The sequence below is a fragment of the Canis lupus genome, chromosome 11 (assembly GCF_003254725.2).
Source record: "Canis lupus dingo isolate Sandy chromosome 11, ASM325472v2, whole genome shotgun sequence".
Taxonomy (NCBI): domain Eukaryota; kingdom Metazoa; phylum Chordata; class Mammalia; order Carnivora; family Canidae; genus Canis; species Canis lupus.
The window spans coordinates 19,807,133-19,873,426 of NC_064253.1; the positions used below are offsets into that span (position 1 = coordinate 19,807,133).

The 66,294-nt window shown below is 45.4% G+C and overlaps 1 protein-coding gene across 11 annotated transcripts; it reads right to left on the reverse strand.

Annotated features, from left to right (window-relative positions):
• Positions 1–24,715: 24,715 nt before the first annotated feature.
• P4HA2 (prolyl 4-hydroxylase subunit alpha 2) lies at positions 24,716–58,043 on the reverse strand. 11 transcript variants are annotated; one of them, XM_049116041.1, is made up of 18 exons: positions 57,917–58,043; positions 57,214–57,348; positions 53,131–53,355; positions 49,294–49,417; positions 48,580–48,676; positions 48,066–48,217; positions 44,711–44,848; positions 41,806–42,045; positions 40,167–40,360; positions 39,247–39,423; positions 35,801–35,911; positions 35,390–35,460; positions 35,054–35,153; positions 30,204–30,257; positions 29,588–29,653; positions 27,778–27,846; positions 27,345–27,441; positions 24,716–25,183 (listed from the first exon to the last, which is right to left on the reverse strand). In XM_049116041.1, the coding sequence occupies exons 4-18, from the start codon at positions 49,373–49,375 to the stop codon at positions 25,113–25,115; spliced, it is 1,719 nt and encodes a 572-aa protein (XP_048971998.1). In that variant the 5' UTR covers positions 49,376–49,417; positions 53,131–53,355; positions 57,214–57,348; positions 57,917–58,043; the 3' UTR covers positions 24,716–25,112. The 11 variants fall into 11 exon arrangements, with proteins under 11 accessions (XP_048971998.1, XP_048971993.1, XP_048971999.1 ...); XM_049116036.1 differs by lacking the exon at positions 53,131–53,355; XM_049116042.1 differs by lacking the exons at positions 29,588–29,653; positions 53,131–53,355 and adding an exon at positions 29,703–29,762.
• Between the last annotated feature and the right edge of the window lie 8,251 nt (positions 58,044–66,294).

Consider the following 66,294-nt stretch of genomic DNA (forward strand, 5'->3'; position numbering starts at 1 on the left):
GCTACAATGAATGGGTCAACCAAGAAATCAAAAAGGAAATAAAAAAAATAGAGACAAATGTAAATTAAAACATAACAGTCCAATATCTTTGGGATACTGTTCTAAGAGGGAAATTTGTAGCAATACAGATCTGCCTCAAGAAGCAAGAAAAATTCCAAATAAACAACCTACACTTATACCTAAACAAACTAGATAAAGAAAAACAAAGTACAGAGCCAAGAGAAAAAAGAAAATAATAAAGACTGGAGCAAAAATGAGTAGAGACTATATAATTGGCTCTATTAAATGATTCATGAATCAAGCAGCATTCCATCTACCAAGTAGAGGGGAATTCCACCTGAATTAAACAAAAGGAAGGTTTTAAAAGGCAAAGACAGACATATAAAAAGGAATGCACTATTTAAGTAAGGTCAACCTTCTAAAGGGAATGGAAAGGGGATCTATCAATAAATCACTTATTACTGCCCAGGAAATTCCATGTTGAGTGATTAAGGGTTACATTTCCAGAGGGTTGAAACTACAGTTAATTCAGATATTAAGTCTTGGTTTGTTAACACAGGGCCTTAACCTAAGTAACTCCATTGTACACTTATGGTTTTGTTTTTAATAATGTCTCCATGTTGATTAGATGCTCAGTTTAATTGAGAGATGTAATCAAAATTTAAATTAGGGCAGCCCGGGTGGCTCAGCGGTTTAGCGCTGCCTTCAGCCCAGGTCGTGATCCTGGGGACCCGGGATCGAGTCTCACGTCGGGCTCCCTGTGTGGAGCCTACTTCTCCCTCTGCCTGTGTCTCTGCCTCTCTCTCTCAATCCTCTCTGTGTGTTCTCATGAATAAATAAATAAAATCTTTAAAAAAAACCAAAAAACAAAATTTAAATTAGTGTCACTCTCACCTATTGCTTTGCAGTCCTCAAAGCTTTTGTTTTTCTTCTCTCTAGTATTCGTAGGCCACGTTGTTTTTGTTTAATCTCTGTGAAATTCACAGGTTATAACTTCAGGTTCACAATTTTTAAGTCAGTCATCCTCTTCCTACCTTTTCTGACATTCCAATCTCAGGGAGATCATTTCCTTGGTTGTCAACAGCTGCAAATATTCGTTTAAAGCTTTTGAAAGGGCAGCCCAGGTGGCTCAGTGGTTTAGCACCACCTTTGGCCCAAGGTGTGATCCTGGAGACCCAGCATTGAGTCCTATGTCGGGCTCCCTTCATGGAGCCTGCTTCTTTCCTCTGCCTATGTCTCTGCCTCTCAATCTCTCTCTCCTCTCTGTGTCTCTCATGAATGAATAAATAAAATCTTTTTAAAAAATGAATAAAAATAAAGCTTTTGAGAGACTATACCACACCAGGAAGATTGTTATAATTACTAAATTCAGGGTAATTCCCAATGTTTGGAGTGTACATTGGAATTAAGGCTCCCAAGACCCCCCAAAAAAATCAAAATCAAAGACTCCATTGAAAGAGTCATCTTTTTTCTTTCTTTTTTTTTTTGATGGCTGAGTAATATTTCATTACACATATACATAAAGAAATGGAAAAATATTCCATGCTCATATATTGGAAGAACAAATATTGTTAAAATGTCTATGCTACCCAGAACAATGTACACATTCGATGCAATATCTATCATTATGAAACTATAGTTTTCACAGAGCTGGAACAAGTAATCCTAAAATTTGTATGGAACCAGAAAAGATGCTGAATAGCAAAAGGAATGCTAAAAAAGAAAACCAAAGCTGATGGCATCACAATTCCAGACTTCAAGCTCTATTACAAAGCTGTAGTCATCAAGACAGTATGGTACTGGCACAAAAACAGACTCACAGATCAATGGAACAGAATAGAGAACCCAGAAAATGGATCCTCAGCATTATGGTCAACTAATCTTTGACAAAGCAGGAAAGAGTACCCAAAGGAAAAAAAGATGTCGGGAATATTGGGGGAATATTTGGCAGCCATATGCAAAAGAATGAAACTGGACCATTTTCTTACACTGTACACAAAAATAAACTCAAAATGGATAAAAGACCTAAAACTGAGACAAGAGTTCATCAAAATCCTACAGGAGAGCACTGGTAGGTCCTAATCTGACTATGTAAATCCAGGGGAGTTGGTTAATGAGATGCCCTAGTTTCCTTTTGAAAATTAAGAGAAATTGCTCAGCTATGTGCCCCCTACCTAGGCATTCATTTCCCAAGAAGAGTAATACAGACAAAAATGAACTCTGTTGGAGCATAAATCATTCCTATCTGTGTGGTAGGATTTCTTTGTTTATCTGCTCAAGCCAGGGATCAGTTTTCCAGTGCACTATGGGGAGAAAATCTCCTAGCCTAAAAGAATGAGTCATTCTAAGTATTTTACAAAGATAAGTGGGGCAAGTGAGCTCTCTTAGGGAGTAGGGATAAGTTGACTTTGGTAAAAGTCTCCTATTGGGGTTCAACTATAGTTTTTGGTGACATTAGGAAAAAAAAGAAATTGATCATAGGGAGGACCAGAGGGTCTCTAGCATCATGGACAGATTGAAATTTTTCATGACAAATCCAACAAGCTGAAAGTTACCCGCCCCCCCCCCCCCCCCCCCCTTACCAATGACCTGGGAGATACAAATGAGGAAGGCTTCTTTTCAGGCTAATGCCAGAGTAAAGAAAAGGAAAACAAAAAAAGATTAAAAAAAAAAAAAGATTTTACTTCTTTATTTGAGAGAGCAAGCACAGAGGGAGAGGGAGAAACAGACCCCAACTGAGCAAAAAGCCCAATGTGGGGCTCAATCCCAGGACCCTGAGATGATGACCTTAGTCAAAGGGAGATCAGGTGAGATTTTCCTTAATTGAAATATGAAGTCTTGTTCTGGCATCTTGGGCAGAAGCAGTCTACTTCAATGTCAGCTTCTTCTCTCCTATCAATATGACTTGGAGGTCTCCAGCATCTCTACAGAGCAGACATCAGGTGGAGACTTCCTCAGCTGTGAGATGTATATCGAGGTTCAGTGCTCTCTAATTTTGCATCAGTGTTAGCGGTCAGGAGCACTTGGTAAGGTCCTTTCTGATGCAGGATTGTCGAGCTCAATAGTCAAGAAAGAACTGAGATGTTTTACGTTACCAAAAAAGGCATTTTTATTATAGCAGAGGTATAGGACTCATGGGCAGAAAGATCTTTTTAAGTGTGAGCAGTTACTGATTGCATAGGGTTTTCTATCTTATGACAGGGGGAAGGTGATCTTAGGGTTCCAGGAAATTGAGTCTATAGGTTTCTGGAGGTCTGGCTATTCTCAAGATTGTGCTTTTTTTGTAAAGCATTAAGACAGGACAAACTGGGGGGGGGAGGGGCGGGGGAGGCTCGTGTCCTTCATGACTGTGATCTTTATCAGGTGACCATTGGCTCTTTCCTTCCTTTGTTCTTGGGCAATCATGAATACCTGAGAAGTGTTACATGAATCCCACTCCCACTTTAGGGGTGGGGGGTATATGTGACGTGAGCTTGTCTTTTTCCCTCAGCTTGCCTTTTGTTATCTTATCATTTTCCATTGGGGCTCAAGGACTGTTTGTCTTTGATGATGTCCCAAAATACTAGTCACTGGGCTCTAGACTATGTCTAACATGATCTTTTGAACTGTGGTCAGGTAAAGCTTTAACTTGGTGATAGGCTTTAGCATAATGCATTAAAGATTTATAATAGCTAGTTACATTAGTAGGGGATAATAGAGAATCCACAGAAGGTTGTATGCTAACACACAATAGTATCCTGGTGACTATCTCATAAAGAGCGAGTTTATGTTTCCGAAAGACGGTACTGTGAAAAGTCAGCAGAGCCAGAGGCAATACCTTAGATCAATGTTTACAATTTGACTCATGTCAAATGCACATGGTGGATAAAGAAATGCAAAAATTAAAAAATGGGATTTGCCTGGGAGCTGGGAAGAACCAAGTGGCCATCTTGGGTTTCCCATAGCCCTGACTGTTCATTGAATTTGCAGCCCATTTCAATCTTTCTAATTTGAGAACAGACTATTGGCCATGTCACAAGAATATCAGGATGGTAAAAGTCTGGCAACAAGAGGTCATTCATTGCAGGATCAGAATGAACTTCATCCAAATATGCCATAACCTTTAGATTCTGTTGCTACTGCCTTTGCATGAAATTTACCTAGGACATTTCCCTGATATTCTGGTTCAGTCCTTTTAGTGTGAGCCTCAATTTTGATGACATTAACTTCAGAAAGAAGAATGGCTGTAAGAAAGCTGTTTTACTTGAATATTTTTGATTGGGGTCCCAGGGAATGGGAATAAACCCCTTTGTTTCCCTAACATCCCCAAATCATGGATGACCCTAAAGGCACATCAGCTATGACTATAAATTTAACAATTTGCCCTTCTGATATCTGGCATACTTTGGTAAGGGCATGGAGCTCTGTTTGTTTGGATAATTTAGCTCATGGGAAATTTCTCTTTTCAAATACCTCGTATTGGGTGGTAACACATGGCAGTCTGAAACTCCCTTTCTAATTTTTATGAGATGTGCTCGCTTCGGCAGCACATATTCTAACTTTTATGATATGGCCCATCAATGCACAAAATTAGATCAGGATTAAAGAAGTGTCTTATAAATCAGGACATGGTGTCAAGAAATGGTATGTTACTACTTGACAGTCATGGGGCTCACTTTCATCAGGCAGGGGTGGTAATGTAGCAGGACTGAGAAAGTTACAACCTTTTACATGTAGATTAGGTGATGAATGCAGAAAGATCTCATAAAAGGTTAATGGGCTGGAATAGAAATGTTGAGTTAATTCAAGAGTTAACAGGCTTTTGACAGCTGGTAGAGTTTGTGAATAAATGTAATTTCCTAAGACTAGATCAGTCGAGGCTTTTCACAATTTTGCAGCTGCCTTGAGGCAGTTTGGATAGGCTCAAGCAATTAAATCAAGTTTTATGCTACAATAGGCAGTAGGCCTAGTTTATTATCAAGTTTTTGTGAGAGCCCAGGTCTTGGTTATCTTCCATGTACAAATACGGTGAAAGGTTTTGAATACTTAGATAGCCCTAGGGCAGGTGGCTCTTGCCGGGCTTGTTTTAGTTTTATAAAGGTCTATTCATGTCTATCTTCACAAGAAAAGAGCTCCAGGATTATTTTAGTAAGCTCACAACACAGGGAAGCAAATAAAAATTAGGCCTCTAATTACCACCTAGACCTAGAAATCACAAAGTTGTGGATCTAGGAAACTTCTGGTTTAGCTTAATTCTTTTTTGGACATAGGTTCCTTCAGCACTTAAATTATGAATTAAGTAATGAAGAGTGCTCAGAGAAATTTACAATTTTTTTTAGAAAACATGTCTCTTCAGCTGTTAAAGCAATTAAATGGAATCTTTTATGGATGCCTCTTTGGTAACTGAGCACAGCAAGAGGTCATCCACATATTGTAAAAGAGCCAATTCCCAGTGGATTGGAGGGTACTTAAATTTTCATGGAGCACTTGGGAGAAATAAGAAGTTGCCTCTATGAACCCTGAAAGGCCTAACTGTCTAAGTATACTGTTGACTGTTGCAAGTAAAAGCAAAAAGATACTGGGTGTATACTGGGATCTACAGAAATGCTGAAAAAGGTCTGCAAGAGTAAACCATTTTGACCCTGGTGGAATTTGTGACAATAGAGTGTTCAGGTTTGGAACAACTAGAAAACAGGGATTAACTATCTTGTTTATAGCTCTCAAATCCTAGACAGATTACTATCCCCTCCCATTTCTGAATGGAAATTTATGAAGCAGCAAGAAAGAAGTTCTATAGGGTCTAGTACGGAATGATTAACCCCTGGATATTAGTAGTATGATACCTAGCATGGCCTCAGGCTTTTAACATATATTGGGGTAACTTAGAAAGAGGTTCAGTTGAATTTTTATACGCTCTGCACTTTTTATTCTCTCAATGTCAATAATCAAAGTAACCCAAAGAATTCCAGGCACCTCAACTAAATTACGGAACTTCTATTGAAATTCATCCTCTGTATCAAGGACAGATACAAAGAACATTAGAGTTCAGATTGAGGTTGGTAAGGGAACTCTAAGGTGAGGTCTCCAGAGGCAAACCGTATTAGCCTTTTGCATTTAGAAAGGAGATCTCTAGTTAATAGATTGGGGCTGTATCATAAAGCAAAAACGAATGGTTTTCATTGAAAGGTCCCAGAGTCATTTGTACTGGTTGAGATATAAATTCTCTCTGAACTTTCTTAGTACCCTCCCTATGGAAACTTCTTTCTTACTCCAAGGGATCTGTTGTCCTACAAGAGTAGGGATTAAAGTAGAAAGAATAGCTCTGGTATCTACCAGAATTGGTCAAGCTTTTCCATTAATTTTAATTTTTGCTTCTCCTTGGCTGTTTAAGTATATTACTGGTAGTAGTTTACCAGAAAGTCCCTGACAATTTTGAAAGGGGCCCATATGGGTATTTGACTACTAAGGAATTTGCATTGGACCTTATAGGACAATTTTCTCACCAAGTGTCCTAATTGATTACAAGTGAGACATCAGCTCCTAGGCCAGTTTATTGATAATGGACTCCCAGGGAGATAAAACATGGGTGGCCTAAGTGTTAACTGAAGTCTCTGGCCTTGGAGGTGGTATAGCTATAAAGCCATTAGTTTATGATTTCAGGCCACAGCCTTTCAAAGTGTTCAGAATAGTCATGAATTCAGTTAGGCTGATGGCCTCCCATCCTATTTTGTCTTTTTATTTATCCACTAATGTCAGGGATAATCCATTCACAAATAAAGCAGCTAGAGCAGGTTAAAGGGCCTTATTTACTGTGTGAACGAAAATGCTGTAGGAAGAGTGCTTTCAGATGGGCCTAAAGTATGCAAAAGATTGGTCTTTTGTTTGCATTCTTGAATAATCAGTTAATCAGTATGGGCAGGGAAAACTATGGGAATGAATTATAAAAGTTCATTTGCTATTTTGTGAGCCCTTTCTGGTTGAGAATCTCAAATATCACTGATGTTTTGCTATCTTGCTTCCTGCATCCATTTTCGGGCTTCCCCACGTTTGGCCAATATGTACACAAGCTGATAAAGATCTGGCAGCTTGGGGGTCATAGGCCCTGTTAGAAGGTGAAGGAGGGGTCAAAGGCCCTGTTAGAAGGTGAGGGAGGGACCTCCCCCAAAAGTGAGAAGGTACTTTGAGACTGGTCTACAAAGCAAGCCACTCCATACAGTTCACACAAGAGTTTTAGACAGGGTAACATTGACAGGGGGAGTTGGACAGATGACAATCCATTTGTGCAGTTATTCTCAACAGTATCTTAACCTTAGTCCACAGATTTTATAGAGAAAGGGGATGCACAGAAGAACACTGTAGTGAGATTAAAACATCTACATGCACCTTAAAGAGTTTGCATGAACCTGACAGTTAACCTTTAATTAGATCTTGTGGCACCACCTCTCAGTCAGGAAGGGGAAAGACTGTTATCTCTAACAGATTTATGGGAGGCCAAAATAAGTCTCCCTATATCCCAGTTTCAGTGGCATTTCTAAGGTGTGTATATTAACTTATAAGGGGCCCAAAACCCACAGGTGCAAGAAAGGTCACAAACAAGATGGAGGGCCAAAAACAAGGCTGGAGAAAACCCAGACTTCAGGAACTTCTGCCCATAGTGCATGGCACCCATAACCCCTGGGGGCCCAGCAAAGCCACATTGGATGTTTGGTTTTGTTCATTCCAGCCACCCAGGGATAAGAGGGATTTTTCGCATTGCAGAGATCTTTTACATATATATCTTTTGTTTGTAATGAGCCATTCTCAATAAACATTATTCTCACTGAAAAAAAAAAAAATGAGTCAGTATTGTCAGCACTTCTATGAGTCCCAATGAAGACTCTAAATTCTTCAAAAAACTTTTATGCTTCCTCTGGATTTAGAAAATTCCTTAACTGTCTTTGACCAAGAGATGAAAGATATCTGAAGGGGTTCACACACACCCTTAGGTAACTTAATTTTAAAAGGTAACTGTTTAACAGTGTCTCAGAGTAGAAATTCAGTTGAGAGAATTAGTGAAATTTGAGTACTCAGGTAAAGAAAAATAGAGAAGAGCAGTAGCAGTCACATTAGTCATTAGGCTTCTGTAATGAATCTCTCCATGAAGCTTTTTTAGAATCTTGAAGCCTTTTGGAAGTTTCTACATTCCAATTAAAAGAGGTATTCCATTCTGTTCATTTAATTCAGGAATCCTTACTTTCAAGTGCACTTCTCAATGAACCATCTTAACTGGAATATTCCCCATTATGGCCACTGTACTAGGCTGTTTTTAGTAAAATGTTGCCATTTCCAAAGATATTCACAGTTCTTGGTACCATAGTTTTTAGACACAAAATAAGCATGTATGCTAGAAAGTGGTAGATTTGACTCTAGAATTTAAGGATCCCAATAGCTAAGCCTTTGGGTCTCTTGGAGCTGAACTAATTCCTAAAAGGGATGTGGTGCTGAATGCGGGTTTGTGCATGTTTATAATTATAGTGTGCCTGATGTTTTCTGGAGGTCGGTAGGTGATTTATCATCAATCTCAGTGGTTCTGTAAGCAAGTATCTTAACATAGAAGTCTTTGAGTTAGGAAGCAAGCATTCTAATAGTTCTTAAATGCTTGCCCTATGCCCACCAATTTTTAGGGTTTTTTGCCTTCCAAGATCCCAGATGACAATAGCCTTTATTGGCACAAAACAAGACAGACAAATGTGCACTTCAACACATCAGGACTGACCAAAATATGTCACTGTAGATTAGTCAACAGAAGACCCCACGTGCACCACCAGCAATTCCCTACATGGACTAATTCAGTGAACCCCAGGAAATGAGAACTGCAAATGGGGAATGGGGAAAGGACTCCAATGTGGAATGAGGACTAAACCAAGGGCTAAGGACTAGTGTTCTATTAGAGCTGCCTCTGTCAAGCTAGAATGAATCGTTAATGCTGGACTGGAAAGCTCAAACAAAAAATAGAATGGGGCTGAAACTGAGAGGGACTTACCAATAGCCCTCAGAAGTAGCAAGACAGACTATAAACTCAAAGGAGTTCTTGGAGTGCCACCCATTTCTCCTTATATCTAAATGCCATCAGAAGTTCACCTGGGATCCTGATGTCACCAAATCTATTTAAAAAAAAAAAAAGGGATCCCTGGGTGGCGCAGCGTTTGGCGCCTGCCTTTGGCCCAGGGCGCGATCCTGGAGACCCGGGATCGAATCCCACATCGGGCTCCCGGTGCATGGAGCCTGCTTCTCCCTCTGCCTATGTCTCTGCCTCTCTCTCTCTCTGTGACTATCATAAAAAAAAAAAAAAAAAAAAAAAAAAACAACAAACAAAAAAAAAACTTAAAAAAAATTTTTTTAACCAAGAAATTTGAAGATCTAACTGGCCTGGGTGGCTCAGCAGTTTGGCGCCTGCCTTTGGCCCATGACTTGATCCTTGAGACCTGGGATCAAGTTCCTCGTCAGGTTCCCTGCATGGAGCCTGCTTCTCTCTCTGCCTGTGTCTCTGCGTCTCTGTCTCTCGTGAATAAATAAATAAAATCTTTAAAAAAAAAAAATCTAATTGGCTTCTTAAAATGATTCATGAATCAGGCAGCATTCCATCTAGCAAGTGGAGGGGAATTCCACCCAAGTTAAACAAAAGGTAGGTTTCTAAAGACAAAGATCGGGAACATAAAGAGGAATTTATGAGCAGGAATGCACTGTTTACTCAAGATCACCCATCTAAGAGGAATGGAACGAGGTCTATCAGTAAATTTCCTAGTAGTGCCCAGGATATTTCATCTTGAGTGATTAAAGATTACACTTCGGAAGCCTGAAACTAGTGCAGTTAGACACTAAGTCTTGTTTTGTTGACATGGGGCCTTAACCTAAGTAACTCCATCATGGGCCTGTGATTTTCTCTTTAGCAATATGTATGAATATCTCACAGCTTAGTATCATATTTAATAGTGAAGTACCAAATGCTTTCCTGCTAAGATCAGGGACAATATAAGGATGTCTACACTTGCCACTTTTGTTCAACACTGTACTGGAAATTGTAGCCAAAGCAATAAGATCATTTTTAAAACTTAGAAAGGAAAACGTAAAACTAATTTGCAGACTACAAACAGAAGAATCTAAGAAATTCACAAGAAAACTACTAGAACTGATCAAAAAGTTTAGCAAATTCACAGAATATGAGACCAATACACAAAAATCAATTGTATTTATATATACTAACAATGAACATTATAAAAGTAAAACTAATAAAGCAAATCCATTAAAATAGCATCAAAAAGTATATAATACAGATTTAAACATGAGGCTTGAAACCATAAAAATCCTAGAAAAGAACACAAGCAGTAATTTTTTTTACATCGGCCATAGTTACATTTTTCTGGATGTGTCTCCTGAGGCAAGGGAAACAAAAGCAAAAATAAACTACTGGGACTACATCAAAATAAAAAGCTTCTGCACAGTGAAGGAAACAACAAAACAAAATGAAAACCTAGTGAATGAGAGAAGATATTTGTAAATATGTATCCAATAAATTGTTAGTATCTATATATAAAGAACTTATACAACACACACAAAGAAACAAATAATCCAGTGGCACCTTGGTGGCCTCAGTAGCTTAAGCGTCTGCCTTCAGCTCAGGTCATGATCCTGGGATCCTGGGGTCAAGCCCTGCATCAGGCTCCCTGCTCAGTAGGAAGCCTGCTTCTCCCTCTCCCTGCCACTCACCCTCTTTGTGTTCTGTCAAATAAATAAATAAAATCTTTAAACACACACACACACACACACACACACACACACAAATAATCCAATTAAAAATGGGCCAGAGAACAGACATGAACATGACAGACATTTCTCCAAAGAAGACATCATACAGGGATCCCTGGGTGGCGCAGCGGTTTGGCGCCTGCCTTTGGCCCAGGGCGCGATCCTGGAGACCCAGGATCGAATCCCACGTCGGGCTCCCGGTGCATGGAGCCTGCTTCTCCCTCTGCCTGTGTCTCTGCCTCTCTCTCTCTCTCTCTGTGTGTGACTATCATAAATAAATAAAAAATTAAAAAAAAAAAAAGAAGACATCATACAGGTGACCAAAAGACACATGAACAGATGCTCAATATCACTCATTACCAGAGAAATGCAAATAAAAACCCCAATGAGATATCACCTCACACCTGTTGGAATGGCTAAACTCAAAAACACAAGGAACAATAAGTAAGGATGACAACGAAGAGGACAAGAAAACTTCTTGCCTCTTGGTGGGAATACAAATCAGTGCAGCTACTTAAAAACTAGCATGGAAGTTACAAATTAAAAAAAGAAAAACTCTATTTTGCATTTACCAAAGAAAACAAAGACACAAATTCAAAAAGATATGTGAGCCCTATGTTTATTGAAGTGTTATTTACCATAGCCAAAATAGGGAGGCAACCCAAGTGTCCAGTGATACAGGAATGGATAAAGAAGATGTGGTGTGGGGGATCCCTGGGTGGCTCAGCGGTTTAGTACCTGCCTTCAGCCCAGGGCGTGATCCTGGAGTCCCGGGATCAAGTCCCACATCAGGCTCCCTGCATGGAGCCTGCTTCTCCCTCTGTCTCTCTCTCTCTCTTGAATAAATAAATAAAATCTTGGAAAAAAAAAAAAAAAGATGTGGTGTATATATTTACAATGAAAGGATATTACTAAGTCATAAAATAAAATTGCAACAACATGGATGGATCTAGAGGGTATAGTACTAAGTGAAATAAGTCAAAGAAAAGAATACCATATGATCTCACTTATAAGTGGAATTTAAGAAACAAAAACAAACGATCAAAGAAAAAAGGAAACAAACCAAAAGACAGACTCTTAACTGCAGAGAACAAACTTGTGGTTACTAGACAGGAAGTGGGGTGAGGGAATGGGTGAAATAGGTGAAGTAGATGAAGAGTACACTTATTGTGATGAGCACAGAATACTGTACAGAATTGCTGAACCACAATATTGTACGCTGAAATGATTATAACACTGTACATTAATTAAACTGGAATTTAAAAAACAAGTAAATGTTTAAAATTTAAAAATTGAAGGGGCACCTGGGTAGTTTAGCCAGTGAAACATCTGCCTTCAGCTCAGGTCATGATCCTAGGATCCTAGGGATCAAGCCTTGCACTGGGTTCCTTGCTCAGCAGGGAGCCTGCTTTTCCCTCTCCCTCTGCTTGCCACTCCCCCTGCTTGTGCTCTTTCTCTGTCAAATAAATAAATAAAATCTTTTTTAAAAATTAAAAATTGAAGTGCAAAAAAGCCCCCACATAACACCAAGTAAAATAAGCTAGATGAAAAAGAATACATGATATTCAAACACAAACTTTCTAAAAAGTAAAATTACAGGGGCACCTGGGTGGTTCAGTAGTTCAGTGCCTACCTTTGACTCAGGTCATGATCCCAGGGTCCTGGGATCAAGTCCCACCATCAGACTCCCCTATAGGGAGCCTGCTTCTCCCTCTGTCTATGTCTCTGCTTCTCTCTCTCTGTCTCTCATGAATAAGTAAATAAAATATTTTTAAAGTAAAATAATATATTGCTGAATTATGAAATTGAATTATTTCACAAGACCACTAAATTTCAACATTTAGTTATATATACTAAGAACAGAAAAATCTTCAAGACATATTAACAAAAATAAACTGTAGAAGGACATGTATGATGTGATTCTATTTATGTGAAATACATTCTTTATAAAATATGTTTAAGATATTGTTTAATAAAACCTGTTAATAGTGGAATAATAATAATCTACCATTCAATTCAGGAGTCACATATAGCTACTGAACACTTAAAATGTAGTTAATATAACTGAGGAACTGCATTTTTAATTTAATTTGAATTCATTTCAATTTAAACAGCCTCATGTGGCTAGTGTCTATAGTATTAGACAGTACAGTTATAGATATAGTGATTACCTCTAGAGCAGGGTTTCCCAACCTTGGCCCTAACACCTGGGACCAATAATACTTTGTCATGGGTCTGTTCTGTATACTGTAGACATTTAGCATTATCCCTAGCCTCAACCCTCTCAGTCATAACCAAATTATCTTCAGTCAGTCAAAATTATCTTCAGACCTTGCTAAATATTCCTGGGGAAGCAGAGAGGGTGGGGGTGAAATCATGCCCAGTTGAAAACCACTGCTCTAGAGATAGGAGGAAAATGGAGGAAGAAGGCATTGTAACATCTTGCTCTGTTTCTGTTTTGCCTAAATTGTTTAGAGGGAGCATATACATAAATGTTCCTTATGGAATTAAGAATTTACAAAGAAAGCCTATTTCCTCATGGAAAGGCTTATACCTAAACTTGGTATATACTAAACTCCTCAACTATCAATATTAAAAATCAAATAGATATGGGAAGTATATACCTAAACTCAACTACCAATATTAAAAATAAAATAGAAAAATAAAATAAAATAAAATAAAATAGAAAAAAAAATAAAAATAAAATAGAAACAAATAAATTTCTTGGTACAGTTAAAAAATGAAAGAAATTCACAAGAATAGTTATTAATAGCAGTGAAGAGAGAAAATGGAATCTGAAATAACACAAAAATTTGTGACTAGGAGAAAGCTATGTTTGCTATTCACAAAGATAGGTAAAACAGCAGTAAGAACCATTTAAGGGAAATAAAGTGAGCCTGTTTTGGGATATATTAAGATGGAAGAACCAGAGGGCCATTTTAGTAGCTGGAAAGCAGTAAAAATGAGAATTAAAGATTCAAGAATTATCAATTCATAGGTAGTATTTGCAATCATGAGCCTTCAAAGAAAGCAACAAGGCCACAAAGAAACTGACTATAACTGAGGAGTGAGAAAGGAGGACGAGGGGAGTTGAGAAGTTGTACCAGGAGATATGGGGGAAAAAATCACCAAAACAAAACAAAACAAAACAAAACAAAAAACAGAAGACACAGAAGCCAAGAGAAGGGTTTAAAAAAAGAATGGCCAAAATCTCCTTAGATTTCATCATTATAAAAAAAGAAATATTAAGTAGCTTATTGGCAAAGAAGAGATAAGAGATTCAACTCAGGAAAGAGTAAGGTGACTATCAAAGTAGCACTCACCATTAAAAGAATAACTCTGGAACTGAGAAATCACTAGCCCTACAAGTCACTGAAGAAGGAAGGTTCTCTTAGAAGAAAACCCCTGAAATCTCTTGTACCTCTATCATTCTTGCATGCTCAGACCATCAGCAAGCCTCAGAACCTCGGGTGTACTCTGGTCCCCAGGAGAGCAGGCCACATTCTCAGTAGCAAACACTTTCTGAAAGATCTGCAGCACTCTGGCCTCTGACCAAAGTAAAGTAGATCCCATTTGGACTATGAAACACACAATCCACAGTTAATCAGAAACTATCATGCTTGGGCTCCAGACTTTTCTTTCTTAAAGTTGCTTCTAAAGATCAAGCTTCCATAAAAGTAAGGCTGATATATTACTTTGGGTTAGTGGCTCAACAAAGCTAGAATACAATGCAGTCTCGTTGTAAGCATCTAAATCTATGAAATCTATCTTCTTGATTTACGAAAACACACCATGCATATTACCATTATTTCAGAAAGCCCTACTCCAATCTGTGTTCTTGAACTACACTAGCTCTGAGAAGTTCCAAAACTAGAGGCAAAAATAAGTGTGAGAGGACTTTTATAGGGAGAAGGTCCTTGATTTTCCTAAGATTCTCAAGAGGATCTGTTACCTCAAGGGTTAACAGGCAACTGTAAGTGCCTATTTTCCTACCTTGGGTTCTATTTATGATCATTTAATAATTTGCATCCATTCTTTAGATTCATGTGGAAAGAACAGATAGATATATCCACTAAGAACCTGGATATAAGTGCTTAGAATAGAACTTAAGAAAAAGATGTGAATAAAAAAAAAACATAGTTTAACAAATCATAAGCATATAGACAGTTGTTAAAACAACAGGAGTGGGTAAGATCCTTCCTCCTACAGGATAGCATTGTGAAAAGGAAACTGGAATTAGATTATGGAACACACACTAGGGAACTAGACTAGGGAACACATACAGGAGAAAGGTGGGCTGATGAAGAGCCAGCCAGGAAGGCTGGGGAAAAAGGGAAAAACAAGAATGATGAAGTGTACTTCAGTTAATGGGGAAAAAAAAAGTCAAAAATACCTGAATTTGGCCACTAGGAGGGCTCTGACCATTTAACCAAACAATTTCAGGGAATTCCCTGGGATAGACTCACTATGTCAAAAATGAAGACAGGGGAGTGAGAAGGCAGTAAATACAGCACATAGTTTTAAGTAGCGTACCAGTGAAGTCAAGAAAACAGACAAGAGGACAGCCAAGAGCCTCTAATGTACAAGAGAGGGTTTGGTTAATACTTTAGTGAGGTTTCAGGGATCCCTGGGTGGCGCAGTGGTTTAGCGCCTGCCTTTGGCCCCAGGGTGCGATCCTGGAGACCCGGGATCGAATCCCACGTCGGGCTCCCGGTGCGTGGAGCCTGCTTCTCCCTCTGCCTGTGTCTCTGCCTCTCTCTGTGTGTGTGTGTGTGACTATCATAAATTAAAAAAAAAAGAAAGAAAGAAAGAAAATACTTTAAAAAAAAATACTGTAGTGAGGTTTCCATGGCAGCAAATTCACGAGGTAAGGAAAGAAAGACTTTTCAAAGACAGTAATATCAGAGAGGGGAGACCTCCAGGAGGGGCTTGCTCATCCTCCACATTACAAAAGCATTTTCAGAAAGGCACTGAAAAGCTCCCTGAAAACAAAAAATTCTGGTTTTGCCAAATAGCTATAGCCTTTTCCTTCCACTTCTGTTAACCCTCAAACACTCTAAAAAAAAATTATTTTTGGGCCACCTGGGTGGTTCAGTCAGTTGAACATCCAACTCTTGATCTCAGCTCAGGTCTTGACCTCACAGTTATGAGGTCAAGCCCCACGCTGGGCTCCACCCTGGGCATGGAACCTACTTTAAAAAAAAAAAAATATATATATATATATATACACACACACACACACATATATTATGTAATTACATATTTTAAGCAATTATATATACATATTATATATTACATTGAAAATAAATTTTTATATATGTATTTTTTATTGGAGTCTGATTTGCCAACATATAGCATAACCCCCAGTGCTCTTCCCGCCAGGTGGCCCCCTCAGTGCCCGTCACCCAGTCACCCCCACCCCCCGCCCGCCACCCTTTCCACCACCCCTAGTTCGTTTCCCAGAGTTAGGAGTCTCTCATGTTCTGTCAGCCTCTCTGATATTTCCCACTCATTTTCTCTCCTTTCCCCTTTATTCCCTTTCACTATTTCTTATATTCCCCGTATTAGTGACTAAGGAATCCGCACAAAAGTTAAATAAACCTGCACAGAAGTTAAACAAACCTCCACAGAGCAGCCTCAGCCTTGCAAATGATGTCCTAGTCACTGGGGAACTGTACCCACCTCCTCAGGGCACACCTTCTATTCCACCTGTTGACGAGCAAGCCTCTAACCGGAACAGAGCCCATTAGGGCTCACAGAAGCGGGTCCTGCCCAGCTGCTCCGGCTGGACAGGCCTGAACGGAGAGTCGGCCACAGGCTCCAAGCCTGAGCCGCTGCACGTAGTGTCACCCACAGCCCGCCGCCCTTGACCATCTCTCTACCTCAACCATGGAAACACCACCCCAGGACCAAAGCCTTTAGAAGCCTCTGGCACCTCCCCTTCCGGAGGCTCCCACAACAAGCCCCGCCCCTTCCGGGTGCCTCCCTCTATTCCCTCCCACCAGTCCTCATCCGGGTACTAAGCTCCGTGCCAAAATTCCCTTTAAGTCGCGTGCTCTGTGGCTATAGAAGTGGGAGACGGAGCTGCTTCCCTCAAGGAGCCTCTATTCCATAAGCTAATATGCAAATAAATGCATTATTTAGTGGATGGCAGTAAGTGCTATAAAGAAAACCAAAGGGTAACGGGGAGGGGAATGAGGACCCGTTCCTTCCTCGTAGTCATCAGTCACCTATCAGATAAGGCCTTTCACCAATCTGATAAGGTGGTATTTGATCAGCCTGAAGCGAATGAGGGCGGTAACTGTGACGACCTAGGAGAACATTCCGGGGAGAGGGACCAGCAAGCACAATGGCCCTGAGGAAGCGAGGGCTGGGGGACAGGCAGCCGGAATGGTGATGGGTGCCGACGCGGGGTTTCCCAGACCCACTAGAGATGCCAGGTGGCCACTGGCCACTCAGCGAGGCGCAGAAGCCACGTGACTGCCCACGTGGGAGCCCGAGCCACCCCTGCAAAACCAGCAGCCCTAGGGACGACTTGTCGTTGGGGCAGTAGAGCTGGGCCGGGAAGGAAACAGCTTCCTCAACCATGTAACATAACTACGTTTAGGGTTGCGAGATAATATGCAGGATGCTCACTTAAATGTGAAGTTCCGAGAGGCAGTAACTAATTTTTTGGTAAAGCTCATGCGAAATTATTCATTGTTTATCTGAAACTGCAGTTTAAGTGGGGTGTCCGGCATTTTTATTTGCTGAATCTGGCAACTGTAACGCTGGAGTTTTAAGACACCAAGTTTGGAAACAAGAGCAGCGCTGTGCCAAGCCTGAGGCAAAGGAAACATGTGCCTCTCATATGTTTTTGCATGTGCTTCTGTGTTTTGTTAATATTCCCCAAATAGTTTTAAATACTGAGAAGCTGAGAAGTTATTTTGAAATTCACATTTTGAAGTTTAAGTATTTTATTTATACTCAAAGTAAAAAAAAATATCAATTTTATTTTCCTGGATTTAATGGACGCCCATAAATAAAATTTTCAAGATTTCTCTTGACCGAGTGCAATCTTAGATAATTTTTGTTTAATCCTAACTTTTTAAGATTTTGTTTACTTAATGAGAAAGGGAGAGAGCGAATGAGCAAGCGAGAGAGAGAGAAAGAGGCCATGGGAGAGAGTAGAGAGAGAGTGGAGAAGCAGACTCCCAGCTAAGCAGGGAGCCGGATGGGGAGCTTGATCCCAGGACCCTGAGACCATGACCTAAGCTGAAGGTGGACGTTTAACCCCTGAGCCACCCAGTAGCCTCAATTGTAAGTGACTCATAATTAATATTAGTTTATTAAGACTTATTTTATAGGATGCCACCACTGTAACTGGTGGTGTTTTTTTTTTTTTAAGTTTCTGGAGACCACTTCAATATTTGGATAGGATTCCACTAAGAAAAAAACAGGAATGTTTTGAAAGACCCAAACACAATGCTGATTTTTTTAAAAGACATTTATTTGAGAGGGAGAGCGAGAGCAAACACAAGCATGTGGGTCAGGGGGCAGAAGGAAAAGGAGTAGCAGACTCCCCACTGAGCAGGGAGCCCAATATGGGGCTGGATCCCAGGACTCCAAGATTGTCACCTGAGCCACCCAGGTGCCCCTGATTTTTTAATTACAAAATTGCTGCCTAAAACTTCCTCAGATGAAATTTCTACGGGAGTGGGGCACCTAGGTGGCTCAGCCAGTTAAGCGTCTACAGCTTCAGCTCAGGTCATGATCCTGGGGTCATGGGACTGAGCCCCACATCAGGCTCCCAGCTCAGGGGGGAACCTGTTTCTCTCTTTCTGACACTACCCTTGCTTGTGTGCTCTCTCTCTCAAATAAATAAATAAAATCATTTTTAAAAATATCCACAGGATTTAAATCATCAGGATACTATTTAAGAGGCTGCTTTCGGGGTGCACCTGGGTGGCTCAGTGGTTGAGCATCTGCCTTTGGCTCAGATCGTGATCCCAGGGTCCTGGGATCGAGTTCCATATCAGGCTCCCTACAGGGAGCCTGCTTCTCCCTCTGCCTATGTCTCTGCCTCTCTCTCTGTGTCTCTCATAAACTTTTTTTACAAAGTTGCTTTTTTATAAATCAGATGTAATTTGTACAAAATAACCTTTCTCCATTGAAAATAACAGTTCTCTAAAATATTTGAAGACATCTCCATTTATTGAACCTCTATAATCTCTTTAACTTCTGATAAACACATTTCCTCTAATAGCTGATACACTCATCAATGATTTGTACATTTCCAGGTTCTTTTCAAGTTCAGGAGGTATATTCATCTCTTGCTAATGTTTTACATTAATCAAACATACTTTCAGAGTTACTTGCTCTCATTTGTTACAAGGGACAGGCCTTCTATTAAGCACGCAACACACTTTGTATATAGTCATGGGTTTTTTAAATTGTAACAATCTTTAACTTTTTCTTAGTTCAAACTATCATCCCATTTATATAAGACAGATAAAAATTTGTAATGTCTTTGCACCAAGACACTTGCTATTTCAGCATACTGTATTTTGTCATTTGATGTTTTAATAGACATCTTTGTGTGAAGTGCTTTGACTGCATTTCTATCCTGATTCCCCTGAGGATTCATGTGTATTTTAGTGTAGTTATTTTTTTTAAAGATTTTATTTATTCACTCATGAGAGAGAGAGAGAGAGAGAGAGAGAGAGGCAGAGACACAGGCAGACTCCATGCAGGGAGCCCGACGCGGGACTTGATCCCGAGTCTCCAGGATCACACCCTGGGCCGAAAGCGGTGCCAAACCGCTGAGCCACTGGTGCTGCCCTATTTTAGTGTAGTTTTTAGGACAGGCTTAATATCCTATCTGTTCATTGAATTCACAAAATACATAAATATCCTTTGTTCAGTACTAAAAAAGGTTATATTTTAATTCCTTGAAAGCAGGATTTTTACACATTAGATTATGAGCTGAATTAAGGCACAAATTTGGCATATCATTTTGGGGGGAAATAATTGCTTATATATCCTGCTGTATTTGTTCCATTATCATGATCCTGCCTCCAAGATTTTTTGTCAATACTTTTTCCAATTTAAGAATTTTATTAGGGGGATCCCTGGGTGGCGCAGTGGTTTGGCGCCTGCCTTTGGCCCAGGGCGCGATCCTGGAGACCCGGGATCGAATCCCACATCAGGCTCCCGGTGCATGGAGCCTGCTTCTCCCTCTGCCTATGTCTCTGCCTCTCTCTCTCTCTCTGTATGACTATCATAAATAAATTAAATAAAAAATTAAAAAAAAAAGAATTTTATTAGGCCATATCCTTTTATCTCTTCAATAATATCAGTAAAACTTTTGGTTGTGAAGACATTCTTAATGCAAACATAATTGACACATTTGTTCAAGATGGGTACCTTTCATTTGCAAAGAATAAGGAAAAGTGTGTTACTTCTTTTAGTCCCAGTGTTTCAAATTTACAGGGTGTCCAATTAGCATTGTACGTTCCCCTAAAATTCATATGTTGAAGTTCTAATTCCCACCCCTACCCCAAGTACCTTGGAATGCAGTGCAACTCTATTTGGAGAGAGATTACCTAAGAGGTAATTAAGGTAAAATGAGGTCATTATCCGTGAGTTCTAATTAATACAACTGGTATTATTTTAAGAGGAGTTTAGGCCATACATAACAAACAGACTGAGGGGTATCCAGAGTAAGGACATAGTAAGCAAGTGGCCATCTGCAAGCTAGAGAGAGACCTCAATCTCAGCAACCAAACTTTCCCACACCCTGATCTTGGACTTTTAAGCTTCCAGACTGTTAGAAAATAAATGTCTATTGTTTAAGCCACTTAGTCTGTGGTATTTTATTATGACAGCCCTAGCAAACATACAAGTTGTAAATTTGTTTTGAATTTTATTAGACAAATACAGTACAGATTCCTTTAAAAAAATAAAAAGGAATGTGTACCATATTTATGATAGCTACATCAACATTATAATAAGTTTAATTAAATAAAGAAGATAGTAATTGGTTTCAACTTTTAGTACCGATCTATTTATCCTGGAAACTAAAACAATGTCTAAAGTATAACTGACAGAAGTTGTGAAGTAAAAGGGCATGTAATAGTCAATTACTTAATGTCAACTTGCCTAGACTGTTGTGACCAGTTGTTTGGTCAAACACTAGTATAGAATGGACTAAATCATCATCAACCAAGAGGCAAAAAAAAAAAGATCCACAGAAAATTTTATCATGGAGTTATCAAACAAAAACTTTTTTTTAAAGACTTTATTTATTCAAGAGAGGCAGAGAGAGAGAGAGAGAGAGAGGCAGAGACACAGGCAGAGGGAGAAGCAGGCTCCATGAAGGGAGCCTGATGTGGGACTCAATCCTGGGTCTCCAGGATCACGCCCTGGGCCAAAGGCGGGCACTAATCCGCTGGGCCACCAGGGCTGCCCCAGACAAGAACTTTTAAATAACGGCTTCATTAGTTGAAGAAAAACATGGAATAAAGCAAAAAGATCAGTTCCCCAAAGAATTAGAATCTATTAAAAATAATTGAGTGGAAAGATACTCTAGAACTGAAAAAATATAAGAACTAAAATTAAGAATTCAGCAGATGGGTTTACTTAGTATAACTGACAAATTAACTGGAAGACAGATGAAAATATTTAGTCTGAAAACAAGTGGGAAAAAAAGAATGGGAAACAGAAGACAGTATCAAACCTGAAAGAGTGAAAAGTTCCAACATCCAGATTATTGGAGTCTCAGAAGAGACACAAAAAATGAGACCGCAACAATATTTGAATTATGTCTAAGAAATTTCCAAAATTGATTAAAGACAACCCACAAATTCAAGAAACTCTGTAAACCCCAAGCCAGAAAATAATAAAAAGAAACCCACACTAGGCACATTATAGTAAAACCACTGAAAAATCTTAAGCAGACAGCAGGGAGGGGACGGGGTTGTGGGGAATTTACTTTCAAAGAGCAACAAAAGGACAAGATAGATGAATTTTTAACAGAAATGGTGCAAGCCTGGAAATAATAGAATTACATCTTTAAGCTGGTTAAAGAAAAACGTAGGTGAATTTAATAGAAAAGAGAATAAACTAGAAAACAATTTAAAAATTACCCAAAATACAGCAGTTATAAAAAAATATGAAAACAGGTTAAGAACTAAGAACAGTATGATATAATCTAATTTACATTTAATCCAAGTTCCAGAAGGAACACAGAAAATATTGAAATAAAAGAATAAAAATAAAATAAATAAAATAAAAAATAAAATAAAATAAAAATTTTTAAAAGAAAATATTAAAATAAAATGATTTAATAGTTTTCCAAAACTGAGTAAAGATACTACTGTACACTTTCAAGAAACTTGAAGACTATCAAACAGGGAAGGAAAAAACCCACCAATCATGCCAATAATTTTATTTTTATTTTTTTATTTATTTATGATACTCACACACAGAGAGAGAGAGAGAGAGAGAGGCAGAGACATAGGCAGAGGGAGAAGCAGGCTCCATGCACCGGGAGCCCGATGTGGGATTCGATCCCGGGTCTCCAGGATCGCGCCCCGGGCCAAAGGCAGGCGCTAAACCGCTGCGCCACCCAGGGATCCCTCATGCCAATAATTTTGTTGTTGTTTCTCAACTCTAAGCGAATCTTTCTATAGTCTGCTGTTATACTGGAGTTGCAACTCTATAAACTGTGTTTCCCATATTCCCTTACCAGCTGGCATCCTGTTAGGTTCTGCCAATGGAAGATACTAGAAGAAGATTACATGGTATTAGGTAAGTAGCAGGTGCCCAAATCCAAGGATTTTTTTCTTTTTGGAAGAGAGATAGCTTTATATATTAAAAACCACTGAGGTTTAGAGTTTTTTTTTTTGTAAAGATTTATTTATTTATTTATTTATTTGAGAGAGAGAGAGAGAGAGAGAGAGAGAGAGAGGCAGAGACACAGGAGGAGGGAGAAGCAGGCTCCATGCGGGGAGCCCGAAGTGGGACTCGATCCCGGGACTCCAGGATCGCGCCCTGGGCCAAAGGCAGGCGCCAAACTGCTGAGCCACCAGGATCCCCAGGTTTAGAGGTTTTATTATTAATGTAGCATAAGCTTATTCTATCCTAACAAAATACGTAAGAATTTAAGTAGACCCTTGTACCAACAAAAATAAAACCCAGGTATATGAAAGACAAGATTATAATGCTTTTGGAAAACATAGGAAATACCATGATCATTTTGGAGAACAGAATAATTTCTTAAGATATAAAAAGCATAAATCAAAGAGGAAAAGCCTGATAAATCTGACATAAAAATCAAGAACTTGTGTTCATCAGAAGACAAAACTAAGACTGAAAAGACAAACTAGAAAAAGGAAAATAGGGATGCCTGGGTGGCTCAGTGGTTGGGCGTCAGCCTTCAGCTCAGGTCGTGATCTCGGGGTTCTGGGATGGAGCCCCACATTGGGCTCCCTGCTCGGTGGGGAGTCTGTTTCTCCGTCTTTCTCTGCCCCTTCCACTGCCTGTGCTTTCTCACTTGCTTTCTCTCAAATAAATAAATAAATAAAATCTTAAAAAAAAAAAAAAGGAAAATAACTTGCAAAACCTATAACCATCAAAGAGTTTATGTCTATAAGATACTAAAAAATTCCAGTCAATCAGTAAGAAAAAGACTTGAAAAGACATTTAAAGAAAACTAATGACTAATAAAAAGGTATTCGATGTCATCAGTAATTATGTTAAAATAGATAACACTGGGGCACTTGGGTGGCTCAGCAGTTAAATGTATGCCTTTGGCTCAGGACGTGATCCTGGGGTCGTGGGACAAGTCCTACTAAGTCTCTGCCTCTCTCTGTGGGTCTCTCATGAATAAATAAAATCTTTAAAAAATAAAATAAAAATAAAATAGACAATACTATGCATGTAACAAGTTAGCTAAAATGGAGAAGCAGGACAGTACCAGATATTAGAGAAAATTGGGATAACAACTCTCATTCAGTCCTGGTGAGAATATGAATAACCACCCTGGAATATGTTTGTTATATGGTAAATCTGAAAACTACTAAGACTCCACATTTCTACTGCTAGATATATATTCTTCAGTAATGTGCTTATGTGTACCAGGAATCATGTATAAAAATACAAATGGCAGCATTACTCATAACATACAAAGAATGAAACCAATTCAAATATCTTATCAACAGTATACTGGCTATATTAAGTACTGTCCTACCATATACATTAACAAAATGAAGCAACTCTACAAATTAAAACAAACTAGAGCTATATAACATAAATGAATCTTAAAAACTGTCAAACAAAAGAAGCCCAACACCTGTAAAAATAGATGATTCTATTTACAAAACATTCAAAATCAGGGAAAACAAAATGATCCTTAATTTAAGGATGTAGACACAGGTAATAAAATTACAAACAAACAAAGGAATAACTGCCACAAACAACTAGACAATGGTTACCACCAAGGTACTGGAAGCAGGATAGGAGATATGATCCAGGAAAGGATTACAAGGGTCTCCTGAGGTATAGATTTGAAAACGATCTCTTCTCTAACCTGGTCACATCATTGCTCATGTTCACCTTCATATTCTTTACATTGTATATTTACGTTTCATAAACAGTTCTGTGTGTATCTTAAAATTTTTAAGAAATTTCAAAAAAAAATATTTCAAATTCTAACAGCAAAATAGTCATGAATATACACGATCACTATATTCTCTAAAAGGCAAGGTGAGACTATTTCCCTCACTTTCCAGAAAGGATACTGAAGCTTAGAAATATAAGTGTTGAAACCACATCTAGAACCCAAGGTCAAGGTTTTGCCACTAAAGTATTCACTACCCAGATTCTGCCTCTACAGAGGAGATGCATAGGAAAGAAATAGCGAACTTGGTATAAGTTCCCCCATATTTAAAAAATACTCCGAATAAGGCTCTTTAAGGCTTCCGGCAGGGACATTTTATTTTTTGGTTAAAGCCACATTGATAGAAATGCCATAAAAACAAACATGTAAACAAGGTATCAGAACTTTGGTTCACTGAAACACCTCACACCTAAAACATCTGAGGTACAAAGGCACCTTGCTAGGTGCTAGACAGCCTTACTCTGCTGCAGCCACTCTGACCCAAGGTGGCCAGAGGTGGCACAGGCTGACCAGAGAGGTCGGGACCCAGGTCACCCAGGACCCTCCCCAGTCGGCTCTCCCTTTGCTCCAGACAAACATTCACTCCAACAAAGACCTGAGTGACAGGGCCTGGAAAATACAAAGGTGTCTGTCATGTGGAACTTGAGGACGACATGGGCTGTGGGGCCGGGAAGGGCAGAAAAGGAAGTCAGTCAACTTCTGTTGATCCACATGGCCTCAAGAATTCCTGTCCTCGTTCATGGAACCACTTATTGGAGACTGTGAACAGAAAGAAAGTATGTTACAATCCTGTTGGTTAGTTTAGCAGCCAAAATGAATGACTCCTCCATGATGAATCCTGCACTGGGCCCTGGGACTCAAACTTGAGTAAGATATGGTCTCAAACCTCAAGTTGCTCATGAGCTGGTAAGGAAAACCTATGTATAAATAGATAACTGTTCAAAGGTCTGCCCATGAAAAAAGATAAATATGTGTACATTGCCATGGAAACTGAACCAAAGGACACCTAATCATGTGAGGGAAGAGGAGACTCCAGGCTGGGACATGGTGCTGAATAGGAGTTATCCAGGGAAGAAGATGGATTACCAGATGATTCATGTATCAAGGGAGTCCAGGAAGTGGGAAGAGGATGAGAAAGACATCAAGACATGAATAACCGTGATGTGTATGAAGGACCCCAAGCAGCTTGATATTATTGATAAAGAACTAAGATATAGAAGCTAAGGATGAGGAAGTCTGTCAGGACTGTGGAGGGCCTGGATGTCAACCTCAAGACCTGTGGGTCAGCAGATCTGGTCTGTGTGCTGTGGGTAAGAGAGCAGCAGAGCCAGTCCTAGCAGTCAGTCACCTAAAGCTGTGCCTCAAATCTACAGGAACCATTATTTCATTCCTTAACACAGACTCTTAGCATGATAAATAATGCACTACTGAAGCCATAGAGCTTTTAAAATATAAATGTATTTCTTTTTAAATTTTTTTTTAAATTTATGATAGTTACACACACACAGAGAGAGAGAGGCAGAGACACAGGCAGAGGGAGAAGCAGGCTCCATGCACCGGGAGCCCGACGTGGGATTCGATCCCGGGTCTCCAGGATCGCGCCCTGAGCCAAAGGCAGGCGCCAAACCGCTGCGCCACCCAGGGATCCCTATAAATGTATTTAGTTGAAAAAAATTAAACTGTCTACAAAGCTTATAGTGATAAACAGCAATCTCCTACCCACCCACCCCTTCCCGCTGCCAAACCCCACTTCTAGAGGACACTCAACTCCTTTAGTTGTTTCTTTTGACATTCAACCACATATTTCTTTTTTTTTTTATAACCACATATTTCTAAATAACATGCTGATACTGCTATCTCTTGACTTTCAATTTTGGAATTCTTCTATACTACCCCTAAGACACATTACATCTTCTATCTCCCCAACAGAATTAAATCACAAATTTTAATTACATTATCATTAATTGGGCAGCCCGGGTGGCTCAGCGGTTTAGCGCCACCTTCAGCCCAGGTCGTGATCCTGGAGACCCGGGATCCAGTCCCATGTCGGGCTCCCTGCATGGAGCCTGCTTCTTCCTCTGCCTGTGTCTCTGTACCTGCCTATCTCTCTCTCTCTCTCATGAATAAATAAATAAATAACTTTAAAAATAAATAAATAATCATTAACTGCTTACATTATCATATCACATAAATGTTGCTCATGCCTGAGCCACCTAATAGTGTACACGGACATTTCTTGTACGATTCTTTCTTTTCCCTAAAGTCAGCATTTGCTTCATTTAGATTCTAAATGCTTAATTTTCTGTGAACCTACCACTATTATCCCCAAAACTCTCCATGAGGGTATAAACTCCTTTCTGCAATCACTTCTATCATCCTGGTTCAAGCCTCCCCCTCACTCACCACAGCTGCTTTCAGAACAAAGCTCAAAGCTCTAATTTCAGCCTCCATGGTCTGGTCCCAGCCTCGAGCCTCATCTCCAGGCCCCTGTACCATAGTCCTCCCCTTACGTAAATGACAAAGGCAGCTGGTCCCCGAACCCAACATGCTGGTTCCATGTGGGCCTTGCTTGACTAGGAGACCTCTTCCCCATTCTGACTCCATTTCTCTCCCACTGCTCCCTCAGAACCCCTACCAGAGTCTACTCTTCTGGGAGCCATCCTGGGCCATAAGCAATGCTTATGTAGCTATTCTCCTCCTTGTAGCCTCCTCAGCTCTTGTGGGCATCTCTGAGAATATTTCCAACCAGCGTCCTGGCACAGAATCAGTTTTGTGGACAGCTACATGGCTGGATGAAACAACCAGTTAGCAGGAAAAAAACGAAAAACTCAAAAAGGAAGACATCTTGGCACTGTGAAAATACAGCAGCAGGTATCTCCCAAATCAGTCTGACCAAAAGTGCCCAGGCTAATCCACTTACCCCACTTGCAGCCCACAAGCACAGGACAGGCAGCGTGTCTTGTACGGTAGTCACCTTCCCCACTCCGCAGAAGGTTGTACCAGAATACAGCTGTACCCTAGGAAAAAAAGACAGCCCATCAGATAACACCTCCCTAAGCAGAAACACTCTCACTTTCCCATGTACAAAGGGACAGGACTCTGGGATTCCAACAATACAGAAGTATCCACCCTTCATGGTGGGGAGGATATTTAATAACCAAGCTTCTCCCAAAGGACTTCCCTTCCCACACCATCTCCCCAGATGGACACTAAAGCCAAAAAGTCAGAGCTCAAGCAGGAAGGGGATAAAGCCCCTCACAATAAGAATCAAGCAGGCCAGGGAATGGAACTGAGAGACATGAACAAGGTCTGAGCTATGCTCCAAACTGTGACCCACAAAAACTAGAACTTACCTTCTTAGGCCAAATTGCAGCCCCCAGATCAGGAAAAACAGTGGCACCACCAGCTTCTACATCACTCATCTGAGAATATAAGGCAGAGAGCTTGGCCCTTGTACTCAAAGTTCTCAGAGCAAGTGAGCCACAAAGGACCCAAGTATGCAGATTACCTTTCTCTGAGCAGGAGTGACACCACTTGAAGGCTCTGGTCCACAGCTGGCCCTCCCCCCAAGAAAAGCTCATCCCATACCCTAACCCTCCTAAACCCTGCTTAATCTATGCGGTTTTATTGGGATAGTCCCATGCCAGGGGTGCTTGAGAGCCGTAGCCCTGGGGAAGACCCATATCCTGGCCATCCTCAGATGGGAACAATCTGAGACTGTACACGGAAAATGCCGGACTGATGCCTGCTCTTGAATCCCCATCCAGCCTGCGCCATACCTAAGGCACTCTGCCCTTTGAGAAGCTCTACCCTAAAGCTCCCTGCTGCTCCCAACACCATCTGTAGCCCCCACTGTGGGCTTTGTTTCTCTGGTTCTAGTGCCACCCTCACCTTCCCAGAACAGCAGTTCTCCCCGGGGCCAGCCAGGTGAGCAGACAGAGAAGGCTCCACAGGTCCTGCTTTCTCCCAGTGAGGCCTCAAACTAAGTGGAACACAAGTTCCATGGAAGGGAGGCTACATTTATGCCCACAAAGCGTGCCTCAACTCATGCCCCAGGCACCACTTCTGTCTCAGCTGGCTGTCTTCAAGTTTTTTGTCTATAATGTAATAAAACGTGGAGTTTTAAAAATATTTCCACAGGTTGCATGCCAGACAGACTAAAGAGCACTCAACAGACATATGGTAAACGAATAAGATGAAAACCTTTGATGGCTTCTCACAGCCCTGGGGATCAAATCCAGGCTCTTTTCTAGAACCCAAAGCCCCCGTCTGTCTCAGCAGCCTCTCTCTCTCCACCCGCTCTCGTCTCAATTACTACCTCTGAGTCACACCAGTCTTCTTCCATTTTTCCAACATCCCCATCTCCTTCCCTCTTCCAGGTCTCCACACATTCTCCTCTCTGCCAGAAAGCATGTTCCACCAACAAATTTCCATTCAACCTTCAAGTCTCCACCAACATATTACTCCCCAGGGAGGCCTTCTCCGAATCTCAACCCTGAGCCACTTTTTCAAGGCATTTGTCACTATGCTAACTAAATGAATTACTGGCCCTATGGTTAAAGCAAGTCCCTCATGTTAGGCTGTAAACCCCACGAAAGACCCCACATGTCCTGCTCACTAGCATGGACATAAATCTTAACTTAAACAAGACACCAAAGGAAAAGATGGCCATGGGCTGCTGTCTCTAAGTTACCTAACAGTTTGTATGCCAATTTAGAATGGGCTAAGCAGAGGGGAAAGCAAATTGCTCCTCATATAGGATGTAAACCCAATGGCCTGTGGCTGGAGGATAGGCAGCAGCTGAGAGGCAGGCCACCAAGCTCTGGGAAAACACAGGGAGCTTTCATTTAAAAGGGCCTCATGGCAGCCTCCTCACTCTTCCTCCAAGGAGGGGACTCTCCAGGGCACTCACCCCAAAAATCCTGACTAGCACTGGGCCCATCAAAAGGAGCCAGGGATATGAAAGTCAGGGGTGTGGGTAAGCACACAGATGGGAACATCTGTGTCAACTCCCTACTCCAGCCAAGAAGAGTGCTGAGGGCCAGAGGGGCCCAGCCATGGAGCAACAGCTGATGGTGTCAGCCCTGACAGGAGTGGATCTAATATAGCACTCTGGCCCAGGTTCCCCGAAGGCCCATTTATTATTGCATGCATCATACTCACGTAGTTTAAGAACGTGGCCACACGATTCCCCGTCCCTAAACGCTTGAAAGCATCTTGCTCATTTTTCTATAAAATTAAGTGAGAATGAACAGGTGGACCTGGCCCCAGTACTTACATAGTTAAGAAACGTCGCTAACCTATTCCCTTCCGTTTTGAGGCCGCTGTCAAAAGGTCGCTGCAACAAATAACAACTTTCACCCACATTTGCAGATAATTCCACCCCCCAACTCACAAGACTGGGGCCAAAAGGGTCAAGGGAAGGCAATAAGCATGTATTCCATACATCAGCCTGGACCATGGGCCATGGCTGCAAAGGAAACCCTGGCCAGGGTACAGGGAAAGGGGGGGCAGGAACCAGGAACAGCTTTCACAAAGACCTAATGAGGTCCTATGCTTTACAGGGAAATAGCCAGGGTGCACTGGGTTCCACAGGCCCCAGACTTCCTGTGCCCCTTAGACTTTTCCAGTATCAAAGAGTTGGTCCTGGTAAGGTTTGTGGGGGGGGGGGGGGGGGGGGGGCTGCCTAGTATAGAGACTGAAGTACTCAGAGAAGCTCCAGCTTTTTCAAAACAGCTGGAGCAGCGCCCTCTAGAAGTAGCCATGGTTTGGGCCTTACCCTAGAGAAGTCAAAATGTGGCTCATATTGTCCTCCCATTCCATAATTAGCAACCTGGTGGGAAAGAACAGCATCAGACCTTGTCAGCAGGATGAACAGTCCTGAAGCAGCCCATCTCCCCAGGAAGACTATCTCCCCACAACAACAGAAAACACTTGTACCCCTTAATAACCAGAACCCCCAAGTGCATCTTCTCTAAGGTGGATGGTAACTATGCCCTGCCAGCACAGGCAGACCAAATGGTTCAAATGTACCTACAGCCATGTCCAAGAGTAAGGCCACAGCATAAATGGGGTTTCCCAAACACAAGATGGGGAACCTGCAAACAGCCACTGTGGAGAAACTCCAGCCCTTTAGGGACACTCAGATGGCAGGAGAGAGAGCTTTCCTAAAGGCAGGGCGTGGCCTATGTGTTTGCAAGACAATAGGAAGGTAATCCAGAGGAAAGACAACAAACCCAAGACAGGAACTTTTTTCTTATGCTAGTTTGGGAGCTCCTCAGTACCTGACACTGCTCCTGCCACCTGTGTCACTGTGCCCTGGTTACTGTTCCTGGTGAAACTGAGCAGGGAAAATATATCCCACTCCCTTTCACAGTGGCTCACCGCATAGAGCAGTTCTGCATCCAAGTGAAACAGCAGGACAGCCGACAGTGGTCCCAGTGGGAGCCTGGACCTGAAGCAGCACCTGAGCCATCTTAGCTTCAGCAACTACCAGATTGTCATTGATTAGATTATAAACTATAAACACCTGACTGAGCAGTTTATCAGCACAATCTAAGTCTTAAGTCACAAATGGTTATTCTAGCCACAGTGGTCAGAATGAGACAAAATTCAAGATGAAGTACAGAATTTGACATGGAAGCTGACAGATAAAGTGATACCACCAATGTCCATCTGGGAACATCTGGCTACTGTTTCTTTCTGAAGCCCTAAAAACCTCTGGGGCTCAGCTATTAGTCTTCAGGAAGTTGGTATGTTTTGCATATCCTTTTTGGCGATTCCAAGAGTCAGATGTGAGATTTTGTAAAACTGGAAATAATGAAGACCTATAGACATGAGGGAGAGAGAGGGAGGGGGTACTTTACAAGAAAGAAAATCCTCCTCTTTAAAAAGAAAGCAATATGCATCAAATGTGATGTAGTGCAGAATTTGGAAAGCATGATTTTCAGTGTCCACATAATTTAAAATTTTGATATGAAGAATCAGTGGATGAAAATATACTATCATGGGCTGCTTTAGCCTTCAAGATTCCTACACCAAAAATACCTGGAAATTCTATCAACAGTGTGAAGTGGCCAGGTTCAACAGGTGGCCTTAAGGCTGAACGTATATCTAAGGAGGGAAGTGCTACAGCAGTTGATAAAGTGATATTGCAAACACTTTCTTTGGGTCCCGTTGTTGAAAACTTGGAAGAAAATTTTAAACATGACTGGAATTATCATGCCAATGCACTATGCAAAATTTGATCACCGCTTACTGCTGGAACTACAGGGTATGGCTGTACTTTCTAATATTCCCATTTGTGGGATGGGATGCTTTAAACTTGTAGATCCCTCGGAGAGAAAGAAGCTGCATTGCTATAGCAGGTTCATCTTTTTAGTTTTGGGAATCACATTTGATCGTCTGCTGATACTATTGTGTCTATACTATTTATTGTCCGCAAAGAATGCAAGTGTCATAGGAGCTTCTGGATTTGCAATCAGCTTCACCATCTGGGCAAACTCAGAACTTTAATAACAAGCAACTATCCATCAAACCTGATTCCTTGGCTAAAATTAACAAGTCAGGAAATGATAGGTGTTGGAGAAGATGTGGAGAAAGGGAAACCCTCTTATACTCCTGCTGACAATGCAAGGTGGTACAGCCACGCTGGAAAACCATATGGAAGTTCCTCAAAAAGTTGAAAATAGAGCTACCCTACAACCCAGCAATGGCACTACTAGTATTTACCCCAAAGACACAAATGTAGTGATCTGAAGGGGCAGTTGCACCAATGTTTCTAGCAGCAATGTCCACAAAACCCAAACTATGCAAAGAACCCAGATGTCCATTGACAGATGAATGGATAAGGAATATATATACATACACACACACACACACACAATGAAATATTACTCAGCCATTTTAAAAAAAGAAATCTTGCCATTTGCAATGACATGGATGGAACTGATATTATGTTAAACAAAATAAGTCTATCCAGAGAAAAAAAATTATCATATGATTTCATTCATATGCAGAATTTAAGAAACAAGACAGAGGAGCATAGGGTAAGGGAAGAGAAAAATAAAACGAAATCAGAGAGGGAGACAAACCATAAGAGACTCTTAACTCTAGGAAACAAACTGAGGGTGGCTGGAAAGGAGGTGGGGGGAATAGGATAACTGGGTGATAGGCATTAAGGAGGGCATGTAATGTAATGAGCACTGGATGTTTTATACAACTGATGAATCACTGAACTCTGCCTCTGAAACTAGTAATATACTATATGCTAATTAACTGAATTTAAATTTATAAATAAATAAATCCCCCACCCCCTCCTCCCACAAGAAAACTGATTCCTGTGAGGAAGCATTCATTTGAATCTTTAGATGTGTTGTTACGAAATTAGAAGAGCCAGTCATTTGAAAAATGGGTAATTTATGATACTGAGATCAGAGTGAAGACCAAAAACAATGGTCAGAAATTACTCTTTTAGAAAGGCTGAGACATCCAATCAGAAGTGCCCTCAATCTTAGAGAATTCCTTCAGTGTAGCATCAGATAAGCCTTCATCCAATTCATAAGAAACCCTCAATTGCTCTTTTTTTTCCCAAATGATCTAGTGCAAACACATCAACTTCAGATGAAAGAGTGTCAACAGGGAGCAGAAGAACCAACTCCTTTCCAGATCCCTAACATTCTGAGGGACCATGGAGTACAGGCTCTTGCTAGTGCCTAGGCACTGACTATACTTCAACCAATCCACAACAAATAAGCACTTAGAAGAAGGTGCTGACACCCAGGTTCCTGTCCCCCAGACCATGTAGGGTCAGGTCAAAGCTTTCAACACTGTTGGCTGGCAAAGGAAATGCCAAAATAGTTCGAAGAAGAAGGCAAACAAAAATAGGGTTTCAGCCCCTAGACAGCTATAGTCTGGGTCTTCCAGAAGAGCCTTGATTTTAAGAGTCCCTCCACAGGGAGTCCTGGCATTCAGATCCCACTCATTACTGACCTACAACATGATGAGCCAAACAAGATGGAGCCAGGGTTGTGGCAGAGAAGCTAGTCCAAGTTTTATACTGCCTTCTCAGCTGCATGTGAGATAGGGTACAGAGGGTATAGCCCGGGAGCCAGCCAAGATGGCAACAGGGGCATAGATCCCATCTAGTCTTCTCAGCCCATTGGTCCAGAGTATGGAATTAGCCAATCAAGCAGAATGCTGTCCTCCATGGTGGCCATGAGAGTCCTAACACTGGCTCTGAGAGTGGCAGATGTGTTAACAACAACAGATATGCTCCATGAAGATATGAATCACAACAATGCCAACAGAAATGAACTTAGTGCAGTGAGAATCTCTACTGCTCTTGAAATGGTGCAAGTGGGAGATGTGGCAAAAGCTCCCTTCGATGTACTTGTTTATAGAACTACTTTAAAATTAAATTAAGTTTGTGGTGCCTGTGTGGCTCAGTCGATTAAGGACCCAATTCTCGATTTCGGCTCAGGTCACGATCTCAGGGTCATGAGATCAAGCCCCATGTCACGCTCTGTGCTTAGCACGGAGTCTGCTTGAGATTCTCTCTCCCTCTGCCTCTGCCCCTCTCCCTGCTTGTACACATACCTGCACAGTCTCTCTCAATAAATAAATATTTTAAAAGAAATGCCAAAAAGAAAGAAAAGAAAAGAAAAGAAAAGAAAAGAAGAAAGAAAGAAAGAAAGAAAGAAAGAAAGAAAGAAAGAAGAAAGAAAGAAAGAAAGAAAAAAGAAAGAAAAGAAAGAAAAAGAAATGCCAGTGAAACTTCTCTGGAGGTGTCTCAGGTCAACACTTTACAACAGAACCCAGATGTTCCAATGTTCAGAAGGGAGCATGGCCAAAACTGATTTTTTTTTTTAAGATTTATTTATTCATGAGAGAGAGAGAGAGAGAGAGAGAGAGAGGCAGAGACACAGGCAGAAGGAGAAGCAGGCTCCATGCAGGGAGCCTGACATGGGACTCAATCCCGGGTCTCCAGGATCACACCCTGGGCCGAAGGCGGCGCTAAATCGCTGGGCCACAGGCGCTGCCCCCAAAACTGATTTGAACTCAATATATACCAGAGGATACATTATTAGGAGCTCTACCCAGCTGCCATGTCTTCACAATCACCTTTGAAATAAAGGCAGAAAGCCAGGGTTCCAAAGGGGCTACTTTGAAAAAAGCTCCTCACTCTCATCAGCCTCTTCAGACCTCACTTTTTCTACCAATGGATCACAGAACCCTTTATTTACCTCTAAGTGCGTATGAACCATAGGCATCAGAACTATGACCTTTGCAGATATTTATAACTCTCTTAGCAGTGTCTCTAAAACAACTCAGGATTTCAGCTTCCATAGTCAAGAGAGACAAATGGGTCTGCCATGCCCACCACTGAACCCTAGCTCCTAGTATGATACTCAGCACACAGAAGACAACCAATATCTGTTGAATGATAACTGATGGAATGACAGTAGGCATGCTTAATTCTGGCTTCCCCGTGTGAGGTCACTCCATATTCACAGCACTGTGCAGTCACATAGTTCACTGGGAAAGCTCCCCAACGCCTGGCTTGGGGCACCCTGGGAGACCATCTGCCCAGAAATGTTCCCACTTCCCAACTATAGGGGCCAGGCGTACCTGCAGCAGTTCTGCAGTCTTTACTGTCAGTCCTGTGATGTGCTGCATCCGAAGATTCACTCGAGCCACAACAGGGTCATCATCTTCCTCCAGCCACGAGCTAAGCCAAGAAAAGGAAAGTGGAGAAGGTAGCTTAGATGAGGTCTTACACTCTCCCCCTAGAGTCAGGGCCAGGACTACCAGGCAACACAGGTGTGTATTCTAAGTAGGGAAATACCAGCAAGTAGAACAAGCCAAGCCAAGCTCCCTTCAGTAGAAACTAGAAAGCCCTGTAGATAGGGTTTGAGCAGCCATCATCCCCCACCCCACCCCACCCCCACCATCACCTCTGCTAACCTTTTGGAAACTCTGTAGCTGGCAACAGTGAGGACGCCTGTCTTGGGATCACGGACAGTGGCTCGTGCAAGCTGGAAGGCAGGAAGAAAGGGCAGACTTATCTTTCTTTGCCTTGAGTGTTTTCCTAGAGAGACCGGGACCAGATCTGCCATTCAGACCAACTGGGAAAACAAGTTTTTCAGGCAGTGGCCCTAGACAAGGCACCATGATCCTGCAAGCCAGGGAAAAGCAATAGTCTGAGGCCTCCACATTCCTGTTCTGCTGTGAGACCCTGGCCATTGCCATGCTCAGTCACTGCCGAGCCCTGCTCCCACCCAGGTCTGTGCTGTCTGTAGAATTATGCCTATGGACTCTCCTTTGTCCATTCACCCATCTGCCTGGACAGATTGCCTTCTCACCAGGCATACATACCGCCCCTGCCTGAGCACCACCTTTGCTTGACCTGGTCCTTTTGAACCACAGCGACCTTCTCTGCCAAGAAACTATGATCCTGCTGCAGCACCTCCCACTGGGCTTCCACCGCTGTGAAGAGCAAAGAAGGGAGGCACACTTTCTACTCAGCAGCCTCACAAGATCAGATGGTAGAATCTAGAAAGGATCATACAGGCTGAAATATGTGACCTGCTGCCTGGAAGCCACTTATCTCACATGTATGCTAATGTACACACATCCACCAACACCCCTAACCTACCTCAGAGGCTCTGAATCTCCACAGACAGGTACAGTGATGCTCCCAGGAAGCACTTGATACTCAAAGCCATCTCTGCCATGATTCAGCTGTGTACTGTCCTAATGACCTCACATGGGTGGAACCAAAGACCCAGATACCCCCACCCCTACAGCACTTCCCCTTAATTTCCATAAATACTTAATGAGCACCTACTACGTGGCCGGTACTACACCGGGTGACCAAGACATGGGCCCTGTCCTCGTGCAATTCCGTCAAGTGGGGAAGGCAGAAAACTAGCTGCCCAACTGCAGCCCAACATGAAGAGAGCGGCAAATGGAGTCAGTTTAATGTCTGCAGGAGCTCAGTCTATACTATACTCAGGAATGGTCAGGGGGAGATCACCTAGCTGAAATACGTGCCGGGTAAGCAGGAGTTAGCCAAGTAGGGGAACATGACAGGAACAGGGAAGGAACAGCAATGCTGAGGCGCAGGGATGAAAGTGGGTGTGTGATACCATGACTGTGGATTAGATGTTAGAGGAAAGAGATGAGAATAGGCCAAAGAGGCAAGTGGGGACTGGGCCTGGAAGCAACTTTGTGGCAAATAACAAACAGAGAAGGCAGGTAAGGCACACTCACAATCAGAATGTGGACACCTCTGGGAAAGCTGAGTAACGTAGGGCAAAAGTGGTAACAAGGCAGCCAGCGAGGAGCTCAAGCAGAGATCAAGGCAAGAGTTGATGGTAGAAGGGATGGAGAGGTGTGGCTGGATCAGAAGATTGGCCAGGAGATCCCGTAACCAGGATGCTGCGCTACTGCAGCAATTTCTGGCAACCCAACAGTGTGCCGAGGGCAGAGGGCTTCCCCAAGCTCCTGTGTACGATTCCTCCTGATGACAAGTGCGGCTGCAGCCAAACCCCCTCCAAATATCGGAGTCTCAACACTGGCTTGACATCCACAAGGAGGCTGTGGGGAAGCTGTGTTCTGCTCCCAGAGACAGGCAGAGCTATTCTGAAAGCAGGCCAAGGACCTAAAAAAGCAGCTGCCAGGCATTCCCTGCAGACTAAGGTAAGCTCATGGGCCCTACCTCAAAGCCAGAATAGCATGTGTCCCTCACAGGCTCCAGAAAGGAGAGGTCAGCTTGTAGTGGCTCATGTCATGGCTTCAATTCAAAGACAAGTTCTCCCAACACTCTCCCCACACTGCCCCTGCCACACACATATGCACACACAAACCCCACATGAATACACACACAGAAATGTTTCAGTGCCTTGGCCTGAGGGACAAGTGAGGAATCTCTCAAAAGGTCCTGGCATAACAATCTCTCTCGCCTGACAACCAGGGAAACAGTTTTCTTCCTTGGAGGACTTTGCAGCTGACCCAGGGAGTGGAAAGGGTGGGTCTGGGTCCCCATTCTCCACACACTTTGGCTAGACCATCCCTCAGCAACCTCAATGATTGATTCTGGGCACTAGATGTCCTTGTACCTCAAGCCAAGGTCACTTCAGGATGAGGTGCAGAGGCCAGGATAGGAACCTATTTTCCATCTCCCCACGAGTGTAGGACCTCTTGCTACTACAAGTCTATTAGAAGCAGAGTAATAGGGGATCCAGCTAAATCTCCCCCTCCCCCCCGCCCCCCTGCCGCCCTGTAATCACCAGAGATAGGAAAAGGGTGTGCACATGGCAGGAACTGGTTCTCTTTAAATGACGTCAAATGTGAACAAATCTTCCATGAACCAGAAATACAAAAATAATTTTATAGCCTGATGACGTACGTACAAAACAAACAGCCAACTGCATACTTAGCAGTGAAATAACAGAGGAATCCCCAGGAAATTCAGAAACAAGACCAGGATGCCAACAGTTAACAATGCTCAAGGAGTTCTGAGCAGTTCAACAAGATGATAAAAACAATGGAACTATAATGATTAGGAAGGAGAAAACAAAATTTTCCTTATTTGTAGCTGATGATCATGTCTGAACAACCCAAGAGAATCAGCTAAAAATCAAAAGAGGAAAAGTGAGTTGAACAAGTGGCAGCAATCTTCACAGATCTGTTTGCTTGTGGGTAAAATGAAGACAGTGACACAACACAGTGTGCTTAACAGATATGATACTTAATATATGTTAAGCACTTAGAATAGGGCCTGTCACACCTAAGAATTCAGGAACACAGGGGCAGCAGGGTGGCTCAGTCGGTTAAGCATCCAACTCTTGATTTCAGCTCAGGTCATGATCTCAGGGTTGTGAGAAGGAGCCCTGAGAAGGCTCCGCGCTCAGCGGGAGTTTGAGATTCTTTCCCTCTAACCTCCCCCCACCACATTCAATCACATGTGCTCTCAAAAAAATTAATTCAAAAAAAAAAAAACCTCAATAAACATTAGCTGTGGGGGATCCCTAGGTGGCTCAGTGGTTTAGCGCTGCCTTTGGCCCAGGGTGTGATCCTGGAGTCCCTGGATCGAGTCCCACGTCAGGCTCCCTGCATGGAACCTGCTCCTCCCTCTGCCTGTGTCTCTGCCTTTCTCTCTCTCTCTGTGTCTCTCATGAATAAATAAATAAAATTAAAAAAAAAAAACATTAGCTGTGACTATAAAATATATTTTATAATTAATACTTCAATATATAATAGTAAACTAATACAACACAACCAGTAAAAATATGGTAATTAAAAAAACAACAAAAAACATACCTAGGAATAAACTTAACAAGAAATGTACTAGGCATTTATGAAAAAGTTTACAAGATATAAATAAATGGAGAGACCTAGGAATGCTTGTGAATGAGAAGACTGCATACTGTTCTTCCTCCAAGTCAATCACTTCTTCACAGTACTAACTGGGACCTCCATATGACCCAGGCTGGCAGCATCTATGGCAGTTCCCCCAAAACTCACTCACACACCAGTCCCCACCAGGTGAGCTGACACTTCCTGCTGTGGACAGGCCCTGCTCCCAAGGAGTCCTTCTGTCATAGCACTTGGCTGTCCACATTGGTTTCTTCAGTTTTCCTTGCCACTGGACCATGAACCCAGAAAGTCATACTGAGTCTGCAGTACCAGAGCACCTAGACAGCAGACTTGTGCTAGGTATCAGCAAAGGCCAGAAGAGTAAGCAAACAAACCACCCTATGATACACCCCATGATACAAGGGATTAGGCACCCAGGAAGGAACTGCAGAGATACCTACTTTGGGTTTCGCGATCTCCTTGATCCTCTCGATTTCCTCATCAGACATGACATCATAATACCTGACGATATGCGGGCTGTCCCACTCATCCTCCTCTTTGAAGGGGGCGATGAGCAGCTGTGGTGTCCTGTTGCCATGGTGGTACCTACAGAAAAGCCTCTTCTGCCTCCGGGGAGTCTAGGGAGCATACACAGCAATAGGCTCTGAGCATAGTGAGTCCTAATCCTGGGTCCCAGGCTGGCTGGCTGGCTGGCTGGCTGCAGGTATAGGTCTCACACCCCATGTCCAGCAGCTGTCCCTCCTGCCCCACCACAGATAGAAACAAAAGCCTTTCAGCTTGAATGAGAGAAATGATACCCTATAAATCATGTCATGTTTTCTCTCTTGCAAGGTCCTGTGGCACAGGATAATCCCTGATCCTTCTCACAGAGATATGAGTAAGTCAGAAGGGCTGAGGCATGAGAGAGGCCATTCTAGGTAGAGAAGCCACTGGGAGGAATGTAGATATGCAGGGACAAGGCCCAGAAATCATCTCATACCTGAGCCTCCTGAGGAAGCACTAGGATCCCAGGACTTTCAAAACTCAGTGACACCAGAGACTAAGACTAAGCCGTTAGGTCTGCGTCTTAACCAGAGACCACAGTTTCCCATGGGGCACATCCACACCCATGGTTTTCCTCACAGCAGGAGTTGATCAGAAGGTAGGCATGTTGGGGTAGGGAGAGGAACTCAGAAATAACTTAGAGGATCTGAACTCTGCCTGGGACATCAGGGGAGCAATATCCCATCCTACACCTCAGAAAACACCCACCCATCAGTCTCACCAGACACTACAAAGAACTGGAGAAACATCCTCCCCAAATCTGTCCATCCAGAGCCAAAGTCTAGGTCCATATGTGGGACCTGGCCATGTGTCTCACCAGTTTGACACCCTCCCCACGACAGAGGCTCTCATAAACATCCCTCTCAGGCAGGTAGTCCACAGGCCTCTCATAGATGCTTTCCTGCGTGGCCAGTCCAGCTTCTGTCTGATTTAATAACATTTTTTCTCTTTCTTCCTCCAGCAACCGTTCAAAGTACCGCAGATTCCCTCCAGCTCGTTCATGGCTTGGGTCTTAGAAAGAGCAGAGAACAAGAAGGGAAAGGAAACCACAAACATCTGTTAGGTCATTTAAAGACATTACTCTGTAAGTGGTTTTCTCTCCCAGCAGCTCATTTGCACACAGCATTTTGCTTTCCACGGCACCTAACCAGGGCTCACCGGTCAGAGCAGAAAAGCCAATATGGGTCTCCCCACTCTGTCAGAGATGGGAAGGGAACAACAGAGGGGGTTGCTTAGCCAGCCGCACAGGGGGCTCTCCTCTCAGACCTCCCTGGAGGGCCCAAGGGCACAGGTTGAGAAAAGCACCCAGACTCCTGCCGCCTCCTCCACACTTGGCTGTGAGTCAGTTCATCCATCCCCGAGAGTACATCCATTACTGGTGACCACATCATATGCTGGCCACAATGAGAAGGCAGGCTGAAATTCTGGCAAAAAGAACAGCCACGTGACAATGCCATAGCTTCATTGTGTGGGCCTCCCAACACAAAGGAGCAAGCTTGGCAGGATTACTGTGCCACTCCATAGATGAGGAAACCAAGGCTCAAAGATATTAATAGATTTAGGTTAAGGTTATACTGAACAGGAAGCTAGGCGTCCTGACTCCCAGGACATGGCTCTTACTAACATGATAGCATCTACAAAGCTCTCTTCCCATATCAGTCTTGCAGGACACTTTTATGGTAGCTGGCATCATATCAGACTCAAGTCCTGTGAAAAGCAACAGCAAAAGAAAGTCTTTGCTAATCTGTGAAATTCCAGATTATGACAATCCCATATATTAGTAAGAGGTGGATAGGACAGATAGGTTTTAAAGACACAGTGCTGGGCAGTCTGGGCGGCTCGGCGGTTTAGCGCCACCTGCAGCCCAGGGCACGATCCTGGAGACCTGGGATCGAGTCCCACGTCAGGCTCCCTGCATGAAGCCTGCTTCTCCTTCTGCCTCTCTCTCTCTCTCTCTCTGTCTCTCATTAATAAATAAAATCTTTAAAAAAAATTGAATAAAGACACAGTGCTTTTAATCTACTTCAGTCCAACACCACAAGACACTTAAAATACTAATGCTATAGCAAGTTCCCAGGAAGACCTCAGACCTCTAAGGGGTCAGGCCATGGTCACTGCAGTCATTCTGTAGCACAACTTGCCTTCTGAGCTCCTTCTGACAATGTGAAGGCTCACCCTGCAGAGCGGCAGATGCACTGCAGCACTGGATTCCTATTTTAAAAGGGAGTGTGCAGAGCCACAGGTCAGAGTGTATCCATAAGCAACTGGGCAAGGGTTAAGGCCAGAAATGAGGCAAATAAAGAGCTAACTGGCAGCTAGAATGGGCCTGAAAGCAGTAAGGCATTAGTCACTGGCCAGGCTCCAACCCAGGAGAGGGGCCAAGTTGTGGCTGATAGAATGACCAGTTCTCTGTCCAGCCCCGCATTGGCTCTGACCTTCCCCTAGAACTTCCTTACCAAGAGAGAGCAGGCGGCGGGTAAGCTCCAGGGCACGGTGCAGGTCACCCAACTGGAAGACAGCATAGCTCAGGTAGTCTAGCACCTGGGCCTTGGATGTGGTGGCCTCCTCTCCAGCATCGAGCTGCTTCAGTACCTGCTCCATCCACAAGACTGTGTGGTAATAGTCACCTTCATTATAGGCTGAGCGGCCCATCCCAAAGCAGTCATCCACACTCAGCACGGCCTGGTACTTGGTTCCTGCAGCAGGAGAAGCAAACAGTCAGGCTCTAAAGAGCCTCTGGGCTAGGGAGAATGATTCCCACACTGAGGAAGCCTGGGTCATGGGGAGGGGGGCATGATCCCAGCAGAGTCAGGGCTTTACACCATGCACTTCAAAGTGAGCACAACCAGGCTGGGCCTGCCTTGGACTGGGGTTTGCAGCCAACATCCTGGCCACAGACTCCCCTTCTCCCATGTTGTGAAGAAGCCCAAGAAATAGTAGTATACAAGAGAATATGAAGGTCCTGTGAGCCACAGAGGAGATGTCTGCTGGGCAGCTGGCCATATGAGTCTGGAAGGTAGAAAAATCAGTTGAATATAAAAAACAGAACTGGGACGCCTGGGTGGCTCAGCGGTGAAACATCTGCCTTTGGCTCAGGGTGTGATCCTGGAGTCCCAGGATCGAGTCCCACATCGGGCTCCCTGCATGGAGCCTGCTTCTCCCTCTGCCTATGTCTCTGCCACCCTCTCTTTGTGTTTCTCATGAATAAATAAATAAAATCTTAAAAAAAAAAAAAAAAAAAAAAACAGAACTTAAGTGGCAGCTAAAGGCATGGATGAGTACAAGCAGTTCCAGCAAGAGTGTGAGGAAACAGTAGAGAAAGTGGCTAAAGCCAGAACCTTACAGACCACCTAGAGAGATAGGACAAAGAGTAACAATGAGAAGGACCTAAGAGGTAGCACAAACAGAGCAAGAATGGTGGGACAGATGCCAAGAGAGGTCAGAGCCAAGACTGCAGTGCCAGCTTTGACCACTAGGTGGCGGGGACATTGCTGAGCATCAATTCTGCAGGTCCTGTGACCGACCACAAGTTATTTGCCATGAGCTCAACACTGGAAAGTGACCTTGAAGATAGTCTTAAGTCAAGAAGGATGAAATATAATATGCTACCTATAGGAAAAATGTAGGATTTAGGGTAGGGGTAAGATGAGAGGGACCATGAGTGTATTCCTCAGGGAACGATGAAAAAGCAGGCCCCTTGCGGAGGTAGAATTCATAGGCCTCAGGATTCTGACTTGGGCTGCCAATGGATGGAAGTACTTTTGCTCAGGCAAGGGGGGAGTAGACATTTCAAAAGGCAATGGAGGATTTCAGTTTGGAACATGTGACCTTTGAGGAGCCCAGAGAACACCCAAGTAGAGATGCCCCACAGGCATTTGCCCTCACTGGTTGGAAGCTTTGGCGATAAGCCTTGAGAGGTAACACAGATGTGGATGTCATCCATATACATGTGATGGAAATGGCTGGGCTCACCTGGAGAAGGTGCTTAGGGAAAATTCTATGTAAGGGAATCCTGGGGATTAACTCCCTTCCACCCCTCCCTGCCTCTCCAGGACATGCAAGGGTCTGTTAACTGAACATACAAGGTCAATGCTTAAGTGTGTCTCCCTCATCCTAACAATCACTCTACAGCTACAAGGTGAACACACCCTGCAGGTGCCCTGAGGGGCCTTCTCTCACTGGCTCCATGACCTGGCTTGATCAAACATGACTGAGGCAGAAGTATAAACTCTTTCCCTTCCCACTGGCTCACCATACTCCTCAGCACTAGAACTCCAGGCCTTGACAAGCTGACAGACAATGCCTCTTTCTCCCACACTTTGTGATTCCTGGTTTGTGCCTCCTCCGGGGTCCCCATGGGCAAGTAGCATCCAAAGTCTAATAGGGTCTAACTGAACCACTGGGTTTAGTGGCCTCTAACAGTCCCCCAAACCCAATATATCTTCTTGTAAGCATACTGAGGCAATGAGGAGAAAGGGGCCTGTTTAAAAAATAAATAAAAATAAATTTAAAAAAGATAGTAGAAAGCCAAAAAGAGAAGCAATAGAGATCAGTGCCCCAGAATTCAAAGGAGAGAGAACATCAGGAAGACCGGAACAATGAAGGTGCCAAATACTACTGAAAAATTAAAGAACATTATCCCTGAAACTCATCCACTGGCTTAGCAGCTGAGTGGCCACTGGTGACTTGGCAGAGGCAGGATCATTGGAAAGTGGGCAAAGAGGCCAGACTCTGCGTGTTCAGGAGGACTCGGGAAGCAAGGAAGTGAAGAGCATGTGGATGACTATCCAGCAGCCTAGCCAGGTTAGGCTAAGCAAGAGATCATTGAACAGCAGAGACTCAAAGGGCCTTGGATCCTGAGGGAGGGGTTTGTAAGATGAATAAGAACCCAGGGTGTGTGTGAGCTCAGGGGGAAGAGCCAAGTGGGGTAGGCCAAGAATGAAATGGGTATAGGCTTATAACTGAGGACACACAGGACACAGGGCTAAATCCAGAGATCAGCCTTTGTCAAAAAGAAGTCAGAGGGTGTGGGGACAGAAGCAGGTCTAGAAGCAGATCTAAGTGGTGCTCTGGGGGCAGAGGCCAGGACGTCCTGAACAGCAGCCTTGGGCTTCTCTTAGAAGAGAAAGGAGAAGGTGTGAGAGGAAGAGGAAGGAGCTGAGGGGAGATGGCTGTCATGGGGCGGTAGGGGGTGGGGGAAGACGGACCTGGCACCAACTGGAAACCCAAAAGAGCATCACTGCCAACAGTGATGGTGTGCCTGAGGGTAGAGACCACAAGATGGCAGTGGCTCCAGCCCTATCCAGACGCCATAGGAGACACACATGCATGGATGGGCAAAGCCTGAGGTGGTTAAGGTACCTGGAAGTTGCCCTTTGGAAATTGTGTCTGGATCCAGCTTGTATGTGTCCTGAAGTCTCATCAGGGCCTTGGCGGCTCCCATTTCGTCCTCGTCCGTGGGGAAGAACTGCCGCTGCACAGAGAGGTTGGCAATAAAACCTTCCAAATGAGAGTGAGAACAGGAAGTTACCCTTGATCCAAGGGCACAATTCCACCTGGGATCAGAAACGTATCCACGGGACAGTTTCTCCCTGCCCCTTCCCTCAAAGGCTGTTTCCCCTTCCTCCAAGAAGCCCTCCCTGATGACTCCAGTCCATGGAGATCTCTTTCTTCCTCCTCACTGTACGGAATGCCTGTACTACTCATTTGGAATTGAACAAAGATGGCCCCACAAACTGGTTAGCAGGTCTGAGAGTCTTGGCTCCAAAGTGCTCAGTCAGATCTGGAGGAGATAGAAGGGACAGAGGACAGAAATGGTAATTGAAAAGGACTCAGGGAAGATCTGTTGATCACTTAATGGAAAATGAATCACATGGAAAACCTTGATCCAGGATCATTGCAGGGGGCAGAGGGCCAGAAAAAACAGACCATCCGGCCCACATTCCAGGTCAAGAAGCCCAAGTGACAGAGGTGATTAACTCAGGGAACCTAGCTAGACACTCATTATTGACCACTGGCACTTATCATCCAGAAAGGTAATGATGACAGTCTCAGAGGGGATCTGGTGCTGTCTCCACCACCCAAATTAAGGACTAGGGGACCATCTGGCCAGAGCAAGCACTGAGGTGGGCTGCTCAAGCCTAGCATGGTACCGTGAGAGATCACACTAGCTCTTGTTCTTGCTCTCAAGAGGACTCCTACTACTCAAATCTGCAATGAATTCAAAAGGCATGAGCTCTCTGAATGTAGTGCTCAAGACCATAGCCTGGAACCTAGGCTAGTCCCTGACCAAAGAAATATCCAAGGAGGCTGTTCGAGGACTCCAAGCCCTGGCTCTGAAGCAAGACATGCACTCTTATAATCTCAGGACTCCAGGTGGAGGCCAGGCCCTCTCAAACTGATTCAGGGGTTTTAATTCTGACTGTGAACTAAGAATTGGGAGGGGAATGCCATGGCCCCTTCTTTCCTGGCCTCTTCCTCAGGGCAGCAGCACCCACAGCCACCTACTCTCAGGACCTCAGGCTCAAACACCCACTTCAAACCATGCCAAACCCAGGCACCAAGAAGCTGTAATCCTGCTTTTCTCCTGGCTGCACAGTCAGGGATTCTAAAGAGTCTGGAATTCAGGAAAAAGAAAACATGCCCCCAGAAAAAGCCACACCGTCAGCAAGTCCCCCTTCATCTCAAGTCGGAGGTAAAAACAACCTATTGCTCTCTGGGCCAGTCCTGTCTGCCTTCTGTTAATTATAAGGTTTTCTAAAAGAACCAGATGTTGATGGGGGCTGAGGGGGCGGGGGGAGGGGGGGGAGCTGGTGGTGGAAAGCAAGACCAGGGAGCGGAAGGTCATCCCGGAAGGCAGGCTTATTCTACTGCAGTGCAATGCCTGCCCGCAGAACAGCCAGTTCTGAGCTACAGCCCCAGGCTGGAAGACAGGGGGCTGGGAAAGGCAGCCATGGCTTCTGGAGGCGGTGAGCTCACTGGGCACAGTTCCAGCCTGGCTGAACTCACCAATCCCTCCCCAGAGGCCACCCTGCCCCCAGCCAAGCCCAGCCCAGTCTGGCCACATGGGCTGAACTGCCTCAGCCAGAGACAACTAGTCTGAAGTTAATCAGAACTCCCAACTCGGGGAGAAGAGTCACTGAGTTCAGGAGACTGAGCCCCAGGCTGGAGTCAGGAGGGCCCGCAAACATGCCTGCCTGACCATCTCCTGCTGAGAGGAAAATGTTAGAGCATAGAAAAATACCAGCATAGTCAAAGACATTAAGCACAGTTAAACTTTGAAAAATTTCATACTCTGACTTCCAAATACCACTTCTAGGGATTTAAACTAAGAAAAATAATCAAAGGCAAGGCATAAAGATGTATATGCACAATTGCTGATAATTTAGAAACCCCACATCCACTAACTTGACAAGTTTTTTTTGGTTTTTTTTTTTAATTTTTTTTTAAATTTATTTATGATAGTCACACAGAAAGAGAGAGAGAGGCAGAGACATAGGCAGAGGGAGAAGCAGGCTCCATGCACCGGGAGCCCGACGTGGGATTCGATCCCGAGTCTCCAGGATCGCGCCCTGGGCCAAAGGCAGGCGCTAAACTGCTGCGCCACCCAGGGATCCCCTTGACCAGTTTTATACTATATCTGCATGACTTTACCGTACAGCCATTAAAGTCATGTCGTATAACATTTAATGGACATATAAAGAAGCTGAAAATTTCAGGAAAACACTGTATGCTTATGGCACAAATCTGCCTACAGATAGGTTTTCTCTAAAAGTTATGAATGGGAATGGATTTAGATGAGACCCATAATCCCTGGCTTACAATGGCCCCATCACCCAGCCTGACTCACTTTTTGTTAATTCATTTGGTCCCTCAAAGCAAGTGAGTCTGCATTTCCTGCAAAATATGAATGGGTCCATTTCTTCTTTTAATGTAAATTCAAGTGTAGGAAGACTGGAATTTTAATAGTGCTGATCACTAGACAACTGGTTAAGAATTCTAATTTTCAAGGTGCCTGGGTAACTCAGTTGGTTAAGCATCTGCCTTAAGCTCAGGTCATGATCCCAGGGTCCTGGCATTGGGCCCTATATCAGACTCCCTGCTCAGCAAGGAGTCTGCTTCTCCTCTTCTCCCTCTGCCCTTCTCACCTGCTCATGCTCTCTCTAAAATAAATAAAATCTTAAAAAAAAAAAGAATTCTAGTTTTCTTACATTATTTTGTTTTCTAACTTTTCTACAAGAACACATTAGTAAAGCATTATTTAGAGAAGTATTTAAGGGTGCCTGGGTGGCTCAGTCAGGAGAGTCTGCCTTGGGCTCAGATCCTGATCCCTGATCCCATACTGGGCTCCCTGCTCTGCAGAGTTGGGGGGGCTACTTCTCTCTCTCTCCTGCCCGAAGTTCCCCTTGCTTGTGTGCGTGTTCTCTCTCTGTCAAATGAATAAAATCTTTTTAAAATAAATAAATGAATATTTTTTAAAAAGGAAATGAAAACACTAGGAAAAGGCCAGAACTGATTATTCTCACATATTAAAAACAAAGACAGCCTAATGCTGTCCCTACAGAGAAGGGAGATGGCTACAGGAGTGGCAGTGTGCATATTCCCACACTCCCCGTGCCCACCAACACCCCACACCCAGGACAAACTCAGACACACACTCCCCAGACACAGGCACAGGGACATTCTGGCTCCCAAGCACCTGCTCACCAGTCCTCACCTGCAGCCGAGTTCTGCAGGACCAGATCCTCCAGTGCAGGCCAGTCTGTGTTGAGCCGCTTCACAAGTTTATAGGCATTCACGGGGTGAGCCAGGTAACCTTCAGGGTCAGCAGCTGACTTGCTGGTCAAGGCTTCCATCTTGTTGGCCCAGCTGTGGAAACAGAGGAAAAGGAAGACTAACACGCCCCCCCACACATATACCAGTCTTGACCAGTAATTTTGCTGGTGAGATTCAGGACTCTTTTCAGGGAGAGGCAATAAAAAATGAACACGCAACTCCTCACTGACACTTGCAGTTCCTTAATCTAGAGAAGAGGTGAGAATCCCAATGTACATAAAAAGGCTTTTAAATAGGGAAACTAAGGTGTCCTCAGCCCATGCCTTGAGCCATTCTGGGGGACTGGCATGAAGTAACCTCCACAGCAACCCCTCACTGCTCTCTAAAGGGCTTCCTCTTATGGGCACCCTGGATGGGTTCGGGGGTGAGGGTGGGGGACTTAGGACATCGGATACCTCTTAATCTTAGAGAGTTTGGCTTCCTCCACAAGGATGTACCCCTTCAGAGACTGCACCAGGTCCTTCTCTGCATAAATTAGGTCAGTCATGTGCCCTGTAGGGAAAGAAAAAAGGGCAGTAAGAAGTGGATGAGGGACGTCCATCCCCCTTCCTTGAGGCACAACAGCACAAGTCCTCTGGGCCACTGGCATATCACTTCTCTTGGGACCTTGAGGATTTGGCAGTTTAAGGGGACCTAGGCACTCCCACGGTCCTGGACCCCAGCTTCAATAAGACAGAGATGAAGGCTTCAAGGGGATGGTGAGATGAGTGCACTAGGAGTACCTGAAGGAAGAAGCCCTAATTCTCATTCACCTACTGGCACCCAGGTGGGTCATGGCACCAAGGCATGGACATCATAAGGGCTTCTTTGCTCAGAACCACTCTCTGGCCCTGAACAGAGATGGTCAGAGAGGCCAGGAAGCCCAGGAGCAACCTGCACTTCTCAGGGAGGAGACCCAGTTGAGACAGGTGGCTCCCAAGAAGGACATTCAGGTCATCGGGGCCTCAGAAGGGGAAACAGCAGCTCTGTGAGCCCCACTTTCCCCAGAACTGGTCAAAACCAGTGGATGAGCCATTCCACCTTGAGTGAGAACAGGCTTCAGGTGGTGACATTCCCTGGCACTTGAGCCAAGGATTGCTCAGGTAGATGACAGTCCTGTTGGCACATACCAATAGAAGTGAAGAATTCAGCCTGCACACAGCTCAGGACACCAAACCAGGCCACCAGCAATGTGGACACCCAGCGTTTCATGGTCACAGAGAGTAGTGTCCGCAAGGCATTCAGTGACAGCCACTGGATCAACGGGTGAAAAAAGCAACTTAGGTGAGGAGATACATACACAGGTACACACAGACACATACGGCCAAACATGCCAAAACTCTGACTAGGACACAGAAACTAAGAATATCCTGCATCAGCAGTGCAAAGAGGCCAGGGTGTGCAACCAGTGATGTGCTCAATTCCGGCCCAGTGGGAGAGCTCGCACCCTCCAGATTCCCAGTAACTGCCAGCAACCATGGAAAGGCTGAATGGTGTGGGAGACTGTCACCTCTGATTCCAAGAGTCAGTCCAAGACTGCCCCACCCCTTCTCATTTCCCAGACTGCCTGTCTTATTTCTGTCTTTCTTTCCAACACACATGTCAGGATGGGGCCAGGTGCTGGAGACCTACAGGTAACATGTAACTCGTGCCTACAAGAAGTCTGAAAGTGTAGGAGAGACAATGACAGAAAGAGAACTTGACACAATAGGCTCCAGGGAACCCACACCCCAAATGAGGTATATGGCAGATGGTTGGCCAGAAGGGGAATAAAACTGCCCCCGGCCAGTCTGCACCTGGCCACAGCAAAGGCAGGCTGGGGAGCAGGCACCCTGGGCAGACACTGCTCTTCCTGTCTGCCACCACAGCAGACACCATCCTCACTGGCAAGGCACCATTCAAAAATATTTACTGAAGATCCACACAGGCTACTCACTGAGCTAGGCACCTGGGATTCAAAAATGAATTGGCCACACAAAGCCAAAACCCTGGGACAGGCTGGCCTGTCGACAGGGATGCAAGACCAGTTTCTGTCTTCTTGTCAGCCTAGAAATAGCCAGACTCAGCCGTGAAGGCAGCAGGCACGACTTGGGGCAAGCCCCACTGGCAGCAGACCTAAGTACGTAACGGAAGCTTTGGACATGGTCTCCCAGCTCAGCCACGCAGCCCAGAGCATGCTGGGGCCCCAGCTCAGCCATGTGGCCTAGCAAGCACCTCAGCCTAAGCTCTCCCAGTCCCTTCTCTTCCTGTTCTACTTCAGTCAAGCCCCACCAGAAATATATGAAGAGAAAACAAGGAAAACAAACAAACAAAAAAAATGCAAATGCTTCTCCCCAAAATGTAAGCCTAACCTGACAAAATTTCAAATCTGAGGTAATGCCAGTTCATCAGGGTTTCACCTACTATGGGTGATCATACAGTCAGGTCTACGACTCCTTGCCTCTGAAGAAATTTCAATCCACTGTGGTTCCATGTTAGGCTCAGAAAAGCCCAACCACAAGGCCCAACCCCAAACAGATTCCTCTATCAGAAAGAGGAGAGAATAAGCGAATGGCCACATTTGTTCATATCCCTGCCAAATGCCTGCAAAGCCATCAGCATGCCCATCACTGCCCTAGCTGTTGGGGGCCAAGATACACAAAGCAAGATCTTTTGGGCCTGAACCTGCTACAGGGCACAGAGTATCAGGCTAAGGGATGGATTATGGAGTTAGGGCAGCAGAGGAAAGCAAGTCACCAAGAGAAGGTGAGCAGACCATCAGCCCTGAGGTGGAGCACAGGTCCTCCTTGTCCCAGCCACAGGTCTGCTCCCAGGCCTTACAACCTCTGCATCTCCAGTCCAGGATTCCTGAAGGCCTCTCTTCTTGCTTACATAAGCCCCTTCTATAGGAAGTAGTGCTGTTCCTCATACCTCAAGAGGTTTAACTAACTCAGGAAAGCATCTTCTATATGTGAAAAGAAGGAAGAGTAAAATCCAGGGGCAAGGGGTATCTGTGGAAACTGAGGGGCCAGCCAACTGCCTGTCAGGCTGGGATGGTGGGAGAACAGGGCCCAGGCAAGAGACCAGACCAGACACGGTTGGAAGAAGGGGAGACCAGCGCTTCTCCCCTGTTGTGTCACCAGGTTCAGTGGTATACCTCTTCAGAGATCAGGTAACAGATTCAAGGCAGGGAGATGCCTCTCTGTTCCTTTCAAATCCTCCTGGTGATACTGACCATGGTTCAGGCCTTATAGCATTCAAGAAAAAGCAGCCAGGTTCCTTCATTACATGAATACCAGCTGTCATTTCTCTGGAATGCACTATCTGGCTTAGACTAAGCCCATCCACGAATACCAGCCCCGGAGGCAGAGCCCCAAAGAATCACAGATGGGGTTCTGGGAAATGGCTTGTCAAGAGCCTGCAAAGTCCTGCTCTGCTGGGAGGAGGGGAAGACAACTCACTGGTCAGAGAGCTAGGTACCCCCAAGCAGCCCTTAGGATGCCACCTCAGGCAGGGATGCCCTAGAGTCCCAACATTTCTCCTGATCCTGACCCTGAACACTAAAGACTTTGTATAAAAAGTTACTTAATCAAAGACAGGTTGGGAAGAGGCAGCATTCAAGAAGGACTGTGCCACAGTGTGGGAAAGGCCAAGCACCTACTTGCCTTCCCCCAATCCAAACTCATACCTGTACCCAGAGCTTACTTATAACAGAGCAGGTGGGAATGTGTGTGCATACCCAGCACCCCCACTAAGTGTCCAGTGCTGCCTTTAAAAGCCCTTCCAGGACCCCTCAGAAATCCTTCTGGATTTCCAGAATAGGCCAGGAAATGGGCAACATCAAATCTCCTTTTATGAAAAACAAAACACAAAGTGGCACCAACCCTGAGGAGAAAAACCAATACTTTTATCTGCGATGCATCCCAGGTTTAGAACAATGTCTGGCCCATTATCATGTACCCAACAAACAATGCTTCACCACAGACTTGTTCAAGTTAGAAACAACAACAGAAGATTTTACATTTTTTCCACTCAATGGATTGTTATGGATTGTTAAGAATGGATGCTGTATGCATATTAAGTCCCAAGTTTGGACCCCAACAGAGAGGTCCAACAGAGAGGTCCTCCAAAGCCCACCAACACCCCAATGACAGTGATTCAGTCACCAAGTGACCAGCACGGTTTCTAAGCACAGACAAATTCCAAGACATACAATCAGAGCCCCAACAAGCCTGCTCTTTGGAAAGGACATTTACAATCTGGCCAAATGGCCATAAAAAGTTTCCAGCTGCAAAACAGCAGCGTCCTTAGCTTCTCCCCTTACCTCATCAGGCACCGATCCCTGCCAAACTCCCAGCTGCAACCCAAACGCAACAGCTTGACTTTTAACAATGTATTTAACAGCCTAGAGACAGAACATGGGTTTGCTGAGTACAAGCAGGTCTTGCCTGGCACTCATCAAGAAGTTGCCTGCCTTCTGTGAAGGAGCAAAAGCTCTCTAAAAAGGGCGCCCCCCTGTGGCCCTGCCTCCAAGTGGTGTAGCCAACTCTGGAATGATAGCCCAGAGGACCTGTGCGTTGTGGAGAGGCTCTGGAGGCCCCAGAACTTAGGCACGTGGATGTCCATTCAGGCTTAGAAGCTGACCCTCTGGAGAGAATGGGAGCTACCCCTCCTCACCTGATGTCAGGCCTCAGTCATCACCCTGGTGTGAGCCACCACCAATTCCCCCCTACAGCCATCCTGGCCCCTGCCTGCATTGCTCTCTCCTCTCATTCAGCAGCCCTCCCCGCCCCTCCTGCCAGCTCTGCTCTACAAAGCTGCCAGCATGGCTTACTGCAGCTGCTCGTTTGGTCTCTCTCTCCACTGCCCCTGCAATAAAGTCTAAACTCCTTAGCCCCCAAAGGCCTTCTTGACTCTGTATGACATGGCCCTCCAGCCCTCTCTAGCTCTATCTCATGAGTCTACATTTCCTAGCTTCAAATGCTTACCTTCCCTGGAAAATATTCTTAACTGAGGACTTTCTTCACAGAAACCTAGATGTTCATCTGCATCCATCCTTATACTTCTCCATCAGGTACAGGAACACATTGATTTGTACTTCCCACTTGGGTACCATCAAAACCACAAAGTCTCCTGCTTCAGTGGCCAGGCAAAATCAACATGTAAAGACCAAACTGGACTTTCACTCAGGGTCTTGGCAGAGGTTTGGCAATCTAAGTGAGAGTAACTCATTAGAAGGGACTACACATGAGGACAAAATCCACAAAGCCATCTACAGAATGCCTCCCATCTACCACTTCACAGTCTCTTGGCCTCACCAAGAGGCTGGTCTTCTGGGCCCTGGGTTTCTTGCTGGGCCTCAGATTCAGTGGAAGCATGTGGGCAAGCCCCATATCTCTGGCTCCTCCTGCTACTTTCAGACTCTACAGAAGTACCACACTGGCCTTCCCTGTGGCTACTGGAGGACCCTGCTAGTGCAACCAAGGAGCAAGAGGGAGCTAGCTCCGAGGAGGCAACTTTGACCAATGAAGACAGAAGACAGGAGGAGGCCGGCAGATAAATTCCTTCACCAGGCCTCCACTGCTGAACTGTTCTGTGGCATGGAATTTCTGCAGAGCTCACCCAGAGATAACCCACATGGCTAAACAACTACTACATCTCTGGGCAAACTGACCAACTTGCTAAAGCACTACCTTGTGCTTCCCATCCTTCTTTCAGGTTTCTTTTCCCTTACCCTTGCTGTACTCCACCCTCCAATAAAGCATTAAGCACTGCCCCAGGTTCTGCTTTTTTGGCAACTAAGCTAACCACTATTTATATTTCCAAAAATCTTTCAATTCTAGCATCTAATCCTCACCAAAACCTTGTAAACTAGATAATCATCTCCATTTCAGATATAAAAACTAGATAAATAAGGCTGAGCAAGAGTTTCCTGCATACCTGACATGCTACCACAAATCAGTGTCAGAGCTGAGACTCAAACCCAAAACACACTTTGCACGAGGTATCGCATTCAATCCTACTCAGTAACATCTACTGTCTTACAGCAGCAGGGTCTCCCAAAACGACGAGCAGGCCTGCCCAGCTCAAGGACTTTATCATGGTTCACAAATCAGCTCCATAACATACCAGGCTGGATCCCCACCAAAAAGTCAACAGCAACATGGAGCCTCGAGTTCGGGTGAGAGCAGTCACTCCAGCCTCAGACATCACAGCACTCAGAAATGACCAATCAGCCCAGCTCAGGGCAAGGTAGTCCTGTCTAGTCAGGTGTCAGACAATCCCAACTTCAATCTCAGCTCTACCATCACTTCCTAGCTTTGTGACTTTACACAAGTTCCAGATCTCTCTGAGCCTGTTTCCCATCTATATAATGGTGATAACATTAGGACCTATACCTCACAGTGAGGACTGAATGAGATGACAATTATCAGTGTGCAGCCTACCATCAAGCACACTTATACCACATATCAGCACCAAGGGTACTAGAGTTACACCAGTAGACCTTAAGTGGCCAGCTGCCTGGCTAATCCCTGGAAATGAATACAGTCCAGTCTAGGGGACAGTGAAGATGAAAACAAGGCAGATATTGGGCAATCTCCACATCCCACAAGGACCAAAAGAAATGAAATATTACTTTAGGAGAGAGCAGAGTCAGGTATAATGCAGCACATTGATCATCAGGAAAATAACTCTGGAAGAGGTCAATCACTGGCTCTATAGCTCATCAAGGAAAGAAAGTTCTCCAGTAAAAGGCAGGGGATTGGACTAATACTCTAGGATCTCTTGTATTTCTATGCCTCTGACATATTGGTTCCAAGTTCCTACAAGTACCAGGCCTCAGCTCAGGATCTCAGCCACACCCTGGTCCTCAGAAGTGCCAGGTACAAAGCAAACTATACTCCAGCAAGCACTTCCTAAAAGGGCTAAAGCAGGTACTGGACTGTGAACAAGCTCAGACAGATCCAATCTGAGCTGGAGAATTCACTACCCAAATACTTAATCCTCTGGCTGGCAATGACACCATTTGAACAAAAACTCTCTTCTAAGGCTTCAAGAAGTCTAGTCCAGATTTTTCATTTCCCTCCACCCCTTCTGAGAATAAAAACTATATCCTTCATTCCATATCCCCAGCAAAAACCCCAGAGACCACAGGCGCCACTAGCCCTCTCCCTCTAAGACAGGCTGATGTCCCACTCTGGGACACTTCGAAAGTCCAAACTGCCAGATTCAAGCAATCGAAGTTTAACTCTCGCTCTAGCATTCTGTCTAGGCTTGCACGTGCCTGCATCACAGCATTTCCTGCCAATCACCATCTGCATAAAATTAAACTCTTGACAGATCCCAAGAGCCAGGGACACACCCACCAACCCAATGTACTATCAGCCAGCGTGGCCACAAATCAGCCAAGGTCTTGCATCCAGCCTCAGAACCTCCCATGGATGTGGGAGGGCAGAGTAAAAGTGAGGCTCTGTCAGGAAATGAGTAGATCCCAGATTCCCTCATCCTAGTCATTCCTCAGGGCTGCACCCACACAGTCTCTCCTTCTGATGAATATTCACTCTCTGAGCTCTTCCTCTGCCACATGGCCAGCTGCCAACTTGAAGCAGCAATCTCAGGCAGATTATGAGCTACCCACCAGCAAGGATAGCGTCAATACCACCTCCTTCTCCTCTCCCTCCTAATTCTACCCCTAGGCACGCTCCAAGTAGAAGCCAGGCACAGGGTAGGTACTCAAGGAATGAAGAGAGATCAGCTGTGTACGAGTTATAGCAGTGGCTAAGTAAGCATTCTCCCAGGCACCCCATTTCAGAAACTCCTACTGGGTAAAAGGGTCTATCACAAGTCACAGGCAATGCCTAGTTGTCATCATGTCTGTCTACTGAGCTCTTGGAGAATGAGGGTGGCCCAATAAGACATCATCTCTGGGATGAGGCCGCCAGCCAACTCACTCCATCCTTGCTACGTGGCCTCCTTGGCTGGGGATGCACAGTGGACATACTTGGCCATCTGAGAATACGAAAAAAAAACCTAGAAGAAAAAAGGATTCAAAGCACGCTCCTGTGAGTATGTTGAAATGAACAGAAGAAGCTGGGCTCTGAGTCCCAGAATCACAATGAGAGGCTGCACCCTGGACACTTCAGGGGCAGTTTAAACATCAGCCAAAGGAAATCGTGGCTCATTGAACAGAGGAGTAAATCATGGAACCTGTTGTTCCATATGTGTTTTTGCAGCAGCAGCTTGCAAAAACATTCTACAAATTCTTAGGTGGACAGCGGATTTTGGCAAAATCTGGGACAGGTGAGAATGCTCTCAGCTACAAAATGATGTCCCCCAACCCTTGCTCTCAGAACCAGCATCTCCTGCAAGAAGGCTAAGGCTCTCAGGCTTCAAAGGGTTTATAGTAAGAAGCACAAGCTTGGGGCACCTGGGTGGTTCAGCGGTTGAGTATCTGCCTTTGACTCAGGTCGTGATCCTGGGATGTCCTGGGATGGAGTCCTACATCAGCTCCCTGTGGGGGAGCCTCCTTCTCCTTCTATGTCTCTGCCTCTCTCTGTGTGTTCTCATGAATAAATAAATAAAATCTTGAAGAAGAGGAGGAGGAGGAGGCCGCGGTGGCAGTACAAGCTTTAACTGGCACTCTCCAGCAGAAACACCAGTCTCAGTCTTGGGAGGCACACTAATGTGCTACACCATCTTAAAGATGTCACATTAGAATACAAGGCCAGAGGCCCAACTGTCCCGAAGTAGGAAGTGCCCTGATCTGTGCACCTGCTGAGCAGCACTCACATGCACAGCACAGTACTAGGCACTGCCTAGTACTCACTTGAAACTGTAGCGCATAGGGTCCACCTGGCAGCTACCCCCTTAAATGTCCCTTCCTCAACGCCTTACCTCTACTGGAGTGCCCCGGTCTGCTCCCACTCACACACACCGTTGCTCTGTCCAGGTTACCCTTCTTTAGCCTTCCTCTGACCATTCCACCTCCTCCAGGAAGCCCTCTGGCCTGAAGCATCCTGTCCTCTACCAAAGAGCCACAGCCTGGTACTCCCTCCCAGCACAGCACTCACCACACTGTTCTGGATCTGGACTTTCCCAGTCTTCAATCCGTCCGCCCCGCTGGGCTAGCAACTCCTCGCTGCGCGACACACAGAAGGCGTCGTTATTTGAATTCGTTAACTTGTTACCACAGGTCAGCCCAGCTGCTAAGGAAAAACAACGCACGTTGGAAAGGGACGTCTAGAGGGGCGGAAAAAAGTTTCTCAACCAACAGCCCGTTTCCTGGGCACCAAGGCGCACCCCGCGGGGCCAGGGGCTCCGGCCCTCGGGGGAGCAAGGCGGCCCGCGCTCACGCCCAGCGGCCCCGGGGTCCGGCCGACGGCCCCGCCTCCGCCGCCAACCTCTGGCCGCCCTCGGGGCCCGGCCGCCCGTCGCGTTCCCGGGGAGCCTGCCGAGCCCGGGCGGCCGAGTGCCCCGCCCCGCCCCGCCCGGCCCGGCCCGGCCGCCGAGGGACCGGCAGGAAGGGCGCCGCTGACCTCACCGCCCCGAGCTCGGGGAGGGCCCGCAGGCGGCGGGGCAGGAACCCAGGCGGGAGGAGAACCAGGGCGGCGGGCGGCGGGCGGCGGGCTGCGGGCGGCGGGCTCCGGGCTGCGGGCTCCGGGCTGCGGGCTCCGGGCTGCGGCCGCACTGAACGCCCCCGGCCCCCAGCTCCCCGCCGCCCCGCCAGCGCCCGAGCTCAGCCGGGGCCCCGGGCCGCGCGGGCGGGGCGCTCACCTGGACACGCGCGGCTCCCGGCGGCTCCAGAACCTCCCGCGGCGGCCCGGCCCGCTCGGCGCCTCCTCCCCCGCGGCTCCGCCTCCCGCCGCGGCCCGGCCCCGCCCGCTTGAGCCGTCGCCACGTCCCCACCTCCCGCCCCCCCAGCACGCCGGGCGGCCCCTGCCCCGGCTCCGCGCCCTGGCAGCCTCGGCCGGGGTCGTCCCCGCCAGCCGCCCGGTGTGGGGGGGGGGGGGGCAAGGGGGGCGGACAGCCGCGCGCGTCGGGGTCGGGGCCGGGGCCGGGGCCGGGAGCAGGCTGCGGGCCGGCGGGAGCCGCTCCCCGCCCTTCATGCCGCCGGCAGCTCGCCGCACGTACTCGGCGCCCGCCTCCCCTCGCCCCGCTCCACCTGCGGGCCTCGGCCCTCCCTGCCTCCCTGCCTCCCTGCCTCCCCGCTGCTGCAGAAGCGCCCGCGCGGTGGGGACTCCCGGCCGGGGCTCCTGCGCATCCTCTGGGGGTCCTGCCGGGCACTGGCTCCTGCAGCCCCTCCCCATCGTCACCACTCCCGAGTTACAGGGCGGGGTGGGGCCCCCCGGGGGGCCGGGGCCCGGGCATCCGTGCAATCGACAGACCGGTGGAGAAGACCTTGAAAAATACGGGGGACCTGGGGTCCTCCCCACAGGACCAAGCTCCCCCAAGGGTTTCTGTCCGTCCCCAGCTCCAGTGTCAGGCACTCCTCCTGGTGACGTACTTACGGGTGATGGGTTGATGAGAAGCGGACCAACCAAAGGCTGAGGTGGGGGGTAGCATATTGGGGCCAACTCTTGGTTTGCCCAAACCCCTTCATTCAACAGGGGCCAAGAAGAGTGGACACCTCATTTACCTAGCCCGGTGTGTGAGGGAATGGAGGCTGGGATGCCGCAAATCTCAGCCTGAGTCGGAGGAGGCCCTGGCGGCCAAGCAGGTTCCCACGCCTGCTCTGTGAACCTTCCTGATCATGAATGAGGGGAAACACGGTCTGAGAATCTCATCAGCGAGCTAGCCCAGAGTGGGAGGTGCCCAGCCTCCGCCCAGGCTGTGTGGGGATATTCCCTATGGCACTCTGTCCAGGCTGGCGGCCCAGACCTGGGGAAGGCACGAGCATAGGCATGGAACTACACACAGCACACATAAAACAGGGAACCAGCCACTGTTCCGGCCTGCGTCAGCCACCAGCCAGAGCTCCACTAAAACCAAACAGAAAGCTAACTGTGTCTGCTACATCCTGTTATGCAGAGGAGCCTCCCTCTGCCTGCCCAGATTTCCGAATCATACCCCCTTCTCAGGAGCTTGCCCTGTGGATCATCCCTTCTCTCTCTTGATTATTCAACTGCCCCCTCCCCTGAACTGGATTCTTCCCTTGACCTATAAATACATTTAAGCCTCTAGTGTGAAAATGAAACCCTCATTCAACTCCACCAACGACTGCAGTGTCTCTCTCCTCAATCCCAGCAAATCCCCGGAAAGAATAGTCTGTCAATCCTTGTCCTCGTTTCTCCCACCCCTCAGGCTCCTACGATGGACTTTCTGGTGTCCTCACAACACCAAACCAGGTCTCAATAAACTTTCTGTAACTTCCAAGTGTCAAAATTCAATAGCCTCTCTTTAGTTCTCATCTGCTGAAACCCGGGTCAGAATTTGACTCTCCAGCAGTATCTGACCACCACCTCCCTGGAATGCTAATTTTCCTGGTTTCCACCCATCACTCTGGCCACCACTACCCCCAGCCTCTTCCCTCCTAGGACATCCTCGCCTCCCCCTCTCCTCATTAGTCAGTAAGATTTGGGGGTTCCTCAAAGCTCAGGCCTGAGCATCCTACTTTCTTTCCTCTTCTCTAATTTCTTCCTTTACATCAATGATTCACGTATTGCTTGACATTTACCCTGACTCCTAAGCTCCAGACTCATAACTACCTGCTGGGTCTATGTCTCCAATTCAGTGTCCACAGGTACTCCATCCACAACATGCTCAACACTGAATTCATGGTCTCTCTCCTTCTCTTCTCCACACATTTCAACTCCCTGCTTCAGTAAAGGAGCCACCTCCCATCCCCATCAGGCGCCTAACCAGAAGCCTGACAATCACACCCAGCATCTCCCTCTCTGCCTTGCCCCCAGAGCCTGTCTTTGCTCTGGGGGCAAAGATCCTGTGTCCATTCACTTTTACCACCTAAATCTCTCACCAATCTGTACACACTGCAGCTCTGGTAGTCTCCTCAAAGTTCAGGTCTGAACCCACCACAAACAGCTTAGTAAATTGCATGGCTCTTAGGAAAAATCCTGAAGGTAGCCCGTAAGGCCCCACATGGTTTGGGCCCTGTTCACTTCTCTAGTCACGCTGACCTTCTTCTCATCCCTCTAACTAACCATCCTCTCTCCCACTGTACTGCCAGGCCTTTGTACGTGCTTTTCTTTTTGTCTAGAAAATTCATCCTTCTCCCCATTTAAATTTTTTTTATTTTTATTTTTTTATTTATGATAGTCACACAGAGAGAGAGAGGCAGAGACATAGGCTGAGGGAGAAGCAGGCTCCATGCACCGGGAGCCCGACATGGGATTCGATCCCGGGTCTCCAGGATCGCGCCCTGGGCCAAAGGCAGGCGCTAAACCGCCGCGCCACCCAGGGATGCCCTTCTCCCCATTTAAATCCTTAATATACCCTTAGAAGGATTTTTCTCATGTCCCTGGCCAGGTCAAAGCCTCCTTTATATTAACAGCCTCTCGTGCCCTGTGTGCTTTGCAACACTTGCCACAATTAATAAAGTTGAATGATTGTTGGATTAATGTGTGCCTCCTCCACTGGCCCAGGACCTCCAGGAGTACATTACCTGTGTATTTTCACCCATGATCGTATCCTTGGCTCCAATCACAGAACTGAGCTCAATAAACACTGGCCGACTATGTGAAAGGATAGATGTCTCTTTAATGCTCCACTGCACTGCAGTACCCAAAGACCTGGCTAAGTCCTCCACAGGCCCTCAGAGTCCTGGACCCCACTCATTCCTTAGTGCCTGAATCTTCTCTCCTGTCTCTTATAGGATACTTGCCATTGAATTTAGGGCCACCTCAGTAATCGAGACAATCTCATTTCATGATCCTTAACTTAATTACATCTGTAAAGTCTCTCCTTCCAAATAAATTCACATGCATAGGGGCCAGGTATTAGGACATGGTCATATCCTTTTAGGGGCCACCATTCAACCCACTACCCATGACATTCCATCATACCTTCCAGGAACTACTGGGCCTGGGTAAATTCATGACTCTCAGGTCTGAATCTCTAGCCCAGGCCCACTTAGACCCACATAGCCTTTTATTTGCAGCCACTTGATGGGTGAATTAATTATCATCCCCCTCCTTACCCACACCCCAGAACTGTTTCTGCTCTAGCATTTTCTGTGTCTTGGGAAATGAAATTAACATCTCCCAGTCATTTCTATTTTCTTCCCCAACACATTTCCCCATCATAGATGTTCCTTGGTAGACTAGACTTGTCTGCCCACCACCACCATCCCAAGGGAAGGACCTGGTGTCTCTCCAGAGGGATGGCAAAAACACTTGGATACCACCTACGTGGTGGATAGGTAACTGGATGAGGCTGTGTGGGTACAGTGCTTCCTTCTAAACAGAGGCCTCCTCAGACTGACCCTGATTTCCCCCGGCTTACCTGTGATCTCTGGGGAAGGGGAGTGTGGGGCAGGATACACCATTTGGCACTGAGATCTCCCTGGCTGCTAATGACTCTTGCAGACCCTGGCAACCACACAGCAGCTGCGGTGGCATGGTCCGGATTTATAAGCACCTGGTCCCACCATGAAATTCCCCAGAGCAGCGCACCCCCCCTCCCCGGGTCAACCAATGCTGCACAGAAGGCCTTGTATATGTTGACACACATCTGTACACTGCAGCACATTCAGCATACAGCTGTCCACTGGGCCCTGGGGCCACCACCTTTCCCATTCCAGTTTCTTCCCTTTAGGGATTAAGGAAAGATTAGATGTCCCAATTGACCAGTACTTGCTTCCAGGCCAGCAACAGAGTAGAAGGTGAAGTTTGAGTGGGGCCACCTAGTGGTGGCCCTACTGCTTCAGAAATAGGGCCTCCCAGATAAGTCTGGTCCAGGACCAGCTTGGTGCATGACCCCGGAGAAGGGAAAGAGAATCTGGCAAAATCCCCCAGGACTCTGAGGGGCCATCCTTGAACAAAGCCAAGTAGGTCCCCAGAAAGTGCCCTGCAAATCCTTAAGTCCATTGTTGTGCATGCAAAAAATAAGATAGGCCCCATAGAATGTCCCTCCCGAGCTGCCTCCCCTGTGGACCTGGCCCAAAACAGCAGAGCCAGCACAAGCTAGGCTGTCATTACAGGGTGGAGAGAGGATTCCCAGGGACTTCGGAGCTGTAATTACCCAGCAGGTCCAGGGCAGGCCCTAGTGATAAAGATAGCAGGCTTAGACTTTGGCTTCCTCCCTCACGGTGCCCTCCTCCCTTCCATCTTTGGCAAGAAACTTCAGCTAGTGCAAATGCCCAGAGGGCCAGGAGTCAGCTAGGTATGGTGCTTACCAATCCTGATCTTTTGATATATACAGATAAGTCACACTTTTATTTATTTATTTTAAATATTTTATTTATTTATTCATGAGAGACACAGAGAGAGAGAGGCACAGGCAGAGGGAGAAGCAGGCTCCATGCAGGGAGCCTGACGTTGGACTCCACCCCATGTCTCCAGGATCACGCCCTGGGCTGAAGACGGCGCAATACCTCTGAGCCACCTGGGCTGCCCAAATCACACTTTTAAAAGTTATTATGATTGTAACACAGAAGCCCCTCATTCCTCCCCTCTCCCTGCCCTGAACCTTGAACCCAGATTGAGACTGGGTGGGGATTATGGATGAGTGAGGATGGGATGAATGTTGGGATAGCTATTAGACATCTGACTTAGCTACTTTCTAAAAGGCTGAAAGTACAGTGGTTTTAGTATATTCTCAGGCCTGTCAAAATGTCAGAAAGCCAGCAGAGAAGGAAAGGGAGAAATGAGTGGTAAGGCTGCAGAAGTCCCAGAGGAAGATCATCTGAGAGGAAGGAGCATTTGGGTTTAGGGAAAGCACCCTGGATGTCTACCACTGAGGAGAGGGGAGGAGCAGAGCCCAGAGGTGATAGGGAGGGAGGTGGCACAGAGTCTAGATGGCAGCTGATGGTGGCCTGAACTGAGAAATGGCAAGGCATACAGGGAGGAGAAATGGGTAGACTTGAGAATTATAAAGTGCTAAATAGGGAGGGCTTTTATTCACTCATTTTTTTATTCAACAAACAGTTACTAAATGTTCTGCTCCCTATTTTGAGCTCTGTTTTGGGGATAAGGACCTACCTCCTGTCCAGAATGAGGACTTTTCACCCTTGGCTTCCTCTACTCTGCTCTTAGAGCAGGACCTGCTGCAGGGAATCAGTGGCAACCCCCAGACAACACAAGAGTGGGGAGCGAGTTGGCTACCCACAGAGAACACATCAGCACCCTTCAAGGTTTCAGACTTGAAACCTTCAGAATCTTAATCACAATGTCTGGTTTCCTTAATCACCAGACACCTCTCACCATAAGGTAACCATCCATTTAATGATGGTTTTGACACTCACTCACTAATGCTACCCTTCCTCTCCCTGTGCTTCATATGCCCTCTTATGTTTCAGTGAATGTATCCCATCTTGCTATAGTGATACATGTTTGCAAGGCACCTCATATCCTTTTTGCAGTGAGATGGGTGTCAGTCAATGCATCTGTGAGTCACCCTGTGAGTCTAATTGTGCAAATTCTGTACTGTGTAAACCAGGGAGCTCCATTCACATCACAGACATTACAGATTTACATATTTGTTACAACAACCTTCCAGTAGATAAAAAATAAAATGAGGGATCCCTGGGTGGCGCAGCGGTTTGGTGCCTGCCTTTGGCCCAGGGTGCGATCCTGGAGACCCAGGATCGAATCCCACATCGGGCTCCCAGTGCATGGAGCCTGCTTCTCCCTCTGCCTGTGTCTCTGCCTCTCTCTCTCTCTCTCTCTCTCTCTGTGTGGCTATCATAAATAAATAAATTAAAATTAAAATAAAATAAAATAAAATAAAATGAGTTGAGGGCAGCCCGGTGGCTCAGTGGTTTAGTGCCGCCTTTGGCCCAGGGCCTGATCCTGGAGAACCAGGATCAAGTCCCACGTCAGGCTCTCTGCATGGAGCCTGCTTCTCCCTCTGCCTATGTCTCTGCCTCTCTCTCTCTTTCTCTTTGTGTTTCTCATGAATAAATAAATAAAATATAAAATAAAATAAAATAAAATAAAATAAAATAAAATAAAATGAGTTGAAAAGCGGGTATCCTCTGCTAATTTGTACAAAATCACCATAAGCTTTTGTAGATCTAACTCCACAGGAGCCTGTGTCACCCATGTGACTGAGGTCTGCTTACACCTGTCTCAAAGACCTCACCCTCAGGGCACCTGGGACACTCGGTGGTTGAGCCTCCGCCTTTCACTCAGGTGGATCCTGGGGTCCTGGGATTGAGTCCCACATAGGGCTTCCCACAGGGAACTGCTTCTCCCTCTGCCTACATCTCTGCTTCTCTGTGTGTGTCTCTCATGAATAAATAAATAGAATCTTAAAAAAAAAAAAAGAACAAAAGATCCCCCCCTCACCTGTGGGCTCTCTCCTGCCCTCAACTTGCCTACCTGTATCAGGTCTGGTTGTGGCTCCAACTCTCCCCCTGTCCCTTGAGTAGACACTATCATCTAAGCTTGCTGATGAGCCCTGTCTGCTGCCCCCGTGGAACACTGCCTGGGACTCCAACCTACTTACCACTGAAAGGCCAGAGCACACATTCCTCTAGAGGCCCTAACTACCTGACACCACATCAAACATATTTTAATGCACCCACATCCCACAAAATTGTGTTTTATACTTATCCAACAAACACCTGGCTGAGGCACCTTTGACCAGTTTCCATGACATAATGTTACATTTGCTAGCATTGAGTATTTATACTTTCTTTAGATAGTTCTCCCTTTTTTTTTCCTATCTCCAACATTTGTGTGAACCTATGAGAAGCCTGATGATCCCTATACCTCTGGTACCTGAAAGACACAACAACTTGGCCACAGCTTTTGGTGGGAGTGTCCTTACCCACTAAACACACATGCACAGAGGAACGTGCATGCATGCACAAGCTTATGGAACGTGGCCTCTCACACAAGGAGGAAGAACTCCTCTGTTCTGTACTCTGGCTCTGCCCCTAACCTTGACTCTGACTCAGAATCTGATGTTTACTTTGAACCAGAATCTAACATTATCCCTGATCACAAACCAGCCAGATAAGGCTTGGAATCAGGAAGATTTCCACCTCTATCATTTGCAGGAAACAGAGCCCAAAGAAGAGCAGGAATGGCTTGGACAAGGAGTCTCCCTGGCTGATGAGTAAGTAATCTAGGTGGTAAAGGTGGAGAGATGGCTTTCCCACAACGGCTGTGCTATTAGACACTCTCGCTTTTCTGCAGTCCTAGGGGCAAAGAGTGCTCTCCCATCCCAACAGCTCCAGGCCAGGCTGTTCCCTGCCCTCTGCAAGATCTGGGATTTTTCTCTGTGCTCCCTCCCAGGACACTAGCAGTTATCTGTGTCCACAGGCAAAGATGCATTAGGGCCTCAGAACCCTTTTGGGGGGGAATTCTGGTCCTGCCCAGAGAGCTGCAGCTGCAAAAATGAGGTTGGCCAGCAGAGGGTGCCTGGCGCCCACCATGGGACACCCAGTTAAAGGAGCAGTCCCAGTCTCGTTGGAAAAAGCCCCGCAGGGCCTGACCCAATGCCATATCTCTCCAACCTGGGAAGGTTTAGCCAGATCCTTTGCTTACAGCTACATAAGCGTGAGCAACTGGGGCAGATAGAGATATTTTCATAGACAATGACCAATGCAACGACCCCTAGTGGTGGGGAAAGCAGGGAGGATGTTCGCAGGATCCCAAACCCCTTATTCAGCCACGGGTGATCAGAGCTCTTCAGAGCCAGTGAAGCTAACTTACAGCTTTACAGGAGGCTCAGGGCATAAGAGCCAGCAGGCCTAAAGAACAAATAAAGGCTAGTAGCGCAGTAAAGTTAGGGAAGGGGCTGGGGGAGGCAATTGACAGGATTCTGGACATATCTAGAATATTCTGGCTCCTGTTGAAGTGAGACCCTGAAAGAGAGGGGCTAGGAGAACAGGAACAGGCAGTCTTTATCTGGGTTTCTCTGATGCTCTCAGCTGCTTCTGGGATTGGGCAGTTAACATATGGAGCCCTTTCCCTGTACCAAGTATAAATAACACTTGGCAGACTTGGACAACTTCTACTTGTCCCTTT

Excerpts from the sequence above, each read along its gene's own strand:
- P4HA2 (XM_049116036.1), bottom strand. The coding sequence starts at position 49,375 with ATGAAACGCTGGGTGTCCACATTGCTGGTGGCCTGGTTTGGTGTCCTG. Across the intron at positions 35,912-39,246 it reads AGGAGATCGCGAAACCCAAA|CGGTGGAAGCCCAGTGGGAG; the intron begins GTAGGTATCTCT and ends TGCTCTTCACAG. Across the intron at positions 35,154-35,389 it reads AGCTACAGAGTTTCCAAAAG|CTCGTGGCTGGAGGAAGATG; the intron begins GTTAGCAGAGGT and ends TTCTTGGCTTAG.